Raw genomic sequence first — 72,089 nt, forward strand, 5'->3', positions numbered from 1 at the left:
TGTTGCAATATAGCAATATGGTAGAATATCTTGCACTACCAGAAGAAATTCAGGGGTGGCAAGTGCTTTGGAGGATAGGATTAAAATTCAAAATGATCTGGAGAAACTGGAGAAATGATCTGAAGTAAATACAATGAAATTTAATAAGGACTCCACTTAGGAAGGAACAATCAGTTGCACGCATACAAAATGGGAAATGGCTGACTAGGAGGGAATAGTGCAGAAAGTGATCTGGGGGTCATAGTGGATCACAAGCTAAATATGAGTCAACACTGTAACGCTGTTGCAAAAAAAGCAAACATCATTCTGGGATGTATTAGCAGGAGTGTTGTAAGCAAGACACGAGAAGTAATTCTTCTGCTCTGCTCTGCTCTGGTCCGCACTGATTAGTCCTCAACTGCTGTTATGTGTCCAGTTCTGGGTGTCACATTTCAGGAAAGATGTGGACAAATGGGGGAAAGTGCAGAGAAGAACAATAAAAATGATTAAAGATATAGAAAAAATGACATATGAGGGAAGACTGAAAAAATTGGGTTTGATTATTTTGGAGAAGAGAAGACTTAGTTTACAAGTATATAAAAGGTTGTTACAAGGAGGAGAGAGAAAAATTGTTCTCTTTAACCTCTGAGAATAGGTCAAGAAGCAATGGGCTTATATTGCAGCAAGGGAGGTTTAGATTGGACATTCGGAAAAAATTCCTAACTGTCAGGGTGGTTAAGCACTGGAGTAAATTGCCTAGGGTGGTTGTAGAATCTGCATCATTGGAGACTTTTAAGAGCAGGTTAGACAAACACCTGTCAGGGATGGTCTAGATAGCACTTAGTTCTACCATGAGTGCAGAAGACTGGACTAGATGACCTTTTGAGGTCCTTTCCAGCCCTATGATTCAATGATTCTATGATACCCAACTCTTGTGATTTTATTGTGAATTTCACAATATTTGGTGATTTTCTTAGAGCCCCAGTTCCTAGAAAATCTAAGGTTTTGTTTTTAAAAGAAAGTTGGTTTCTAGCCTTCATGGCTGAAGAGAAAAGCTTGGAAACATGAATCCCAATGGCTCAAAAGGCAGGAGACAAATAAAAAGTCCCTCCCAAAGTTTTTATTTTTTTAATCTCATGATTAAACCAGTCTCACAATTTTTAGGTCCTGACTCATGATTTTTGAACTGTTGGGCTTGGCAATACTAGAATCAAAAAAGTGAAGACAGTATTAAGTAATCGATAACCTAATTATGGATGTATTTTTGTGTAACTTCTTGTGGTGCCATCATGTGGAGTTCCAGAACAATCAGTAATGTATTTTATATGAACTTACCATAACAAATCTAGGCAGGTTTTTCTCCCAGAAACAGTTAATCTCAGGAGATCCAAAAGAGACCAGCACCATTTTGTGAAGTGATTCTGTGTCTCTACCTGTTTTCTCCCAGTGCCATTTCTATAGCAGCATGGGTCACTTACGGCCCAATCCTACAAGGTGCTGACTGGAACGTTACACCCCTTTAGCCTCCATTAGATTTTCTTTGACCCAGTTACTAGGGTGTCACTTACATATCCATGTCACCAGTTCTGAATTTACTCCATGGTAGCTTCCCTGAAGAATTTGGGATATGTGGTTAACAAAGAGGATCAGGTTCATGAGAGGAATAGCTTCATGGATGGTGGACCCTGAGCACCTTGAAGGTTAATATGTGGAACCAGTGAACAAAGTGAACGGTTCATTTAGCACCCTGAGCTAACCTTCTACCAATATTGACATCAGAACCAACAGAAGCTACTCCCCTCCCTTTGAGTATGGTGTGACAGTGATGGCATATTGGTAACTGTCAGCAAGTAACAGAGTGTGTGTGCGTGTGTGTTAGCCAAGGAGTTTGACTAAAAAGTACTAAGAAACTGGCTTTAGGCTCCACAAGGGAAACACAAAGCAAAACCACAAAATGCTGAGAGTTCATTTCAGCTGGGACCTTTCGCAGAATAGTTGGGCTTTGAGAAGCTTTTTTTTAAAGGTGAGCATATGGAGCTTGGTGTATTATATGGCAGGTTGTTCTGGGCATAAGGGAGGGCATGAAGGAAGGCACAAAGTGTAGAGTAGATGAAGAGTTCAGTTAGAAGGCAAACATGAGCAGATGATAGAGAGTGATGGGGAAAAGCAGCAAAAAAGGTTGAGATGCTCCGGTAAGAGCCTTTCCAACATTCATTCCATTTACCAGATTTCTCTGCCATATGTATTCCCTTCTGGCAACTCAGGTTTGAATGTGGAAACCCTGTAAGCCAAACTTGTAGTCACAAATGCCAAAGGCAATCATCCCCTCTGGACATTGCTTAATTGTTTCTCCTTTTCAGTCCTGTTGAGAATACTTGTACAAGTTCATCACAAGAGACCCCAATGAAAACAGTTACAAATATGTGTACCTAGACATCTTAAAGTGCAGTGCTTCTAGCAGCCTTTTGGGCAATTTCTGGGAGTTGAAAAATGCTGATTACTAGCCTAGAGGGTGATACTGGGGAAAACAAGGCAGTAACCCAAGCTGCAGAATTCATGAAAATCTTTGTCACGGTGAACAATAGACAAAACCAGCGTTGCCTGGAAGGGGAAATTTGAGTCTGCAATCTGTTAGACTTTACACACTGATAAGAGAAGGGATCCTGCACTGCGTTTTGAAAGGAGTACAGTAAACACAATTCCAGTCAGAACAGGTCATTAAAAGTCTCTCCTGCCTCAGGCTTAACATGACACTTAAGTGCTACTACAAGTGAAAAGACAAGGCAATTCTGCACTCATTACAAACTGCTCTTTTTGTATCTTTGGGGCTAAAACACTAAAGGAAGTCTTTAAAGCAGGGGAAATCTCTGTGCAAAGACCTGTTTTATTTTCATTGGATGCATTTTTTGTGCAAGCAGAACAAATAACATTTGCAAAACTATGCAAAGTCTGTGGTTTGACTAAATGCAACAAAAGGGGCTCTGTTTTCAGACTCACTATCCTAGGACACAGCAGCTTTCCAATACAAAAGAATGAATGAAGCATCCCGCTTTGCTGTGCTTAAAACTCTCTGGATTTCGAAAACTCCAGCTGCCACATTAAAATCATGCAAACATGAAACATAACTTATTTTATTCTTAGTGAAAATATACTTGGTAACAAATTACTCTCTGAGGATGAAATCCATCCTGTTGCAAAAGACCTGCATGTAGCCCCAAGGTGACAGTGAGGAGGGACAGGAATGGGTGGGCATGCAGCACAGGGGGGTTTCTGATTCTCTCTGCACCCTGTAAGAAGTTCCAGTGTTGGCTTTGATTAGGCCAGAGTTGGAGATGACATTGGGCTGGTTGGAGATGTGGGTGGAGCTACAATTATACAGAACAGGTGTCCTGCATGCCAAGATATGGAAGGGCTGCAACTTCTATTCCAGCCAATAGACTGGAATAATGGCGGCAGTCAGAAAGGCTATGTTGAAATCTGGAAGTGTGTTCATGGGTTGGATGGATCTCCTACCCCCCCATCCTCAGCAAAATTCTCCACACAAAGCTAATAGAAAGTTGAGCTTTTTTTACAGTTTCAGACAGGGAGATTGCTTCGTGGTTATAGAAAGAGAATAGGAGTATAGGCTCCAATGGTGAAATCCTGGCTCTATTGAAATCAATGCCACAACTCTCTTTAACTTCAATAGGGCCAGGATTTCACCTCTGCATTTTATTCCTGACTCTACCACTGACTTTTTGTGTGAATTTGGGCAAGGCCCATAGGTAAGAATTTTCAAGCTTGAATGCCTCGTATTAGATATCTAAATGCATATTTAAATAATCACCCATATAAAAGGTTTGTTTTATTAGAGGTGCTAAGCACACACACAGCTCCTATTCATTTCAATGTGAGTTCCTCTATATACATGCTCCCTCTAAAACAGTGGTTCTCAAAGCAGGTCCGCCGCTTGTTCAGGGAAAGCCCTTGGCAGGCTGGGCCGGTTTGTTTACCTGCTGCGTCCTCAGGTTCGGCTCCCACTGGCTGCGGTTCACCACTCCAGGCCAATGTGGGCTATGGGAAGGGCGGCCAGCATATCCCTCGGCCCGCACCACTTTCTGCAGCCCCCATTGGCCTGTAACGGTGAACCGTGGCCAGTGGGAGCCGAGATGGGCCAAACTTGCAGACGAGGCAGTTAAATAAACCAGCTGCGGACCGGCTTTGAGAACCACTGCAAAATATATTGACTCCTGTCTGACTCCCTACATCCCAAAGTGTACTTGAAAATATGGTAGAGTCCTTTATTTCCTGAACAAGTACAGCCTGGACAGTGACAGCGGAAGCCAGAGGACTCAGTCAATGTAACTCAACCCTGACCCAGAGAATCCACCTTTAGGGGTGAGAGGATATTTAATTTTGTATGCCTGTTTGTCTTGTGGAACTTCTGTTGAGGCTGCCAACAATAGGATACCTGAATAATTGTGCTAGTTTTAGGCCCTAGAAATCCTGTGTGCAGTAGGAACCCTATCCATAGAATCAAAGAAATGTAGGGCTGGAAGGGGCCTTCAGAAGTCATCCAGAAGGTAACTCCCTTCCCTTCATGTACCAATATATATTTATGCATGTATCTGCAATTTTCACTCCATGCATCTGAAGTAGTGGGGGGGTTTACCCACGAAAGTTTATGCCCAGATAAATCTGTTAGTTTTAAGGTGACACCGGACTCCTCATTGTTTTTCCAATCTATTAGGAACTCTCTGGAGGAGGGGTAACTAAGGATAGAGCCCTGTGGTTTTCACAAATATGAAATAACATGAAATAAGACTAAAAACAATGCAGTGTCTCCTGTCCCACAGGGCTGGACCCATCTCTCTGCTCCCAAGAATTGCAACCTGCCACATGGGGTCCTGGCACCACTCAGGTTTGGCCCAGCTGCTCCTATGCCATGATGGGGAGGTGGCTGGGCCATATTTGAATAAGGTACATTGCAACCTGTCACATGGGGTCACAGCACCATTCACTAATATTTGGCCCAGCCACCCTTCCATCATCATGATGGATGGGTGGCCAGGCCAAACATGGCTGTTGCAACCCCATGCTCCAGGTTGCAACTCCCTCAGATGTGAGCTGAGCCCAGCCCACCAGAGAGAAGCCGCCACTGTGGGGTGAGTGTGGGGTTGGATCAATCTGTACCAGGGCTTCCCACTCTCTGGGGGCAGGACACAAATTCCCCAGGACCTCCAACCCGCAGAAGGTAGGACTGGACTCCCCAGTGTGGATCAAAAGCATTTCTACAGCAAGGGCAAGTCTACACTACAGCCAGGATTGGCGCTCTGAGATCGATCCACCAGCAGCTGATTTAGCAGGTCTAGTAAAGACCTGCCAAATAGACTGAAGATCGCTCTCCAGTCGACCCCTGTAATCTACCCACGACGAGAAGAGTAAGTTATTTACGTAGCCGGAGTTGTGTAGCGTAGGTCGACTTACTGCGGTAGAGTAGACATAGCTTAACTTTAGTGAGTCTGACTCTTTCTTCTCCATCAGCTATTTTAATTTGGTGTTACAAATATCTGAAATACTAACTCGTTACTTAGATACTTCCAAGTCTTCCAATACATACAGACACACAAACATACAATGTAAAAAATGTAAGTTTCATTGCCGAGGATGTAAGTTTAAATAACCTAATGCCTGCAAAAGAAAGAGCATTCAGAGATAAGGTTGAGAATTCTATTCTGTTACTACTCCAGTATGATTAAGTGCTACAGCATTACTGATATGTAAAATCATACACCGATCTGATATCCTTACAACACCAAAGTGCAATGTTAACCCTGAACTCAAAATAAGTTGGATTATTGAAATCTGAAGATCAGACCCTTCATGTTGCTGGGTTTTTTTAATGATTATTTCAGAACTGGGTTTTTTTGTCATTAATGTCCTTGTTTTGGTTGTCATTATTTCTGTTCCTAATATAGAAGATGAGAAAATAAGGTGCCATGAATTTACATGAGGATTGACACAATAGAATATTTTATCTCTTTCAAAGCCACAACAGTCTATTATGTAATAATACACATACTACATAATAATATACATTTTTATGGTGTATAGGAAATGTGTGCTATTTACCTGATAGACCAAAATAACTGCTTCAAAGCAGTTAAAGCCATTAGGGTAAACATGTATTTTAGCATGCATACTAATTTTGAAAACATATACTATTTACCACATATGCTGTAATTACACAGTCTATTGTACAAATCTGTACAAAGGCACATTTTCTTAAAGGGATTTTTGTCATGATGGCTCATAATAGTTCCTTTGGAGCTCTTACATCTATCAAGTAAGTTAAATGTTTAGATCATATATGTCATTCTTAGCCACATTTACTTATTTTTAAAATAACAACAACAATAAAGAGATTAGACAATGGGGCAACAATACAAAAAGTGTGAGTGGAAGTTAGTGTGCAGTAAAATGTGCGTGAGCATGCACACTCATATTTGCTTGTGTAAAATTTGACTTTGCATACAAAAGGTGAAATTAATCCCTGTGCCATGTCAGGAAAAGGCCTATGCAACCCAACATTACGATACACAAGTCTTGCACTGTTCCTCTGCAACGGGGTGATTTTCACCCACAAATAACTATTTAAGAGTGTTGAATACCAAATGGTGTGCAATTGTTCAATTTACACATGCAAATGAGGGTGTGCAAATGAGCCAGTGAGGGTTAAACAACCAGCAGGCTGCGTGACCCAAAACTGACCTTTAAGGACACATGAGAAAAGTATTGAAATGGTAAATAGGGCCATTCCTTGTAGATAGTTAGCAAAGCCATGTAATAAACTAAAGCCCTTGATATGTAGGCCTGTATTGTTAGGGGATTAAGAATATATACCAATTGTATTGGTCTGTGTTTACCTATATCTCATTAGAAGTTTTACAATGTGATCTAATTAGCTTGTAGGTGCTAAACTTTGGTTCCTGACTGTAATGTTTCATTACTGTATTCTATTGATTCAGAGATCAAAAGGGAATATTAATATTTAGATGAAATTAATGATATAATAATATAATTGTATTTATTTCTCTTGGAGTAAATTGTCTATAACTGTTTGAATGGTTAATTGCCTTATGCTAATCAATGCAACTAATTATCGGTGTATGCCTAGGAAATAGGGGTTTACATCAAAGCAACAATATGCATGACCTATTCTTCATCCAAGGAATGCCTGCTGTGATCATTTGCTGACAAGAGGCTAATCAGCTGAGCTTCAGCTACAAAGGAAACTTTGGGCCTGATCCTGTTTTATCTCAGATCTGCTTAAACTTTGTGAGGGGAAGTTCAAATCCCAAGACTGAGGTATCCAGGTGTATCCTGGATTATTCCTGCAAATTCTCATGTAAGAATTTGAACAAACTCTACACATGGACTGCGTATTGGACTATAACCCATTGAACTGATTCTGGAAGGACTTTTATAAATAAGCAGCCTCATCATCTCTCTTATGAAACTGATCTAAGAACTTTAATCATATCAGTATGTATAATGATCTTTTAACCGCAGTAACTTTCTTTTCCTTTTTAATAAATCTTAGAGTTAGTTAATAAGAATTGGCTGTAAGCATGTATTTGGGAAAGATCTGAAATATTCATCGACCTGGTGGGTAATGTATCCAATCTTGTGGGATTGGCTGAACTTTATATGGTGAATAAGGTTTAAAATTACCCTCACTATATAAACTTGGCTGTCTGGGTGGGAGCCAAAGGCTGGATTGCTTATCATAGAATCATAGAATATAAGGGTTGGAAGGGACCCCAGAAGGTCATCTAGTCCAACCCCCTGCTCGAAGCAGGACCAAATCCCAGTTAAATCATCCCAGCCAGGGCTTTGTCAAGCCTGACCTTAAAAACCTCTAAGGAAGGAGGCTTAAAGGAACTGTATTTTAGCTTCTTGGTAATCAGTAAGGAACTGTTTAGTTACTGGCTTAGTAAATCTGTTTGTAAAATAAACCACCAGTTTTGGGAGTCATCTGCCCTATTCTTTAAAGTTTGCTCTGATTGAGCAACCTCAGTATAGCCCCTCCAGCAACTATGGTCTCAGAGGGTTTTGTACGTAGATGTATACACATTTTGGCACATAAAGGTAGTCAAACTTTGATTATTTGTACTACCATCTTTCCATCTTTGGCCCCAATCCTACTCCCAGTGAAATAAGTGGCAAAGCTTCCACTGAGTTAAATGTGCTCTTTGTCGGCTTGCTTTTATAAATTAAAGGTGCTATGAATTACAAAAGCACAAAAAACAAGCTTTGGCGAGGAAATTTGTTCTTCTAATTTTCAAAATGTCCACAGAATATGGAAACCCTTCATACCAAATTTCAGCCATTAGAGAATATTATTGTTATTATTATTTATTGATTTGTGTTGCAGTCACACCTACAGATCAATCAAGATCAGGATTCTATTGTGGTAGGCACTGAGACACAGAGAGACAGTTCTTATAGGTTTTAAAACACTAAAAAAGAAAAGGGGAACTCTTTTAATACAAAATTTTGGGGAAAATCACTTCAACAGAAACTTTATGATGCCCAAGAGGGCAAGACATGAGGCTTTACTAAAAAGAGTACAGATAATTAGCAACACCTACTATAAACATTGCTTTCCAGTATGATTATATGACGGGGTAGATTTTGATATTTGTTAATGCTAAGTAGCATCATTAGTAACATGGAGTAAAGTCGTTACTCAGCATGAGTAAGAGTATCAAAATCTGGCCTTAGATGGATTCTGAAATTCATTTTTTTTTTCAATAGTTCGGAAACCAAATTTCATTCTGATTGTGATCATTTAATTTTAAGAAGTGTCCATGATCCATTAAAAGGATAATGAAATGGGAAAGATGCAAGGAAGAATTTGAAAAATTCAGTATATAGCTGTGTGTGCAGTCCTGAATAGTGTCATTTCCTTTTTTAAATAGAAAAAAAATACCCATATTACTTAGAAAATGATCACTCGTTTGTTGCCTCCCTCCCACCCCCACTTTTATATCCAGCTTTCAGATATCTGAAATTAAAATCATGACCAAAAGCCATTTGTTGAATGGTGCTTTGTGTTCTTTTCACAAATGAAATTCAAAGTACTTTGGTACTGCATCTAATTTATGTATTTAGTGAGTTAGTTTTATCATTTTTAAGCTATATACAACTGTTATTCCTGAGGCTTACGAATGACCAGAATTGTTACGCTTAACATAAACCAGGGACAGTTTAACCTCTGCTATGTTTTATTGTGCCATGTCAGAACAGTATGACAGCTACTAATTGTTAGCCATTGCTTTTTGTTGCCTGAGGGATCGGCTAAAGAAAAAGAAAGCTTGGGAGAATTGGAGGTGGAGGAAGGGTCCACATATCATTTCATTGTTTTAGTATAAATAAATATTGTGCAAGGAATCTACACTGTAAAGTGGAGCTGCATTGAACAATATAGTCCATTTTTGAACTAACATATGCTAGCTGTTTTCCATTTTAAATAGGTCCTGAATTCTTCCCGGAAATTTAAAAGATTAAAACATATTAATAACAAAGGGAATTCTTACCGCTTTCCAGACAGAAACCTCTCTGTTTACAAGAACAAAATGAGGAGTGCAGCTAATGAAAGTACACCCAAATATTTACCACTATTAAAAATACAGACAATGCAAATGCAATAATCATAGGCATTTCTTAATGTTCTTGATGTTAATGTTGTAGGGCCTGATCCAAAGTCTACTGAAGTCCATTGTTTTCACTGGGTTTTGGCTCAGGCCCATAATATATAAATCTCACCCAAACAAAGACTATGGCCCGTTCTCCGTATCTTTTAGTCAGTGGTACTCTATGTGAGTACCACATAAGGAAAGAGTGAGTATCACAGAAAGAAAGAGTGGGCCATCAAGAGGATGGATCAGTTTTGCATTCTGTACGTACCCGCGAGTTTTGGATGGAAAAAAATGCTACTTGGAAGTTTTCAGGAGAGAAAGAGAAACCTCACTGCAAGAAGAACTAAATGGCTGAGGGACCAGTTCTGCTCCCATTGAAACTAATGGCAAAACTCAGGATGACTTCTCTTGGAGCAAGGATTGAGTTCAAGAGAAACAGTTAAACATATCCTTTAAAGGATTGATTTGTATCATCTGATAAAAGTCCAGTGGCCATGAATAATAGACATAACTGACTTGTCTAAAATAACGTGATATGTATGAGTAAACTAAATGTATGTGCACACGAAGGGACAAGACCCCGGATCTGTTCATAAAGTCAGTGGTAACTCCCAAGGAAACTTCATATCCTACAAAGACAAAATGTTGTTAGAAATATGGTCTGATCCTCTCTTATTAAAGTAAATAGCAAAACTTCAATTGATTTCAATAAGGAAGCTGTCCCATATTTTTTATACAATGGTTAACTATTGAGAAAAAATAGCATTGAATGCACTCTTTTAAGGGAGCAGGCATACACACTGCTTGGACTGCACTGTATATAATACGTATGGGCAAACGCAAATGAGACTGCATGACCTTAGTCAAGTCAGCCTATTCTCATAATGTTGTACCATTTTTGCACAAAAATAAAAATAGTTAATACCATGTTTATATTCCGACATGTCTGAGCAAACATGTTTAAAAAGACAGTAGAATAAACACACCTTGATCATTATTTTATATTTTAAAGAAAGATAATACAAAATCAAATATAAAGATTTTTTTTCAAAATAATGGACATGTGAAAGATTTTGTTAACCAGAAAACTACTGTCTAAGATTAGAAAAGCTCTTTTATGATTTGAAATACACAAGCCTGCCCTTGTGATGTGTCCAAATGACTGCCATAAAATGCAGGATAATGTCAGATTACTGTGGAAAATAGGAAAACGGGACCGAGAATGTGAAATTATCCTCGGCTATAAGGGACAGTTTAATGGTCTGAATGAATAAAACACAATACATATGTCTAATAATAATGCAGAAGACACAAGGGATATGCAGAAATGCTAACAAGCAAACAGACCAGGAGAATATATAACAATCTACCAGTTACTATGCAGGCTATTGTAAGTTTTATCTCTAAGGGGGTGGAGGTGGGGAAAGCTTAAACAAGGCCTATTAGCAGTAAATAGTTCTGCCAATATCCCTCACAGTAGGGGAACTCCTCCAGCAATTTTCACGATTAATTACCAGTGGCAAGCGTATTCATAATCTGGTGTTAATTTTGCAGCGTCTGAATGAACTCGGCTCTGGCACGCTCAGTTATTGTTTCCCTGCTACTAGTAGGATGAACTACTTGTTCAGGTCATGCTGTGTCAAAAGAGTGCTAATGTGTTTATATAAACACTACAAGCAGCACCTGCTTTAACCTCACTTTTTATTATTTTTGCCACCACAGTTAAAACATATAAAATTCTCTGGTACAGGAATGCAAAGAGAGAAAATATTGCTCCAGCCTGTATTATTCATAGTGATTTGAAATATAGTCAGAAGGCAAAGTTTAAAAGAGATATCTTTATAACATATCTAGATTGAAGCCTCTTCCCTCTATTGCTTTATTCTATAAGGTTTGGAGGAAAGGTTAGTCGCTAATTTGTCAGCTGCTCCTCAGTACCTTGATGCTTTTATTGAAGACATCACTTATTAACAGAACGATGAATTAGACAGAAGGGATGAACAAAATAGATACTTTGCATTCTTTTTCCTGTTCTGGTTTATTTCACTCTCCATGTTTATCCTTTTGGTCAGGAAAACATACACTTTTATAATATATTTTGTAATACAGTTTTACACATCTGAAATGTAAGAAAAGAGATTATACAGATATGATTAACAGTATGAAATACACAATGACTTGCATGGAAGGGGCAATCCTGATTGGTTAATGAGGATTCTCAGATGTGTAATTATGCGACCATATCTGCACAGGTTGGAATTCATTACCTAAGACATTGAAAGAACTATGATTTTATAAAAGTAATAATACACTCCAGGGTATGCATTGTCAACCTCATGCCCTCACCATACTTGAGGCTTATGTAAATGACACCATAACTGCACAACAGGTCCTACATTCATTTAAAAGATTTATAGATATAAATTCAGAGAAAATAAATCAAATAAGACTCTCATATGTATTTTAGCAAGGCTAAAGTGAAAAAATTAAAGGACATATGTTGGTCTCGCTGTGTATATAGATAGAGTCCATTAATACAGAATATCGTGTATTAGAAGGCTCACATATTCAAATATAAAGTATGACAATGTTTTAAATGATGAAAAAATGAAATATTCAGTTACTTAGACTGAATTAAAAAATGCAATTTTGAATTAAAAAAAAAGAAATATTTCAGGCAAGGTTATAAAACAAAAACCCAAGGCCACGTTAGAGAAATCTATTTTATGAGGTAAACTAAATATGCATTTATTTGCATGATGAATTTTTACAAAGTATTTTATTTTCCATCACAGACTACATTTATTAATTCTTTAAAAGCTTTTTGGTCAGTCAGGTCTATAAGTATTGATTAAACTATTTTAAGTACTCACATGGTGCTTACAAAAGTGATAAACCAGAGTAGTGGCTTAAAAAAAAAAAAGATTTTATGGCCAAATCCCACAATTTGCTTTTGCTGCCCTCACCATCCCTGTTCATCATATTAATTAGCACCTACCTGCACAAGTACCTTATTGAAATAAATGAGCTATTCATGAAGTGAGGTTTAGTAAAGTCCCTTATGGTTTCCAACTAGCTCCACATTATTCCCATCGAAAGAAGGACTCATAGATGGAATATCACCAATGAGCTCTTAAAGGACCACCCCAATGTAAGTAAGGCTGGCAAAACTCTGTCCTGTGAGCTGTAGCTCACGAAAGCTTATGCTCAAATAAATTTGTTAGTCTCTAAGGTGCCACAAGTACTCCTTTTCTTTTTGCGAATACAGACTAACATGGCTGCTACTCTGAAACCTGTGATGAAAGGACACAGTTTTAAAGTTAGGGTGGCTACTCAGAGAGCCTGCAGCACTGTGCATTGGAGCACTTCACCTCCCTGAGCACTGCTGAGATGTACTCCATTCTGGTATCTGCAGTTCCCCCACAAAAAACGTTGCAGGTAGGATAAGGGCAGGGCTACTTGATCCATTTAATGTACATACCCACAGGGATGAAATCTTGAGTAAAGGAAAGCAACAGCATCCACTACTACTGTATTAATTGCCATGATTTGACTGCCCAAACAGCCTAGCTCTTTGAGGCTGAGGATGATTTTTAAAAGCCTCTGGTACTTTGAATGCCTCAGTTTTGGGGTGCTTGGCACTTTCTGAAAATCAGGCCCCTTTAAGTGTCTCAAGAACCAAGGCACCCAAAATAGTATATTTAAAAAAATATCTTGGCTAGTTTCCCTCAACCCTCGATGTTGTCATCTGAGTAAAATTCTCTTATGTGGTCTGCCAGAATCTGGCCCTTAGCCATTTAATTCCCCCCATCTCCCACCTTCAGAATACTTCACCAACTAGACCATGCAATATATCTGAGTTCTACAAGTGCAAAAAAGCAAAGGAAATTGGAGTGAACTTCTGTCTGATTCTATTATCATGCTACGTATCTTAAATTGATCAACTAACATCTTTGGCCATATGTATGCAACTTAAGGGTTAGAAAATACCAGGGGTAAAATCCTGGTTCCGTTGAAATTTGTTTTAACTCAGATTCTTTCAGACTATTCTCTCAAGCAGGATACCAAGGTACCATGAGATCTGCAGGGAAATCTTTCTGGAGTGATATTCTCCTTAGTTTCCCTACTGGCTAGTGATCCAAACCCCACCAAAACCACAGTGTAGCGTGGAAAGCAATATAAGATAGTGATGACTTGGTTACCAAATTCTCAGCTTGAAATGGGAAAGATACCACTGGGAGAGGCCATTCTTTAGCGCAGTCTTTCACCACTCAGCAATGGCCCCATCCAATCCGTATATGCCCATCCCTGCACTATATCACCCTCTGTGAGAATGAGGGAAAGAATGGAAGGATACTACTGAGCCCGGCTCTTCCCTTTGAACCCTCCTCTCCATCCCATGAGTACTCTCTCTGTGACCCTTGGTCAGCACAAGTGGGTGAGGTGTTTGGGTCTTTTGAAATTTGATTAAAATCATTATTTCTGCATTGAATTTTTTACTAGGAAATAGGCTGGAACTGACATCATCCATTTATACTGTTGGGTTCTGCACATTTAACAGAGCAGGAAAAGTGTGATACTGTGACACTAACTATGATTCCAAATGGGAAGAAAAAAAGTTTGTAAAAATGGTTTCATTTTCTGTGTGTGCGTGTGTGTTTGGAGGGGTGACGGAGAGACAGAGAGAGGGTTGTGGAGGGTTAAAGAGCTAGCATATGGAGCCTGAAGTAGGGCAGAGTGTGGTTTCAGTTCTTAATGCTACCATGGGGCCCATCCTAACCTTCATTGTTGAGAAGAAGCCACCAGCTGGATGAAGATTTGTAGCCAGATTAGAAACAAGTTTCCAGGTCTTACTGCTCCAGGCAAGGGATTGTGAACAGCTGTCTCTCTTGAGAAAGGACGTCTGCTGCAGTGAATCCTGCAGTGGTGTTTGTGACCTGTCACTGACAGTGGGTGCTGATGCAGCCATGCAGATGGGAAATCTAAAAGGCAGGAATCGGGGTCCAAAGGAGAAAGGAAAAAAGCTAATGATAATTGATGCTGACTTTTTTTTAGTAAAAGGTTTAGTAGAAAGAAAATTATTCTTGCCAGAAAGCTGTATAACATCTACACTTTAAGCTATAAAGGAAGTCATAACATTATTGGGGTATGGTAATGTGGTGTGAATTATTGGGCTGTGAACACATTGAATCAAATTCTGTCCAAACAAAGGAGTTTGGATTTGAGTTTTTTGTTGTTGTTTTGTAACCAAGTTAACTGCAATAAACTCTCTCATGGTTTCAGACTAACTGTGTTGTTCTCATCAAAAGAAGGGTTCACTAATAGAGCATCACACTGAATTCTTAAAGGGCTTCTTCAAACATATTTTAGGTTATTATTAACCAGCCTGGCAATGAAATGGCATGAGTGTTGCAAGGAGAATCCATTGCTTACCATCAAAGATATACATTGCTTTTTGTTCCCCTAAAGCTTCTCAAACACACTCCAATGAGTTGGAACCTGGAACCTGGTTTTGTGCTTTAGCTCTTTTTTCTTCTGCAATGCAAGCAATATTTTCTGGCCTAGACAATCTGTGCAAAGTATCCACAGATCTTCAGGATAGGGGCCATAGCCATCACTTGCTGTTCTCTGAAAAGTAAGCCTACACAAATAAACTAAGCCAATGATTGTTTCCTGTGGGACAAAAATTCTAGTTCTGGACTTTATTCAAGAGAATTCAGTGAGTAACTTAGACCCTGACTTTCAAACACTAATGGTTAACTGTAGTCATGTGAGCAGTCCCACTGAAGTTGAAAGTTAAGCATGGGTATAATAATTTGCAGGGGACTAAGTACTGAATTCAAGATACTGCCTCTTAGCACTCAGACTGAAAGAAACCCAGAGATTCTTCAATTAAATGTACATCGAAAACTGAAAATTAAAAAATAAAAGTATTTTATGGCCACACTGATATGTAATTTACACGTTATTTTCAAAAAGAAAAGGAGTATTTGTGGCACCTTAGAGACTAACAAATTTATTTATTTATTGTCTCTATGGTGCCACAAGTCCTCCTTTTCTTTTTGCGAATACAGACTAACACAGCTGCTACTCTGAAACCACACATTATTTTACCGCTTGTGTAAATTGATGACTCTCGGGGCACTAAACCTGGATATTGACACCCTTGAAAAAAGCTGCAGAATGATTACAAAAGAGCAGCCTAGCATAAAGGGGAAAAAAGAACTTTTCTGGGTTTATGAAGTGTGGTTTGTGGTTTGTTCTTCTACTGGAGTCTGTGAATTAATAATGATTAACTGAGTTGAAATTATCCCCCTTTTTGGTATGGGGGTGTAGATTCCCTAGGCTATGAACTGCAGCTTTCTTTTCTGCTTGAGCATAATCTTTTTTATTTAACAAATGGCTATGATGTGTAGCAGATTTCAGTGTCCTGTCTCATAGCATCCTGTAGAAAAACAGGTTTTTAAAAAAATATTTGTAGTCTGTAAATACTTTTAGGGTTGTGAGTGGTCTCTCTTTCCTATCACTGCTGCTGAGAAAGAGAATGCAACCAGCTCACCACCCACAGTCAGATATGTAACCTCCCTACCCTAGGATTTCCTGATGTGGCAGACAGCAGGGTTTCCACAAATTTGCTATGAAGGCTGTGCCTTTAAGTACAGCCCAAAGCAAGGAATGGTGCACAATTTACACCACCTCAGGATGTAGTGTTCCTCGGAGTCACCACTGTGAGGCACAACTCTTCTGGAGTTTCCTGGCTTGCAGGAAGTAATATGCTACAGACCTTCACATACTTCAAGCATACGTCCCTCCCTCTTATGTATCTGAAATGAGGTGTATGGTCATGGCTCAGAACCTTCATCTATACAAGGTACTTTTGTGGCCCGCCATTACCTTAGTATCTGACCACCTCATAATCTTTATCTTCATACCTCTGTGAGGTAGGGAAGCCTTATTATCCCCATTTTACAGATGGGGAACTGAAGCACCAAGAAACTAAGTGACTTGGCTGAGATCACACAGGGAGTCTGTGGGAGGGAAGAGGAGAAAATGAAAATGTCTCCCCCAAATCCCAGGCTACCACTCTAACCAGTGAACTATCTTTCCTGTTTTCATGTCCCTCCTCATCCACTTGCTCATGGTAGTGAGCATCAGGTATACACCCCCCCCACCCAAAATGTTCAGAACTGTGATCCAGGATCCAGGCAGGTCTAACACTGATGCACAGGGTAGATGATGGTGCTATGCTCCCCTTTATTCCATTGTGACAGGTTTCAGAGTAGCAGCCATGTTACTCTGTATCCACAAAAAGAAAAGGAGTACTTGTGGCACCTTAGAGACTAACAAATTTATCTGAGCATAAGCTTTCATGAGCTACAGCTCACTTCATCGGATGCATGCAGTGGAAAATACAGTGGGGAGATTTTATATATACAGAGAACATGAAACAATGGGTGTTACCATACACACTGTAACGAGAGTGATCAGGTAAGGTGAGCTATTACCAGCAGGATTATCTTTTGTAGTGATAATCAAGGTGGGCCATTTCCAAAGTTGACAAGAACATGTGAGGAACAGTGTGTGTGTGGGGGAAATAAACATGGGGAAATAGTTTTACTTTGTGTAATGACACATCCACTCCCAGTCTTTATTCAAGCCTAATGTAATGGTGTCCAGTTTGCAAATTAATTCCAATTCAGCAGTCTCTCGTTGGAGTCTGTTTTTGAAGTTTTTTTTGTTGAAGAATTGTGACTTTTAGGTCTGTAATCGAGTGACCAGAGAGATTGAAGTGTTCTCTGACTGGTTTTTGAATGTTATAATTCTTGATGTCTGATTTGTGTCCATTTATTCTTTTATGTAGAGACTGTCTGGTTTGGCCAATGTACATGGCAGAGGGGCATTGCTGGCACATGATGGCATATGTCACATTTGTAGATGTGCAGGTGAATGAGCCTCTGATAGTGTGGCTGATGTGATCAGGCCCTATTATGGTGTCCCCTGAATAGATATGTGGACACAGTTGGCAACGGGCTTTGTTGCAAGGAGAGGTTCCTGGGTTAGTGATTCTGTTGTATGGTGTGTGGTTGCTGGTGAGTATTTGCTTCAGGTTGGGGGACTGTCTGTAAGCAAGGACTGGCCTGTCTCCCAAGATCTGTGAGAGTGATGGGTCGTCCTTCAGGATAGGTTGTAGATCCTTGATGATGCGCTGGAGAGGTTTTAGTTGGGGGCTGAAGGTGATGGCTAGTGGCGTTCTGTTATTTTCTTTCTTGGGCCTGTCCTGTAGTTGGTAACTTCTGGGTACTCTTCTGGCTCTGTCAATCTGTTTCTTCACTTCAGCAGGTGGGTATTGTAGTTGTAAGAATTCTTGATAGAGATCTTGTAGGTGTTTGTCTCTGTCTGAGGGGTTGGAGCAAATGCGGTTGTATCGTAGAGCTTGGCTGTAGACAATGGATCGTGTTAGTCGTTAAAGTCGTTCCATTGTGTGGCCGACTTAAAGCCAGCCCAGGGTCTAGCCCTATGAATGCAGCTGACCAAACTCAGCCTATGGGAAACACACACAGCAACCGGACTATACCTTTACCTGTATTTGAGGAATCAATTAGTTGTCTCCTTGCCTGTATGTAGCAAATTGTTATTCAAATGACATTTGTACCTAGTAGCCCTAAGCAGAAATCTCTAAAACAATTTACGTATTGTCTTTGTCTTTACTCTGAATTACGATAATGCATGATTTTTATTAAGAACTACTTATGACATGGTAGGTGCACCTGCCATGCATTTTATTTCACTAAGAAACAATTTTGAACTTACAGAAACAAAATTATTTCTGGTCACTTTGTGCTAAGTACGTTATATGTGGCTTCCTGGCTATCAGTATGGGCTTGTGATGCAGGTAATGCCATAAAAAAACATGCTCTGGGCGCTCAACTTTATAGAGCCCTGGCTCAAGATATATATTTGTTTTGTATTGAGGTTGTAAACAGACTTTGGGGTTTATTGCTTCAAGTTGCAAATGGTGTGTGAAATGAAACATTGCTTCCCAGTACAGGAGAATACTGACAATACAATCATTGCTGGGCTATGCTGTATAGTTTGTGGTAATGGTTAGCTTAGACACAGAAGCCTAGTGTCACCCCAAGCCCACCCAAATACTTGTTTTTAAAATATTTTTTTAATTAGAGGATCACCTTCCTGTGAACATAGATTTTTTTTCTTGATTAACAAACAAATGTCTGAAATAGAGTCATTGCTGGCATTACTAGGCAGACAGAGAGCTCACAACACAAACAATGTCTTACAAGGGAGGGGGAGAGTTTAAAAAGGCTCTTTGTGCTATTGCAACACTGATTCAGACTGAAAATGTAAATTTTGTGATCCACCATGATGGTGGCGGAGACATGCAAAAGAGTGGTCAAGGGTTATTGGAAGCCCCTGAGCATTTTCAGACTTGTTACGCCCATTTCTAGTTAAGTTAATATAAAGGCAGTTTCTTCAAAAATCTTTCAAAACATTAGCATTGTGGTCAAGCTTTCCAGTTCCCATGCACTCTGATGCAATCACCAGTTGAAAAGAAAATTGAAAATGAGGCAGCTCAATGTAGCAATGCACCTTTAAGGTTGGGTGTAGCTGGAAGGTGGGTGTGTTACTTATCTTGAAAGGTCAGAGAGTTGTAGGATGTCACAGGGAAAGATGTAGGCGGGAGGAGTCTAGTCTTAAAAATAGGATAATTTTAGATAAGATGTTCTTGTTCCTTGTGACATATGAGGTAATCTAATGTTTCCACCTCCGTCTATCTAATGCCATGTTTCTTACTCTATTGTAGTCTGTTTCCATGACAGTGACATCTTTCTCAATGGTTTTCTTATAAAATAACCTTAAAATAGATGACTGTTTCAAACCAGGAGATCTTAGCAGGAGAAGCTATTTTGGCCATTTTTGGAGGGGTTGGGAAGAACAAGGGGCCTGCTGATGATGGTGTTTGGACAAAGGACATATTTATTGGGGGGAAGATCTGAGACAGAACAGCAGGATGCCATAGGCTGACTTAAATCAGATTTCATTACTGTTTCTAAACTTTAACAGGAAAAGATACCCAGAACCCCTTGTATTTGGTATTTTACCCTTCCAGGAAATTCAGCTTCTTTCTTAGCACTTCTTTTTGCTCTCTCCACTCCCCGCCCAATTTAATTCTGAATCCATCTTCTAGAAAGCATTTTTCACAGGCAGCTTCTGCTACTTCTCATCCTGATCACGCCCATTTATTTTAAAAGGTGAACCCTGAGCTCATGTGCGTCCTAGTTTCCTCTACACATAGCCCTGATCACTGCTAACATCTGCTACTGTATGCCTGATGTGACTAAACTGCAAATACCAAGAATGTTTAGATTAATTTTCCATAGCATGGCCACAGCTGCCCCTCTTTGACCTTTTCTCTTAATTTGTGGCAATGCTCAGTGCAGAGGCTGACTCAGGATGTAAGAAATGAATGACTCTCCTCACCTCACTCAGAGGAAAGAGATGGATCCATAATATGATGAGATGCTGCTACAGCTGCCATATCTGTCCCACTTCTTGCTCTTTCCCATTTACAGAAGAATCTGGTTCTTTACTAGTAGTAGTATTTTTATTTTCTCCTCACCATTTAAAATGGTTTATCCTTTCATTTTCTAGGCTATTTTTCTTCTATCTTTTAGACCACCCAAGTTTTTTGAGATTCTGGATGTGATGACCAGAGGTCGAAATAGGTCCAGGCAACCACACAATGGGCAGAGGGAGGAAAGCACTCATTCACTGGGGAGATGATCTCCTGAGGAAGACAGCCCTCAGCCTGACCTCCATCTGAAGCAGCCACATTTCCTCAAGGAGGACACAGTAACTTCACTACAGTGAAACAAAACACCAATTCACTCTTATTCTCTGATGATACAAAGCAGGCACAAACCTGGGTTGTGCATCAAACTGACTCAGAGCAGCTGGAGCGTACCTGGCTAAACATCTGTTTATGGAAGGCATCCAAGGCAGAATCTCCTCAGGGAGGCTACCAATGGCCCAAGCCCTTCCAGAGATGTAGCATGTCTTCAGGAAGGCACCTCATAGTCTTGTCAAAAACAAATCCAAAACCTCAAAAAGAAGTTGTCCTGTAATCTATGCCTCTTTGACCCCTTTTGGAGCAATGACATCTTTATGAAGGAGCTACTCTATGGTACCTCCTCTGAAGCCGCTTCATTCAGCAGTCTTTCAGGGACCTAGTGACACTCTACATTTTTTCAGTCAGTCTCTTCCTGTGGTGAGTATAATAGCACTGAAAAGATGTGGCCTCTGTAGCCCTTAACATTAGACAATTTTGTTGTCACAAGCTCTGAGATTGGGCATAAAAGGGACAATCTGAAGCTGCTCTCTGCATCCACAACTGACTGAAGCAAAGAAAGGCCATCACAGAGGTCGGTAGCCTCACAATTCAACTAGATGATCCTCTCACTTCAGACTCTAGCCTGGACACCATTTTCAAAAGCAAATTTCCTAGGCCCTTTGTATGGTAAAAACTGGAGTTAAATCTTAACTATCATCAAAGGCTGATTCATAAGCCACTAACAAAGAAAATTCAATGACTTAACACTGAAATAGAAAGGTCAAAAGGTGCTGCCTAATGTTCTAATAAAGAATAAATCTCTAATGCATCAAAAGATACAGAGCTTGCAAAAATCAAAGTGACTGTAAGTAATTGACTTTTAGTGGGAATGGAAAGCAATTATTCTGATTCTAACCTTGGACTATATTTGAATACATTTTGAATTTTTAAAACAATGTGACTGTCCTTTTAAATCTTAAGTATATTTCATGTTTTAATCAGGTATCCACAAATTCAGGGACCAAGCTTCTAGGATCAAGCTTGCAGAACTCAGATTGTTCTTTTTAGGAATCTAAGGGGGAAGGAGAGTTCTATATTTAATGTATGGGGGCGGGAATTCTCTCCTCTCAGGGCCACTGAATCTACATAATTCCTGATCTAGCCAGACTAATAGAAGATTGATTTAATTAAAATCATAATTTTTTCTAATTTCATTGTTAAGGCAAAAAGAGCCCTTTTAAACAGGTCTTGATTTTAATGTGTCAAACCGGCAATCTGAAACAAGTGCGGAACTGAAGAGTCTATTGAACTCATCTGAAGATTTGTCTCAAGATATCATCATTCTAGACTGCGTGAAAATGCTAGGATTTTGTTTGCCTCTTTTTCTCCCGTTATTATTACTGCATTATTTGCTCTCCATGGGAGTGCAATAGAGGTTAGAGAGACAGGGCAGCAAAATGTTCCTTTCAACCCCTTGCATCCCTGAAGAGAGGCCAACCACCAATCACAGAACTTGTGAGGACAGGGAGGAAGTAGTGCTACTTACTACCTCCCAACTTTCTGTCATGGAAGGCAGCACACAGTGTACATGTAGCATCTTTTGCTTTTTACATGACATGTAATATGGAAGAATGACATGGGCACTGTGGGGATCCAAATAACTGTGCTTCCTAAACATATGTAACACTCAAGACCTAGCTACATGTACATACTGCTGCTCTGGCAGGGATTTGGCGGCTTCAGAAATGTGGAAGTTTGTGAGGGCCACTAATAGGCTCAAAAATTATTTAAAGGGATATACCCAATTCCAGTACCCTCTTAAAGAGTTGCATAATCCTTGAGCATCCCTGAAGCACTATGTCTCCCAGAGCACATGCTGAGAATGTATGGCTCCTTACTGACCAGCACGTTCTAATGTGGCCTGGTTTGGACCTTTATGTATGGCAGGATTCTTAAGGGTTTTATGAAAATGTTGATATTATTCTTTTGGTTAGGCTTTGTACATTTATTTGCCCTTTGCGGACTTCTAGTCCAGTTATGTCAATACATTCATGTGATTTGTACTGAAAAGTGAGAAAATAATAAGTATAAATAACAAATAGCCCATGTCTGACAAACATTAAAAGTTAATATGTTTATTTGATTTCCATAATATCCTCTCCCCCATGCAAGATTTGTAAAGTGAAACAAAGGACAAAATTTTCAAGAGCCCCCAAATGACTCAAAAGCCTATATCTCACTGACTTTCAATGGGATTTTGAAGCCTAAATCACTTAGGCACTGTTGAATATTTTAACCCAAGATCCTCAAAAGAAAGATACCAGCTCCTGAAAAGACAGATGCAATGTATGATAACTGAAAAGTATGAACTTAAAACAGAACACTGCTAACTATTTTCAAAGCTCAAACAGGTTTGGGTTAAGTAGGGTTGGAGATTTGGTTTGGCTCATATTATATACCAATCTCTTTAATGATCCCTAATTGATACTAAATTATATATTGATCTTGCTTCTGATCTTTCACCTTCAGGTTTCCCATCACCCCTTAGGTCAAACACCCTTGAATTTTGCTTAGAGCAAAATCTGGATGTGATGGGCTATACAAAGCCACATGGCACAACAAAGGGATAAGAGCTCCTCTGGGCTCAGCCAGATCCACCCTGCAACACCTGCAAGGCATGCACAGGCTGGAGGAGGAGTTAAAAGGGAAGCAGAATAGCTCAATTGTTGGCACCCGGGGAAGAAACAAGACCTTCAACCCTCATCTCCTGAGGAAAGGGCCAACTGAAGGCTGGAGCTTCTCAGACAACCGCTGCCTGAAGGTCCCTCCCTGTGTGAAGGGATGGTCAGATCCTGACACACCCTGAGAGGGAGGCATTCCCCTTTCTCTCTTTCTAACTCAGTTTATTTGTGTTAATTCCCCTTGGCTTTTCATTTATGGACTTCCCTGGAAGGGGAGAGACTTTGAAGTGACCGGGCCAGAGAGTCAAGTCACAGGAAGAGGCAGACCACCACAGAGGCAGAGCAGCCACTGGCCGGAGATCCCAGTGGAGAGAGGAGAGCTGCCATGCTAAGCCCGGCCACGAGGAGGCACCATGCAATGAGCCGATCCTGGTAAAGAAAGTGGGCAACCCCCTGAAGAGGGGGTTGAGTGACTGATCCAGATGTTCATACCCCTCAAGCTAAAATGTGGGTTGGTAGGACAGACAACATGAACCTAGAGCATCTTCTCAAATGGACGACTGAAAACCAGTAGCAGCAATAGGCAGCCCAGCAGCAGCAACAATTTCTGCAACAAATGGATGCCTAGCAGCAGCAGCTGGTCCAGGATTTAGGGACACAACAGCAGGAACAGCAGCAATGGCTGGTCCAAGAGGTAGTGACCCTGATGTAGATTCAGGGAGTCCCCATGGCTTCTCCTTGAGGGACTGAAGATGTGGGCTTAGTGGCCCCCACCCATGCCAGTGAAATTCAAAAAGATGGGCCCTGTGGATGCCCGAGAGGCTTTCCTGGTAACATTTTAACAAGTGGTGATAGCAGCTCAGTGGCCACCAGACCAGTGGCCACCTGGCGAGATCAGCACAGACTGCATATTGGGGTTTGGATGCAGAGTCTGCCCAAGGATATGTGCATGTGAAAGTGGCCATACTTGACTATCTGGACATCACGGAGGAGACAGAGGTTCTGTGGGAAGAAATACCCTCTGGGAGCTTGGTCCAACATGGTCACCAGAAATTAAGAGATTTACACTGGAGGTGATTAAGGCTGGAAACCTGGATTGGAGTCATCATGGCAGAGCAGTTTGCTCACATACTTCCGGCAGGGGGTAGGGACTGGGCACTCAAACAGCAGCTAGAGTCCCTTGCCAATGTTGTCTGGCTGATAGAAAATTATTTAGCTGAGAAGATGGCTCCGGTCATCACATGAACAGCTTCCTGCGGCCAAAAGAGCCCTTTGAATCAAGGAAGAACCCAATCAAGGGAATTGGTGAGCAGTATGGTCTTGGAAGCACCAACCTCTAAAGGGTCCAGCAAGTAGCCAGACCCTGGGCTGGCCCCCAATGGGAAACCCAACCACCTCAGGGCCCAGCCAGGACAAAGGCCTCTGTAACCCCTGTGGCTCCTCTGCTGGAAAGTCAGGTGGGATTAGAAAAGCCACACAGGGAAGGGATACCTCTGACATTAGACTCAGGGACAGTGGTCATGTAGCCAGCAGGGGAGGCTTGCTTTTCATGTGGGTGCCCAGGTCATCAGGATCATGAATACCCTTATATGGAGTGTGATTATGGCCAGCAGAAAGCCTTGTAAGCGAATCCAGGCTAAAGTAATGGTCTCTGTTCAGATAAACGGAAATGAGGTAATGGGTCTGTTGGATTCTAGGTGTGGGAAGACCTTGGTCCAGGACAATTTGGTCCCAAACTCTGAAGCCACCAGGGAGATTATCTTTCTACAGTCTATCCATGGAAACATCAAACCCAGTTCATGTGTGTAGCTGACTGTAGGGGAAAACACAAAGTCTCTTTTAGTGGGGCTAGCCTTAACACTAGCCTACCACATTATCTGGGATTGGAATTGGGAGTATTTCTCTGGGATACTGAGGGGGTTTAAAAGAGCTCCAGAGGGAGTAACTGAGGGGATCCTGAGAGATGGAATCTCAAAACCTGTGATGTTGGCAGGTGTAAAGGAGGAGCTGGACCATGGAGAGTGAGGATTCAGCCAGAAGGAAGCTCCTCGAGAAGGGCCACCTAACCATGAAGAGATATTTGAACCCCTACAGGAGAGGGATGCCCTAACTAGAGAGCTTGACTTCATAAAAGATCAGAGAGAGGATGAAACCTCAATCTGCACTTAAAACAAACTGCTGGTGGTTAAGGGGGAGGTGACAGACCTACAATGAACAGAACAGTAGACCCGGTTTGAACTCCAGGCAGAGCAACTGTACCAGCTGGAGAAAGACCAAATGATAGGGGAAGTTTGGTTACAACTCCTCATTTAATGGGTTCAAAGTCATTCAACTGGCTCATACTGTCCACTCTGCAGGTAACCTTGGTCATGAAAAGACCCTGACTAGGATTTTGGATAGCTCCTTTTGGCTCGGGATTCATCAAGACTTTAGCAGCTTCTGCCATGAATGACAACTTGTAGGACTAAAGGAGTGACAAAGCCCTTCTGGTCCCACTCCCCGTAGTCCACATCTCACGTGAAAGGATTGGGATGGACCTCATTCGGCCCCTGTAAAAAAGTGAACGTGGGTGCAGATGTAACCTAGGGGTTACAGTGGATGAGAAGCTGTATATGAGTCAACAGTGTGCCCTTGTTGCCAAGAAGGCTAATGGCATTTTGGGCTGTATAAATAGGAGCATTGCCAGCGGATTGAGAGATGTGATCATTCCCCTCTATTCGGCATTGGTGTGGCCTCATCTGGGGTACTGTGTCCAGTTTTGGGCCCCACACTACAAGAAGGATGTGGAAAAATTGGAAAGAGTCCAGTGGAGGGCAACGAAAATGATTAGGGGACTGGAGCTCCTGACTTATGAAGAGAGGCTGAGGGAACTGGGATTATTTAGTCTGCAGAAGAGAAGAATCATGGGGAATTAGATAGCTGCTTTCAACTATCTGAAAGGGGGTTTCAAAGAAGATGGATCTAGACTGTTCTCAGTGGTAGCAGATGACAGAACAAGGAGTAATGGTCTCAAGTTGCAGTGGGGGAGGTTTAGGTTGGATATTAGGAAAAACTTTTTCACTAGGAGGGTGGTGAAGCACTGGAATGGGTTACCTAGGGAGGTGGTGGAATCTCTTTCCTTAGAGGTTTTTAAGGTCAGGCTTGACAAAACCCTGGCTGGGATGATTTAGTTGGGGATTGGTCCTGCTTTGAGCAGGGGGTTGGACTAGATGACCTCCTGAGGTCCCTTCCAACCCTGATATTCTATGATTCTATGAATCCCACTGCGCAACACCAATTCAAAAATTATTACAGCAGAACTACAAAAGTCTTTGCCATAGTTGGGGTATTTAATTCTCATTGTTCAAGGCATCAAATTTATATCTTGGCTGCTGAAGGAAGTATGCAACCTACTAAAAATAAAGACTTTATGTAGTCTATCTATCATCCATAAACAGAAGGGCTGGCTGAACAATTCTAAAGGAATGTCTAAAAAGTTTATTGCTGAGGCCCTCATCACTGGGATCAGCTGATCCCTTCCCTGTTATTTTCTGTTTGAGATTTCCCCAATCAACTACTGGAGTCTCCGCATTTGAACTCTTATATTGGAGACAACCTCAGGGGGGATTCTTGACCTAGACCAAGAAACATGGACATAACAGGCTCCCAGGATGGTGAATGTTATCCAGTGCCTAACCGAAGCTCTGGGAGAAGCTCAAAACCTTAGGGGCCTCTGCCAAAGAAAACCTCCTCAATGTTCAACAGGCCCAGGAGCAAGCCTACAACAAAGGAGAATATATGTCCATATTGAAGGAGGGTGATTGGGTACTTTTACTCCCAAGTGCAGTGTCCAAGTTATTCGCTAAATGGCAAGTACCATACAAAGTAGTCTGCCAAGTTGGACCAGTTAACTATGAAATCAGGTAGCCCTACAAGAAGAAACTAACCCAGGTCTACCATATTAACCTTCTGAAGTCATGGAAGGAGCAAGAGAGCGTATTTATCCCTCCTTATCTCCCTGAGCCAGAAATGGAGCTTCAGGTGCCCATCTCACTGGACCTAGATCCTATGCGGATGGGAGAACACCTCTGCCTGGAACAAAGGGCCCAGGTGAGAGGCCTAGTAAAAGCCTTTTCGATGGTGTTTGTCTCCTATCTGGGGCAGACTCATAGAATCATAGAATCATAGAATATCAGGGTTGGAGGGGACCTCAGGAGGTCATCTAGTCCAACCCCCTGCTCAAAAGCAGGAGCTATCCCCAATTAAATCATCCCAGCCAGGACTTTGTCAAGCCTGACCTTAAAAACTTCTAAGGAAGGAGATTCCACCACCTCCCTAGGCAACGCATTCCAGTGTTTCACCACTCTCCTAGTGAAAAAGTTTTTCCTAATATCCAACCTAAACCTCCCCCACTGCAACTTGAGACCATTACTCCTTGTTCTGTCCTCTTCCACCACCGAGAATAGTCTAGAACCATCCTCTCTGGAATCACCTCTCAGGTAGTTGAAAGCAGCTATCAAATCCCCCCTCATTCTTCTCTTCCGCAGACTAAACAATCCCAGTTCCCTCAGCCTCTCCTCATAAGTCATGTGTTCCAGACCCCTAATCATTTTTGTTGCCCTTCGCTGGACTCTTTCCAATTTATCCACATCCTTCTTGTAGTGTGGGGCCCGAAACTGGACACAGTACTCCAGATGAGGCCTCACCAATGTCAAATAGAGGGGGACGATCACGTCTCTCGATCTGCTCGCTATTCCCCTACTTATACATCCCAAAATGCCATTGGCCTTCTTGGCAACAAGGGCACACTGCTGACTCATATCCAGCTTCTCGTCCACTGTCACCCCTAGGTCCTTTTCCGCAGAACTGCTGCCTAGCCATTCGGTCCCTAGTCTGTAGCTGTGCATTGGGTTCTTCCGTCCTAAGTGCAGGACCCTGCACTTATCCTTATTGAACCTCATCAGATTTCTTTTGGCCCAATCCTCCAATTTGTCTAGGTCCCTCTGTATCCTATCCCTGCCCTCCAGCGTATCTACCACTCCTCCCAGTTTAGTATCATCCGCAAATTTGCTGAGAGTGCAATCCACACCATCCTCCAGATCATTTATGAAGATACTGAACAAAACCGGCCCCAGGACCGACCCCTGGGGCACTCCACTTGACACCGGCTGCCAACTAGACATGGAGCCATTGATCACTACCCGTTGAGCCCGACAATCTAGCCAACTTTCTACCCACCTTATAGTGCATTCATCCAGCCCATACTTCTTTAACTTGCTGACAAGAATACTGTGGGAGACCGTGTCAAAAGCTTTGCTAAAGTCAAGATACAATACATCCACTGCTTTCCCTTCATCCACAGAACCAGTAATCTCATCATAGAAGGCTATTAGATTAGTCAGGCATGACCTTCCCTTGGTGAATCCATGCTGACTGTTCCTGATCACTTTCCTCTCATGTAAGTGCTTCAGGATTGATTCTTTGAGGATCTCATCTCGTGCAACACAATACCTAAACAGAACCTAGGCAACTAGTTCTGGAGAACTCACAGCCATACACTCACAGCCACACACTCCAAAAATGTGAGAGGCCATGAGGCGAGAAGTCCAGGCAGTGTTGGAACAAGGGGTTCTTGAAGAATCCTGCAGCACATAGCAAAATCTGGTTGTATTCATTCCAAAGCCAGACAGCCCTATCCTGTTTTGCATAGACTCCAGGAAGGTCAATGCTTACTCCATGTCCCAAGTGGATGAGCTATTACACCAGCTGTTTGAGGCCTGATATATCACCATATTACATCTAACCAAGGGTTACTGGCAGATCCCACTCATACCGGCATCACAGGAGAAAACCTCCTTTGCCACTCACTTCTGTCATTTTAGACTATGGTTTTTGGCCTCCATAGCACCTCAGCAAAGTACCTATGTTTCACTGATCAAGTTCTTCAACCACATGGCTCATATGCAGCAGCCTTTTTAGGTGATGTGGTCATCTACAGCCAAGATTGGGAGGAACACCTAGCACAAGTTGCTGCCATACTTCAGTCCCTATGGGGGGCTGGGCTAACTGCAAAGCCAGCAAAGTGTAAGATTAGGAAGGAAGAGACCACCTACCTGGGATATGCTTTGGGAAAGTGCCAAGTCTGGCCCCTTGTGGACAAATTCCAGTCCCGTAAAGCATGAGAACCACAAAGAAACAAGCCCAAAGGTTTTGGGGCTCTCAGGCTACTACTGCCCATTTATGCCAGAGTTTTCAATGATAGCAGCCCCCCCAGTTCTAATTAAGGACAGTAGCTCCAAGAAGGTTCACTGGTCTGAGGCCTGAAAAAGCCCTTTCAGAAGTTGAAAGACCACTTGTATAAAAAGCCTGTCCTCTCCAAAAGAGAAAAGGAGTACTTGTGGCACCTTAGAGACTAACCAATTTATTTGAGCATAAGCGTTTATAAGAGTTTATTTTACAAACCAACACCTCAGAAGTGGGACTAGGTGCAGTATTGTCCCAGAAAACAACTGGAAAGGAACACCCAACACTCTATTTGAGCCAGAAATAGTTCCATTGGGTGCAGGCATATTCTGTGATAGAAAAGGAAGGACTTGTCATGAAATGGGCTGTGGCCTCTCCCCAATATTACCTCATAGGAAATCCATTCAAGCTTGTTTCTGACCATGCCCCCTTAAGGTGGTTAAATACTATGAAGGACACAACCCCCGGTTTATGCGCTAGTATGTATCCCTTTAACCATACAAAAAGAAAAGGAGTACTTGTGGCACCTTAGAGACTAACCAATTTATTTGAGCATGAGCTTTCGTGAGCTACAGCTCACTTCATCAGATGCATACCGTGGAAACTGCAGCAGACTTTATATACACACAGAGAATATGAAACAATACCTCCTCCCACCCCACTGTCCTGCTGGTAATAGCTTATCTAAAGTGATCATCAGGTGGGCCATTTCCAGCACAAATCCAGGTTTTCTCACCCTCCACCCCCCCACACAAATTCACTCTCCTGCTGGTGCTAGCCCATCCAAAGTGACAACTCTTTACATAATCAAGTCGGGCTATTTCCTGCATAAATCCAGGTTTTCTCACATCCCCCCCACCCCCATACACACACAAACTCACTCTCCTGCTGGTAATAGCTCATCTAAACTGACCACTCTCCAAGTTTAAATCCAAGTTAAACCAGAACATCTGGGGGGGGGGGAGGGTAGGAAAAAACCAGAGGAAACAGGCTACCTTGCATAATGACTTAGCCACTCCCAGTCTCTATTTAAGCCTAAATTAATAGTATCCAATTTGCAAATGAATTCCAATTCAGCAGTTTCTCGCTGGAGTCTGGATTTGAAGTTTTTTTGTTTTAAGATAGCGACCTTCTTGTCTGTGATTGCGTGACCAGAGAGATTGAAGTGTTCTCCGACTGGTTTATGAATGTTATAATTCTTGACATCTGATTTGTGTCCATTTATTCTTTTACGTAGAGACTGTCCAGTTTGACCAATGTACATGGCAGAGGGGCATTGCTGGCACATGATGGCATATATCACATTGGTGGATGTGCAGGTGAACGAGCCTCGGATAGTGTGGCTGATGTTATTAGGCCCTGTGATGGTGTCCCCTGAATAGATATGTGGGCACAATTGGCAACGGGCTTTGTTGCAAGGATAAGTTCCTGGGTTAGTGGTTCTGTTGTGTGGTATGTGGTTGTTGGTGAGTATTTGCTTCAGGTTGCAGGGCTGTCTGTAGGCAAGGACTGGCCTGTCTCCCAAGACTTGTGAGAGTGTTGGGTCATCCTTTAGGATAGGTTGCTCGGCAGCTCTCCAACATGAGTTTCTACAAGCCGTTACCCTATGATCCCACTGAGAGTTACCAAAAGCAACTACAGCATTTGCTCAAGAAACTTCCTGAAAAAGCACAAGATCAAATCCGCACAGACACACCCCTGGAACTCCGACCTGGGATATTCTATCTACTACCCAAGATCCATAAACCTGGAAATCCTGGGCGCCCCATCATCTCAGGCATTGGCACCCTGACAGCAGGATTGTCTGGCTATGTAGACTCCCTCCTCAGGCCCTACGCTACCAGCACTCCCAGCTACCTTCGAGACACCACTGACTTCCTGAGGAAACTTCAATCCATCGGTGATCTTCCTGATAACACCATCCTGGCTACTATGGATGTAGAAGCCCTCTACACCAACATTCCACACAAAGATGGACTACAAGCCGTCAAGAACACTATCCCTGATAATGTCACGGCTAACCTGGTGGCTGAACTTTGTGACTTTGTCCTTACCCATAACTATTTCACATTTGGGGACAATGTATACCTTCAGATCAGCGGCACTGCTATGGGTACCCGCATGGCCCCACAGTATGCCAACATTTTTATGGCTGATTTAGAACAACGCTTCCTCAGCTCTCGTCCCCTAAAGCCCCTACTCTACTTGCGCTATATTGATGACATCTTCATCATCTGGACCCATGGAAAAGAAGCCCTTGAGGAATTCCACCATGATTTCAACAATTTCCATCCCATCCAACCTCAGCCTGGTCCAGTCCACACAAGAGATCCACTTCCTGGACACTACAGTGCTAATAAACAATGGCCACATAAACACCACCCTATACCGGAAACCTACTGACCGCTATTCCTACCTGCATGCCTCCAGCTTTCACCCTGACCACACCACACGATCCATCGTCTACAGCCAAGCTCTGCGATACAACCGCATTTGCTCCAACCCCTCAGACAGAGACAAACACCTACAAGATCTCTGTCAAGCTTTCTTACAACTACAATACCCACCTGCAGAAGTAAAGAAACAGATTGATAGAGCCAGAAGAGTTCCCAGAAGTTACCTACTACAGGACAGGCCTAACAAAGAAAATAACAGAACGCCACTAGCGGTCACCTTCAGCCCCCAACTAAAACCCCTCCAACGCATTATTAAGGATCTACAACCTATCCTAAAGGATGACCCAACACTCTCACAAGTCTTGGGAGACAGGCCAGTCCTTGCCTACAGACAGCCCCGCAACCTGAAGCAAATACTCACCAACAACCACATACCACACAACAGAACCACTAACCCAGGAACTTATCCTTGCAACAAAGCCCGTTGCCAATTGTGCCCACATATCTATTCAGGGGACACCATCACAGGGCCTAATAACATCAGCCACACTATCCGAGGCTCGTTCACCTGCACATCCACCAATGTGATATATGCCATCATGTGCCAGCAATGCCCCTCTGCCATGTACATTGGTCAAACTGGACAGTCTCTACGTAAAAGAATAAATGGACACAAATCAGATGTCAAGAATTATAACATTCATAAACCAGTCGGAGAACACTTCAATCTCTCTGGTCACGCAATCACAGACATGAAGGTCGCTATCTTAAAACAAAAAAACTTCAAATCCAGACTCCAGCGAGAAACTGCTGAATTGGAATTCATTTGCAAATTGGATACTATTAATTTAGGCTTAAATAGAGACTGGGAGTGGCTAAGTCATTATGCAAGGTAGCCTGTTTCCTCTGTTTTTTTCCTACCCTCCCCCCCCCCAGATGTTCTGGTTTAACTTGGATTTAAACTTGGAGAGTGGTCAGTTTAGATGAGCTATTACCAGCAGGAGAGTGAGTTTGTGTGTGTATGGGGGTGGGGGGGATGTGAGAAAACCTGGATTTATGCAGGAAATAGCCCGACTTGATTATGTAAAGAGTTGTCACTTTGGATGGGCTAGCACCAGCAGGAGAGTGAATTTGTGTGGGGGGGTGGAGGGTGAGAAAACCTGGATTTGTGCTGGAAATGGCCCACCTGATGATCACTTTAGATAAGCTATTACCAGCAGGACAGTGGGGTGGGAGGAGGTATTGTTTCATATTCTCTGTGTGTATATAAAGTCTGCTGCAGTTTCCACGGTATGCATCTGATGAAGTGAGCTGTAGCTCACGAAAGCTCATGCTCAAATAAATTGGTTAGTCTCTAAGGTGCCACAAGTACTCCTTTTCTTTTTGCGAATACAGACTAACACGGCTGTTACTCAGAAACCTTTAACCATACACCATCCAAATTCAGCATAGAGTGGGAAAAGTTCACCAAAATGCAGATTTTTTTTCCAGTGAAGGGGTGAACAATCCATTGGCCCCAGTTCTCCAGGTGCCATCTTGAAGGGGAGGAGGTGTGATGGGGGGTATGCAACCACCGCACTGTACAACAAGAAATTAAGGAGCTGCTCTGGACTCAGTCGGCCCCACTCTGCCACATCTGCAAGGAGTGCATAGGTTGGAGGAGGAGCATAAAAGGGATAAGAACAACTCACTTGTGGGCAGACCAGGAAGAGATCAGACCTGCAACCCTCAGCTGTTTAGGAAAGGCCCAAGGGAAGGCAGAAGCTTACCAGACAACCACAGACTGAGGGCCCCTCCCGGAGAGAAGGGAGGGTCAGATCCTGATATAAACTGACCTCTCAGAGTAAAGTTATTGTGTTATAATTGGAAATACTTCTGAGGGTCATTCTGTCCCAAAAGCACTAATCAAGATTTAGTAATGGTCTGTCCCCAGTGGTGCTATAATTCACTCTGCAGGTGACACCTGGGCGTGGGGTGGGGGTGTTACACTATGATAAAAGGTTATTTAATGGTAGACAAAGTAACATAACTGGTTGTAAAAAAAACAGGGATTGTATTTAAACCAGAACAAACAGAACTGGATTCCACATACCTACAATAATGTTAAATATATGAAGAATATATATAATAAAAAATAACAATTCAAATACACACACACACACACAAATAACTTACTGCTAAGTGTACTTAACTAAATATAATCCTCTAAATAAAAATATACCTATATCCACTGCTGTATGTATAGGCTATTAGCTTATAGATTATTAATTATTATTATTTCCCCTCTCCCCAAATCTCTCACTGGGTGCTGTCTAATGCCCAAGTCAGCCTTTGAGCCTCAATTGCCTCTTGTGACTTCCTGAAGGAAGGACTCGACTCCAGTGATGCTGGTTTGTGGAGGTGTACATTAGACCAGACCCAGACCAGAATCTTTGGTTCTCCAGATCTCTGGAACAACATGAACCAATGACAGGAGAGGATGGGAACTGATGCTCAGGAACAGATGTTCAGAAACAAGCCATCAAACACAGATTGACCTGACCAACCAGCTTTAAAGTGATGGGACCCCCTCTTGCACATCTGTCTGTCCTGCCCCAGCTCAGCCTCTGTACTCACTCTCGGTTTCTCTCAGTCCCAGTTTTCTTCAATCCCTCTGACTGCCTCTCTCCTCATCCTCTTTCTCTCAGGTAACTCCCAGATTCTCTCAGGGCTTGTCTACACTTTCAGTGCTGCAGTGGCACAGCTGCAGCACTTAGTGAAGATGCTACTTATGCTGTCGGGAGAGCTTCTCCAATCAGTGCAGATTCTCCACCTCCCTGAGAGGAGGTAGTTATTTTGACAGGAGAAGTCCTCCAGTCAGAATAGTGCTATCTGCACCGGGAGTTCGGTAGGTATAACTATGTCACCCAGGCAACATAACTATACCGACATAAGTTCATGGTGTAGACTGTAAGGCTCACTCTCTCTCCCAGGCTTTCCTCTGCCTGCCTCAGTTCCTCACCATCCACTTGTTCTCCTCCAGCTCTCACTTCCTCTTCCCCATAGGGCAGAGGCAACCTCCTCCCACTTTATTGGAGAGGGACTACCTCCTTTCCCTGGAACAAGGACAGAGAATTCATCCTGAACACCTCCTAAATCATATAACCTTTAAAATATTTACATTGACCCTCAGATGGAATCATTCCCCTCTATCTATTACTAATTCAGTTTATTTATTTAAATCCACTTGCTTTTTGTTCATAGACTACCCGGGAAAGGGAGAGATTTTGAAATGACTTGGCTGGGCGGCCAAGTCATAGGAAGAGGCAGACAACCATAGAGGTGGAGCAGCCATCAGCTGTAGACCCCAATGGAGAAAAAGCTGCCATGCCACACCTGGCCACGAGGAGGCACCAACAGGGAGCTGACCCTTTCACAGTGGGGCTATTTTATTGGGTAAGAATCTGGTTCCTTATATAGAAAAAAAATATCAAAGAAGTCCTATTGTAGTGATTCCACCTTGTATAGAAACATACCACCATCCTCCATCCCCACTTCACACACAAACACACACACACACACACACACACAGAGCTCTACGTCATTCCTGCAGAAACTTTAAGATTCTTTAAAAGTACATTCAAAATTAGGTGAAGGGTAAAATTATGAATTTCCCACTTGGAAGAAAGTGGCTTAAATTCTATCCAATTATTTTCCATGGCAACCAGCTAAACACAAAAGGGCTGGAATGGATGTAGAGTACTGCCTCTATAATCATCACTGTATGTCCTTCAAATCATGGATATGCAGCACCACTATCCCTATCTACTCCAGGGCCATAAGCCTACCTAGTAATTACATGCTTTGGAACACTCCACTTAAGTGCATCAATAATATAGTGAGTGAACACGTTCTTTAATTCTGCACCTGTAAATTGGACAAAAATAATAATAATAAAGAATCTCTATCAGAAAACTGAAAAAAAGAAATTAAATTACTACATTACTTTTTAACCTGCTCTATGATAGATCTTTTTAAAGTCCAGTAGAATGCTAATTTGAAATTTCTTATCAATAATCAATGCACACAAACTATGCTGATGGAAGCCCTGTGGCCTGAAGCCTGAGAAAGAAGAGAGCTCAGTGCTGTCTCCTGTGTGAAATGGGAGAAGGGCGGCCCAGAACTGCTTACAAATTGCGGATGGGCACAGGTTCCACTGGAGAGGTAGATCTGGCTGGCCTTTGTTGGAGATCAAAGAGAGCTGATTGAATGGGCTAGGCCTCATTTCCATTTCCATTTTGGGCTGACTTTGGTTAAATCCAGTTAAGTTTTAAGTTTGAGTTCCAATAAAATGGAATTGACCATCTTGGGAACTACAAGGAAGAGACATCGACATTGAATGCACCTGGGTCACCCTGACTGAGACTGCTGTCAGGTGCATTTGGGGAACAGAGCTTGGCTGGAGCTAAGAAAGGAAGAGAGAAAAGAAAAAGTCCTGTTGTTTGGTGGTGAGGACTGATCCCCCACCAAGAGCTGAGTGAAATTGCTGGTAGGGAGAATACAGACTGGCAGCAGGTCCAAGGTGACAAAGGGCACCACCTGCAGGAGCAACTTCTGTAAGGCAACAGATAGTGCAGAGTGGTGGCAGAGGTAGGCAGCAGGCAAAGCAGCAGCATACCAACGGCCTTTGGTGCTGGCCTCCCTACTCAGGAATCAAAGGTGAAATCACTCCAGCTAGGTTAGGTAGCAGAGCCCCAGAGCAGCCCAGGTAGCACGGACCTGCTAGAATCATTGGAATCCCCAACCCTAAACAGCTAACTGATCAGGGAGCTGGGGATGAGTGAAGTGGTCAGAACAAGGACTGAGGTTAGTACTATTGTTAAGACATCCTTGAGGGGTGGGAGTCTTACATCATTGAATCTGGTAACTTGTTATTTGCCGAGTTTCCCAAATTTATTCTGTTTTCTTCCCCACTGCCCAACTCTCCCTAATACATTTTTGTTGTTGTTGTAACCTCTGCACTCAGTGCTTGTGAGTGGGGAAGAACTGCCCATCAAAGGAGCCCTGGGTGGTTTAGGTAGTTTGCCAGGTTCTAGGTGGGGGCTCAAGCCGGTGTTAGTTAAGTCTCTAAGGAAACCCCTAGAAAACTGAACTTAGCCCTTTTTTGCTGACACTACCACCTGCAGAAGGGTTACACTTATATAACTGCTAGAGTTGTACAGAAGAAGCAAATATAAATGGGAAATGGCAGATTAAGTGTCCGATCCTGCAAACAGTTAGTTTATCCTGCACACTTCAATGAAACTTTGTGTGGGAATAAGATCACAGATGGGAAGAACTATTTGCAGGATTGGGGCCTCGAACTGACCTTCAGTCCTTAACTCAGCTGGATGTTGAGGCCCATTCTAGGTCTCAACCATATGTACATATCTAACCACCTTTAATGGATATTAGGGAAAAAATAAAGCCCACAGTGTGCTGTTCTAGTGGATAAGGTATTGGAGTGGGAGTCAGAAGACCTGGGCATCATTCCCAGTTCTGTCACTGACTTACTGTGACAAGGAGGGTAAGGTAATATTTTTTATTGGACCACCATCTCTTGGTGGAAAAAAACAAGCTTTTGAGCTACATGGAGCCTGAAGAAGAGTTCTGTGTAGCTCAAAAGCTTGGTTTTTTTGACCTACAGACGCTGGCCTAAGAAAAGATACTACTTCACCCACCTTGTCTCTCTAATGTACTGGGACCAACCTGGCTATAACAACACTACAAACAGACTTACTGTGTAAACTTGGGAGCAAGTCTCTACACCTCTCTGAGCGTATTTCCCCTCCCACCTTTTTGTCAATTTAGAAGGTAAGCTCATTAGAACAGCAATTGTCTCACTCTGTGTTTGTAGGGTCCATATGCAATAGGACTCCTCTTCTGAGGCCTCTAAGTGCTACAGTAATACAAATAATTAACAACAACAATAATAACTTGGATGGTAAAAAGGGAATCCGGCAATCTGTTCTCACAAATTACTCCCTTTGAATAATTGGGCCTAAGAATGAGGAAGAAGTGTTGGTTTGTGTTACAATCATGATGTTGAACAAATGCATTTTTGTGTGTGTTAAACTTCTGTTTATAACTGTAGATTGTTTCTTCTACGTTAAAGTAAAAACTCCCTTGTAGTAGGATAGAATTTACATGAATAAAAAGCTTTACATTGCACCAATATGTTTTTTAGGGAATTAAAAAAGAATGATTGACTTAGTTGAATACGAATGAACTGCTATGGATGTGTGGACTTCTAGAAATGTTTGCTTACTCGCAGTGTTGCCAACTCTTACAATTTTATCTGGAATCTCACAACATTTATTTTTAAAGCTCCAGCTACTGGATTCAAAAGATGAAAACTCCAATTTAATCTGCATGTGAAGAAAAGTTTGAGAATGTGAAAACAGCGCACCTTAAAGGCTAGCAGGGTTCTAGAAGGCCAATAAAAATAACTTAAAGTATTATTTAAAAAAAAAAAAAAACTCATGATTTTTAAGCCAATCTCGTGATTTTGGGAGCTTAATTTGTGACTTTTGAACGCTTGGTGCTAGCAATAGTACTTTTCAGTCATTACAGCTAATATAACATATATTATGAAAGGAAGAAAACAATTAATGGAAAGGTTTCCAACTATACATCTCTCAACAGTCTCTTACAGCTACAGTCATAAAAGGTCACTTAGCAAAAAGTTCATTTACAAAAAAACCCAAAAAACAAGTTTTCAGTGCACAACATTTAGATAATTGTTTCAATGATGTGTTTGATAAATAATTAAAGTTTTTTAAAATTCCAAAAATGAGATTTACAAAAAATCATTTTTTTCAGGATTTTTTTAAAATAGGCTTTTTTTAACTAAAATTAATTTTGTCTGAAAAATACCCATTTCTACTCGTTGTAGATGCATCTCAGGTGAAAGAAACTCAGCTATCTGCCCCATGCTTCACAATGGATTTGAAGCATGAGGAAAACCATTATAATTTTATGAGGCAATCTGAACTGCCTGTAAAACTGATGTGTGCAAAATAATTGAATTTTTCACAATTAGGCAACAAACAAAACATTTTGTGCTTTCATTTCAGATAGCTCGCTGCTTCTAATCAAAATGGAACTCAATTTTCTCAGGTGAACATACACATTAAAAAAATACCCTTTTAATCTGGAAAGTGTGATATTTGTTTTGTGTGTAAACATGCTGACAACTGTGGTTTGTTCTTAGGCAGGATTTCACCATTTTTCACTTTTGTGAAAATCTGTGTTTGAGCACAAGTAGAAGAATAACACCAGAGTCCACATTCTCATGAAAATCTCAATTTTTGAAGAAAAAAATCACAAAGTAATAATAGTAACATTTTACATGCATGTCTTATTACATTCTGAACGATCCCCAAATCACAAGCTATATACTACAGCATCACCAAATAACAGTGTACTTGCAGGAGGTGAGATGACATGATCACAATGGTCCTTTCTTGCTTTATAGTCTATGAATCTGTTTCTAAAGTGGAGTGCAGCAACCAAACCGACACTACACACTGCAAATGGGTCAGAAAGTGTGGCCAAGAATCCCAAGGCAAACTCCTTGTTTTCCAAAAAGTACTACAGGAGTGTTCACATCCATGAATAGCTGACATGACCTTGTTTTTTCAGGTCTTGTTCAAGAGATGTGTAACCACTGCTTCTTATACTGATCACAATCCTTTTACTGCTTTTTGTGCTCCCCCTTTACCCATCTATTAATGTGTCCATCAGTTGTCTCATCTTTTTCTTATATTGAAAAGGTTTTGGGCTGTGACTGTCTTTTTTTGTCTGTGTTTGTACAGCACCTAGCGCAATAGGGCTCTACTCCATGATTGGAGCCTCTAGGTGCTACCATAATAATAATAATAATTATTAATAATAATAATATAAAAAGAAAGACAAAGAAGAAAGTCCTCTGAACTAATTCAAAGTATTTCATGAGGATGAAGAATGGAATCTGCCATATTGGGATTTGAACTTGAAGTTTCAGGAAGTCCAGGTAGGTCAATTTTATAATTTATTCCATGAAGGGCTATCCTTGTTCAAACCATCAGAAGAAGATATCAAAATTGGTTAGTGTCACAGTTCTAGTACCTGATTTAAACATATACTTGTTCTTTGATTTTGCTTATATGTGCAGTGTTCACGATTGAAATTTTTACCATTACTCTTCACAAGTTATTAATAAAGCCATGATAGTTACACTAGCCTCTAAAAAATGTATTATAATGTATATAATATGTAACTCTTATTAGGCCACTGACAAAACTATAATGACTATAATGACAACTGTAGACTCAAATTTAGCAATATCAAGATTAAGGTGCATAAAGGACATAGGTACGAATTCATAAATTCGTGTTAGAAAATAATGACACTATTTCTTTGTGAAAACTGATGAACACTTGCAGGTTTTTTTTGCTTTAGATAAAAGGGGATTTTTGGGGGGAGGGTCGGGTTACAACAACGATTTGGTGAGATTAAGCAACCCACAAGCTTGCGCAGTTGCTGAATGGACAAAATAACCCTCTGTATTTTGAAAGCAGGCTGTGCAGCTCTATTTGATGTTAATGTCACATAGCTAAGTCTCTGTGCACCACTTTGAAATTTAGAGCATTTTGATCAATGAAGGACCCATGCAAACCTGTCAGCTTTAAATGCTTATGCATTTAAATGCCTTTTTTTGTTGTTGCAAAAAGTCTATAAATGTCAGGTACCCAGTTATGAAAATTACATAACTCAATCGTTAAAAAAAATTCTCCTTCTTCCCAAATCCTAAACTGCACTAGTCCATATTATAGTCTATTCACTTTTAACATTTCAGTAAAGAAAAAAAGAAATACAAATAATTATCTGAAAACATCATCTGGAATTAAAATTGTGTGAGAAATTAAAAAAAGAAGAGGAATGCAATTATTTAAAAATGGATAGAAATACTCACTCCTGTCCTGAGACATGGCAATACCACGTTTTCACAGAGTGAATTTTTACCAATGTATTATAAGCCACTGAAAAGAGAGAGAGATAGCAATGGAAATACTGACAGACCCTTAACTGTGGTGATACAAATGATTCTGCTATAATAACTAATTAAAGGTACACACAGCGGGAAAAGAGAGGTAGTGTTTGAGGTCCACTGTCCAAATGATCATAAATTCCAGGCTCTTTGCACTCTAGGACAGTAATTGGTAATATTAAAGTAAGGTAACTATTAATACTTGCCAGATCACTTAATTTGTGTACCTCTGTAATCTTAATTACAATCTCAGCAAGAATGTCACCTTTTGAACAGACAGCTGAATAAAGAATAGAAAATCAGGACTAAGGGAATTATCTCTTGGTGTCATCTAGTGGTTACATTCCCATACTGCATAAAAGAATTTCTGTTCTGAGTTCTTCATATAAAATTTGCTTCTGCTGACTGACTGGAGAAAGAAAGCTGGCGTTTTAACAGACAAGGCAAGGTTAGCAACAATCAAGCCTTTCTCTGCTCTTCACCCTGGCCTTTTTGCTGATCTTATTAGGTCAAGATACATCAATGGAGAGCTCAGTTAACATACACTGGTGTGAAGGTGCTGTCTGCTGCCCCATTTAGGCTGCATGACTGAGTGACTGGGTGTTGTTAAGGGACATCCGCTGCCAATACACAAGGTATTTCCTCATGGCTGACTGAACAGCACTCAGGGGATTCTGGCAGATTGAACTGACATGCTAACAATCTGATTGCAGATGGCATTGGAGGAAGACTCAGAGTGAAAGAGAAGAGTCCCCTGACCCTCCTGTCATCTCCCTCTGTCTCTTTCTATCCAAATAAGGGAGCACCACAGCTGACACAGAGAAAGGTGACACAGTGAGACTGACTTAGCCACAGATGTGCTGTAATGTTGCTACGGATGTTTCTTTAAAAACAAGTATTTTTAATATAACTCCAATGGTTGTGAAGGGGAAAGGAACTAAACCATATGTGAGAATGAATGAGTAGAAAGAAAGCAAAGCCTATGCAGAAGATACCATTCAGAAATTCATGTGGTGGCAAAGCCCTAAACTCCTTTGTTTTTAGGCAGAACTTCCATTAACTTCAATGGGGAATCAATAACCATTTCCAGAAGGAGGCATCATGATGTGGATAAAGAACATGCGCATAGAAGTCTTTACTCAGCTCTTTGGCCTTAGAAGATAGATTACAGGATTGGGACAATAAACTTGGTCAGGTTTTTTGCAACCTAAACCAAGATTTTCAAAAATAGGAGACTAAAATTAGGCTGATTTTCAAAATGCTGAGCATGAAGTAGCTTCCAGTGATTTCAGTGGGACTTGCTGAGTGTTCAACACTTTTGAAAAGAATTGTAATAATACCCATCTCTAGATCAGAAAGCACTTTGCAAAAGAGGTTGGAAGTCAGTGCTGCTATATAGGAGCCTACATATGGTCCTAGGAACCTAACTTCTTAGCTCTAAATAGGAAATCCTATTTTTTCCAAACCTTGGCCCTAAAGACTTCCTTGTAGTGATAGAATATATGATGTTCTAGAACACATTCCAGATACAGATGTAAAATTAAACATGCATACATGGGAATTAATTGTACCCATTATATATAATATTGTTCCACAAGAAGATGCCATTGAGAAAAGAAAATGATAGTATATTTTATAAAAAAAGATTGTGTTACCTGTTAGTTGTAAAACTGGTGGGAAGAAAGGATGGTCTTGTGCTTAAGGCTCTGGTCTAGGATTCAGTAGATCTGGGTTCAATTGTTGGTTCTACCATAGTGTTCCTATTTGATGTTGGGCAAGATAAGCCATCTGACTGTGCCTCAGTTCCTCATCTGTAAGCTGGAGTGTTGTATAGATAAAATTCATTAGTGACTGTGAGGTTTTCAAATAGTCTGATGATGAGATAAACCATAGATAAACCTTACTCAACCATACGTTCCATTCACGGCTGTTGACTGTTTTAAGCTTACGCACAATATCCAAATGTTTTCTTGATAGACTATATTTTCTGTGCTAAACAGAGAGAGATATGTTTCAATACTAAACTTTAACAAATACCTAGCTTCAGCAGCACAACAAAGACTATTGTAATTTATTTAAACAGGTATTAGTTATTTTATTAGACTGAACATTACCTTTTATGAAGAGCTACAAATAATCACATTTTCTTAAGTTTATGTTACCAACCATCTGGACAAATAATATGCTGTGTGATTGTCTACATTATTCTTAGGATGGTATACATATGCATACTTCTAGCATCACAATATGGCTGTGAAATCTGGGAAAATAATCTTTATATTTAGTATAAAGAAATCACAAACTCTGAGTTCTGAGAATAGACAATGTCTGATCATCATCTGCAAGAAATTGCACTGTTGGGAAAAGAGCAAAGATGAAAAGAATGGTTTACAAAGAGGCTTAAAGTACATGCTACAAGGCTCTGATGATTATCAATAATTTATATTCCACAGATACTGTATGTTCAACTTCATCCTTTGTTTTTTTCTCCTAGCCTAACTCAGGCTGTTTTTCAAAAATCTGTACATTACTTATCTTAATGAGAGTGTGAGCACATTCACAAAGAATCTGTTCAAGGATCTGGTCCATACTCATTACTATAGTAACCAAGCATCTGTGCTAAATATAGTAGCTGAAGTTTGTGTTTTGCCCATTGCAAAAAAATTCCAACGTCCAGCATAATTTTTCAAAAATCAATCTTTTAAGGGAACTTAGAAATCTACATATAAAGCAACATTACACATACTAAAATCTCTTTATACTTTCAATAAGGATTTGATTTGTTAAAAGCATAGACATATAGCAGCAAATTCTCTGACTCACTGCTGAGTGATGCCGAGGGAGCAGAGATTGGAAGGAAATCCCGTGCTGGAAATTCTCACGGTATGGGGACGTGCCCTACGGCCTTAGTGTCAGTAAAGACAGCTACTACACCTCCCACCCAAGGTGCAGGAATGGGGGAGGAAGATCATAATGTGCTCCAGTAATCCCCACTGGTATATGCCCCTTGGGAACCATTGTTAGCTGACATATGTTAAAGCAGTGCCCATACTGTTCTAACCTGTGCCAGGGGCCATGGCTGGGTTTGGACGGAGAACCATCACCAGCTCACTGATGAACTCCTTTTCTCCGCTGGTCCCATCAGAGCGAATCTGTCCCGCAGTCCATCGCATAATTATGGCTAATATTCACTAAGACAAGTCATTCACCAGCAACTAATAAGCCTATTCAATTTGCATGGGAACCCAAAAGTATGAAGCTGTCATTATACTTATTATTTGTATTACAGTAGCACCAGGGACCCTAGTCCAGGTTGTAGACCAATTGTTTTAGGCATGATGCATTTTTTATGTGGCCCTAAATGCTTTTCTATTTTAAGCCTGATCAGAAATAACTCATTCAGATACAAGGGCACTAAAACATTTACTTTGCCACATAAAAATAATTGCTCCAGATATTGAATTTTAACTGTGGGGGGAGAATGAAATTATTCAGGTAAACTAGTAAAGAATAAGACATATTAATATATATTTACATAGGATAAATCAGACTGGGCCAAATTAATTTACTGAATGTGATGATCCAATTTGTATGCGTGTATCATTTCTGTATCTAAAGTTACAAATATGGACTATGTAACAATTACAACAGGGTGTGTGTTGGGAAGACACCCACCAGACAACAGGCTATCAGATTTGATGAGGCATCAGGAAGGAACAACAAAACCATGAAGATACTAATCTCTCTCCATCCTGAGAGGCATCCAGGGACGTAACTGTGACACTACTAGGTCAGGTGGTCTTCTCACCTGATACTAAATATTACCTGGGACTTCTTGTAACTTTCCACTGGAAGGGAAGCGGGGGTCAAGTTTGGGAAACAAAGGACTCCCGCCTTATGTAAATCCTATGTAAGGGTGGGGATGAAGGCAACAAGACTCCTCCTCTCCATGGACTGTCTGCCCAAGAAGAAAGACTGCTAAAGCCACCTGAAGGGAAGGCAGGAGGGGAGTCCAGACTGAGACAGATTTTTCCAATCTGAAAAGAAATATAACTGGAATTCTGAACCACAGAAACTTTGCAACCTGCCTAAAATAACATTTAGGATAAGAAATTACATTTTGTAACCTGTTTCTCAAGTATATTGAGCTTAGTTTGCATACTTTGGTTTATTTGCTCAGTAATCTGCTTTGTTCTGTCTGTTATATCTGATATTCACTTAAAATTCACCGTTTGTAGTTAATAAATATATTTCTTGTTTATAACATAACATCATGTGTACAATTCATAATTGAAAGGGGGGGTGAGGGGAGGGGAAGAAGCTGTGCATACCTTCCTCCACATTGAGGGAGGAGGCAGATTTCATAATATATCTTTGGGTCTGCACTCCAAGGGAGGTGGACACCTGAGTGCTGGGGAAAGTCTCTTAAGCTGAGCCTTTCCAGAACTAATCTCAGTGTCTGTTTTGCTCTGCAGTTTGGTGTGGCCCTTCCTGTGTGTGTGCTGGAGGAAGCTTAATAGCTTGGCTCAGCAAGACAGGTAAAAAGGGTGCCCAGGTTGGCATAACAGGCAGGCTCAGTGGTATCTCTGCACATCGGCGGCATCCAAAGGGGGGGCAACCCATGACATTATCTTTTCCTTGAGGGCTCTGATTCCTCAAGGCACTTCAGCAGTGTCATCGTTTATCAGGGCTACACTAGTATGTAAATTAGGTGAAGAGGCTTTGGTGTCTTCTCTACTCGTGTAACACCATTGGGTCAATGGAACTACTAACATGCTTCAATTCAGTCACTTGCTTATTTTCTACACCTATAATGTTGATAATTAACCACATCAATGTTTATCAATCAACACAGGTTCCTTCCAAAGTGGGCTACCCAGAAGTTTCTCTTAGAACCACCTCTCTTTCTTCAAGGGATTAACGTGATCGACGATCCAGTTGTATAGATTCAATTATAACATGACAAAGAAACCAAATGATTACAGCACATATAATTACCAAACAACATAAATCTATGCAAATAAGCAATCCATGTCCCCAGAGTAGTAGGGCTAATAAATGCATTTTATACATATATGCTAAAAGAAAAGAAGAATACAGGAATGAAGAATCAGTTAGTGGAGCACCTCAGAAAGCCACAGATACAGCTGACACCAGTTCAAGAGCCCAAGAGAACCCAAGAAATGGGAAGTGGGTGTAATGTTGTATACCCTACTTTATGCAGATATTACAGAGGTGTATCCATATTTAATCTGTTACCCCCATTACAATAAGGCTTCTCTCCCCCCCCCCCCGAGTTGCTGAAGCTCTCTTTATAGTGCTCCTTTCGCTGGGAGCAGGCTTGGCAGTGCCTGAGGGGCAAAGCTTTCCTGACCCAAAACTATTACAGCTTTTCTCTGCCTTGGTCTTAGTATGGGTTTTGTAAACCTCATCACATGCCTGCAGTTGGAAAGTTATCACACAGCTCTTCCTAAGCAAGCACATTTATTCTTAATGTGAAAGCATAAAAAAATCTAGATGCATGCTAAAATATTTACTAGATATCACTCCAAAACCAGCCTCAAGCTCTAGTAGGTGTCAGTTCTTCAAAACCCAGAACTAGATTTTTTCCCATGGATACAAATTCATAACTAGCTCAGATTCAGAACCAAAACCCAAAGTGGGCAGATCAGTCTATTGCTTTAAATAGTTGAGGGCTTTTATCTCCAACCACTGAGAACAGGTAATCAGCAATCACGCTTGCCTCAGGATGTGGATTCAAAAGGTTGGGATTTTGCATAACCGGAAGTGGGGAATTTGCACTTACGTCTTGCTAGGCATTTCTCAGGAAATTCACTGCACACTTAAACTAATTCCAAGTCTCCTTTAAGCACAATACAGTAGAAGGAAACAGCCTGTAGTGTAAATGGATAATTTTGTTCTTAAGATTACAAATATAGAAGCCAAAAAATATATAAGTAGCCCATACTGTAGTTAACAGGTGCATCTTCTGACAAGAATAATAGTTATACACTAGGAAGCTACTTACATACACATACTAAGTACCAAGCATTTCTTTAATTCAAAATTATATTTAAATGTAAATTGTGAAAAATGCATTTTTTTCAAGGGGCAACTTTCAAAATGTGATTAAACTCTCTATAAACCACAGCGAGAAATTGCAGAATGCTTTATTGACTATTGTATAAAATACAGCAAAGGACGTTTCCCAAGCCCATGAGTGCATTCCAGCTCCGCTAAAGTGCCATTGGAAGAAGTAACTTGTTCTTTAGCTTCAATTCGTAAAGTGCTACATAAAATATCTTGCACTGAGAACACTGGATGGAGGACTTGGCTAAATTCCTTTACACACATATTAATCAGAAAATCTTGTACTAAGCTTCTACATCTGGTTTTATGAAACTAAACATGTTATTGAGACAGAAACACTGGAACCTTCTAACGTGAGCATTCGTTCAACAGGTGGGACAAAAATGCTTTGTTTCTACTGATTGCAAGGTCTGCTAAAAGGCTGTGAAATGTTAATTGTATAAATAACTTTTTCCATTACTTGCAATGTGAAATACAGGATTCCTTGTAGTGTAGAGTCTAGCAGTACCAACACCAAGTACAACAGAATCTCATATGACCCAGAAATCAGAGAGTTCATTTCTATTTTATTTAGTTGCTGCTTCACTATTCCATTCTACTCTTCAATGTGACAGATCCAGCAGGGCTGTTTTACTGCACTTCCCAAATAGAAAATTAGATTAAATGAAACCTACTTCTCTCCCTTGACACAACACATTAAGGGCTGATCCGGAGCCCACTTGACATAACAAGAGTACTTTTTGTAACTTTTTCCATGTAACTGATTTTTCCTTCAGGCTCACAGAAACTCAAGTCCTAACTCAGATGAAGGTTACAAAATGCACCCATTTAATTTCTATTTTGCTAATGTAATGTTGCTGTGTATAACAAGCAAAGGCCCAGATTCTGCCACTGTTTCTCACATTAATGGTATCTTAGCTGGCAATTAATCCGTTGGCAGTAAAAGGTCTATTCAATATGAATAAAAAGTCCAGAAATTGTGGTTTTACTCTCAAAAGGAATTCTTGAAAAAATGGTATCATAGGTCTCTATTTTTATTGTTTGTCAATATGTTTTATATCAGTGTGCTAAGGTTATATGTTAAGACATAGTTCTTGTATCTTGCAAATTCAACCTGGGACCTTTAATTAAGTTGAGTTGTCTTCCATCCACATATCATCACTAGTAAAGATATCCTATGTTCCAAATTCACCTTTTGTGACACCTGTACACACTGAGTGAGTTCAGTGTGGTTTGCAAAGGGATAACCAAGGGAAATTCATTGACCAGTTTTGTCCATTATGTATAAGTCAAAAGAAAATACAACTCACTCGATCTCAGCTAACAGAAGGAAAGAGCAGAACAGGTTAAAATTCAATCAAATTTGGGGGAAACTACAGGAAATTTTTTAAAAAAAGATTGTGAGATTCCCCACCTCCCCTTTTTTAACTCTACCAGCTCATAAACAAGCACTCCATCAAATTGAGGATTAAATACTTCAATAGTTATTGTTACAATTCAGAGCAACTGCACCTGCATTCCCCCTCTGTGGTCCAAAAAGGGCACCCTCTCTCAAGCTCCCCAGCCATCATAGAAGGGACCTCAGAAGGTCATCTAGTCCAACCCACCTGCTTAAGGCAGGACCAGTCCCCAATTTTTGCCCCAGATCCCTAAATGGCCCCCTTGAGGATTGAACTCACAACACTGGGTTTAGCAGGCCAATGCTCAAACCACTGAGCTATCCCTCCCCCCACTTCTCTTTGGCAGAGATACAGGTCTCACGCCCTCCTGATTGGTAAGTGAGTAAGCACATTTATTCTTAATATAAAAGCACTAGAGAGAAAACATATTAAGAACAATAAAATAATTTACATGTCTGCTATCAGGTAATAATGACATAATATACTTAGATATCTGTAAGGAGTTTGACTTGGTATTGCTAGACATTTTGATTAAAAGACTAGAGCAATATAAAATTAACATGGTACACTTTAAATGGATTAAAAACTGTCTAACTGATCGGTCTCAAAATGTAATTGTAAATGGAGAATTATCATTCAGTGGGTGTGTTTCCAATGAGGTCCCACAGGAATTGGTTCTTGACCTCATGCTATCTGACATTTTTATCAATGACCTGATATAAAACAAAATAATAAAAAATAAACACAAAAATTGGGGGAGTGGTAAGTAATGAAGAAGATAGGTCACTGATTTAGAGAAATCTGGATCACTCTGTAAACACACACAAGCAAACCATATGTGTTTTAAGAGGGCTAAATGTAAATATATAAATCTAGGAACAAAAAATGTAGACCATACTTACAGGATGGGGACTCTATTCTGGTAAGCAGTGACTCTGAAAAATGTTTTGGGTCATGGTGGATAATCAGCTACACATGATCTCCCAGTTTGACTCTGTGGCCAAAAGAGGTAATACAATCTTGGGACGCGTAAATAGGGCAGTCTCAACTAGGAGAACACAGATCAGACTGTTATGCTTATAAGAAGCACAGGAGGTGGTACCTCTCTGGAGATGTTGCAAGCTAAGTAAATTTGCCTAAGCACCCCTCACTCTTCTTAGTTCCTGGAGGCCTGTGGTTATCTTCCCATATATAATTATGTACAGTCCCTGGCCCATAATAATACATAAACTTAACACTTTAAGATCTCCCAAAGATACTGCAAGAAATTGCCATATCTGTCACAATTATATTCCAAAGAATTATCTTACAGTTTCAGAAATGTTTTGGGGTGCTGGACCTGGAGTTTGTGTTTCCCTAAGTTTCAATGTTAAAATTTTCCTTTTATTTCTTTAGATTTTGGATTATATTTTCAAAACTATCCAAAGGACTTAGAAGCTTAAGTACCATTTTCAAAAATGATGTAGACACTTATGAAACTACGTATCATTGAACGTTAATGGAATTTAGACTCCTAAGAGATTGAGACACTTTTGAAAATGGAACATAGCCATTTAAGTCCTTAGGCCTTCCAATACCAACATAATTACTAGCTTTAAAAATCTGGGCCCAAGTCACTTAGGCACTTTTGAAAATGTTACCCTTTGTCTTGATTGCAAACTTACTGTTCAGATGTCAGTGAACTTGCAAGGCTCAGTGACTTCTTTGACAGAATTTATAGAATGAATTTTCTAAGCTATAATTTTGCACAGATACAACCCAGATTGCATTCGCAAAGTATGGGTTGCACATACCCCAGTCTTACATGCAAAATTGTTCCTCTGAAGATTTGGGACTGACTCAACAGAGGAAGCTTGTTCTTTCTTAAGACTAATTTATTTTTCAAGAACCTTTCTTCAGTAGAGGGCAGAGTCAAAGCATATTTGTGTATTCTTGATCGCTTTTCAGATCCTCAGAGCTGGAGCCACCATACTGAAACTTTTAGAGTGTTAGCTTGAACCCCTCTAGCATGAGTCTCTCTACCCGGTCTAAGAGGCTCAGTCCCAGCCACAGTGCAGATTTACCCTTTAGAGTCAGAATATAAGAAAATGGCAAAACCTTTTGAAAAAGAAACTAAAAATGTTATAGATATTATAAAAATTATATTTGAAAAAATAGATATAATTAATCTGTACAAACAATGTAAATGAGAGCAGAATTTGGCTCAGTGTGGAAAATAATCTCAAGAATAAAATGCCCCCCTCCTTACAATGCACAGTTCCAGATTGTATTTTCACTAATACCTATTTTTCACTGTGTAATTTCAGTGAGTTACTCCTGATTCACACGGATGCAGGAGGAAAATCAGGCTTACAAAATCAAGAACTAGTATAAGCTTTCCTAAGCTCCCAAAACTAATAGACTTAAAAATAATAATAATTTTTAAAAAGGGACAACAAAAACTGGACATTAGAGTCACTATTCTCACTAGCAAGGTTAATCCAAATCTAATAAAAAGACTTGGATTTTCTTATAATCTTTATAAGGAAGATTTTGTAATGCCCATCAACATATACCAATTGGATTTAACATCATTGTGAGCATAAAGACATATTCAGTCAAGATTATCTGCTCGAAGAGAAAATGTTAATATGCATATTTACCAGACAGAGTTATGGTTTGTTTAATAATGTAGACAAACAATTATTTTATAGCAAATCCTTGAACTGCACCATGGTTGAAGAGCCCTAATATGTCCTTCCCCTGACAAATATTATTAGTGGGAAGTTAAAAGTTTGCCTGCTGTCACTGTGACCCTAGCTGACCTCTTAATTTCTTGAGTTCAAGTCCAATTAACCTTTGGGAAGAAGCACAACTGCTCTAACCAGACAAGTCAATAGAATCCAATAGTAATCATTTCATTTTCTGGTTTGTCAAAGGGCAGTGGTCCCGCCTCAACCATTTCACACAAAGGTGGTCATTTATCAATGTTTAGAATGATCTGTACTGGACTATACACAGCCCTATCTGAAGTACACTAATCAATTAAACAGGCAGTATCTCAGTCATGCCACCCTGTGTGCTGCCATAGAAGAAGGCGCCAGTTGAAAAATTACTCTCCTCTTGTGATATTTGCCGGTTTGGTTTCAATAATGAAAATATTGATATACACTTAAAATGCTTGATGCCACTAGAGATTTGAAACAGATCTATGAGAGCATGTTGGGAAAACCTGTCTGGCAAGCAAGACCACTTCTCAACAGGGCCAGGGCTCCTATTCTCCTCATCATCACTCCCTGCAGCATATGCGCAATTCCTACTGAGCTTATTGTGAATTACTTGTAGTCTCTTGTAGTGACAAAATAGTGTCCCAGGAGAGTCGTAACTGCATGGGGGACAGTCTAATTAAACTTGGCTGTGAAATTTAAAAATGGGGAGGTGGGGCAAAGCATAAAGAGATCATATTTCTGAATTCTGCTGTATTATTGTCTATCTTCTGGATCTCTCTCCAGCTCACCTGAGGTGAGGCAACAGATATGTGTTCTGTTCTACAGATAGATAAACAGTGGCACTCATATTGCTGCTGTGCATAGCATGTGTCTGATTTTTCAACAGCTATCTAGTCATCAGTACCCTGATTATTTTTGTTAAGATTACACAGCATGGTGGTGGGGGGGCAGGGAAGGAGCTAGGTGTGTAGGAGGTCTAGGTTGGGGGGGGGAGAGGTTGAGAAGCTGCTGGCAATAATCCAACCTTTCTCCACAACAGGTTCAGTGTTTCATCTTGTCAGATTCAGTAGTGTTATCCTTCTCCAACACTGAGGTTTTGTTTATATCAGATAAGATTCCTGGCTGTCTTCACAAATAAGTAGGATATTTATTAATTTATTATTAATTTTTATTATTATTATTGTTTGTCTGGAATTTGATGACCATACATAAAGCAAATAACTAAAAGAAGGGCAATTGGAACAAGATGGTAGGACACAACCCAGCTGCTGAAATATGTGGTCTCATTTTGAATGGGTTTCTTTTTCAGCTAATATTCTTTTGAACTTTAGTGGTTGAACTTGACAGAAACTAAGAAGAAAAAAATATAAGGGAGAGAAGGGAAGCATAACTTGATCCTTGTTTAAGAGATGATCTTTTTTTTTTCTTATTTTTCTAAAGCTATCTAACCTGCTTGGTTGTCCTCACCAATATTCTCCTGAACTGACAGTGCTTTAAAATATTGAGGCCATAAACTCAGTAGGCCAATCACAGAATTGGTCTAATTCTTAGTATCTCAGCATCTGAGAAACTAGGCTTTTAGGACAATGATTAACGATGAGACCTAATTCCCTTCTTGGGAATTTCATGTTAGGGGTCAACAACATCCAATGCATGAAGTTTTGTAGCCTTCATTTTCTTTCCTTTAGAGCACGTTGCACACATACAGAGCATGTCAGTACAGTTGCCTATAGCACCTTTTGGGTCTTACTGACTATAAGCCTAACCAAAAACATCTTTTGGACACCACAAGGCAGAAGTTGTGTAATGGGTAAACAGCAATGAGCCCCGGAGACGAGGGGTTTGTTTCTAGCAGAGATTCAACTTCTGGTTCACTATTTTCTTCACATCTGATTTAAAGGTGTTGTTTTTCAGTTACCATATATTCCAATATTCCAGTTAGTTTTCAATTGGCCTGGTAATACATTTATACAATAACAATATTTTACATAAATGAAAAATTAAGGCTCTGAATCTACCATTGACCAATAAGGGCAGCAGCAACTTTGTTGTTATTAAAGACAAGTTTACAATAATAAGCAATCTTTAAAACAAAAAGGAATTGCTTTTCCTTTTTGTCTCTTTCTTGGGTGTTCTCATACAATATATAGATAGAAGATACCCTTTAATTTAGTTTTGCAGTTTCCTACTGTCCTATATTAAAGGAAGCCTAATAGAATTTATAGTAGTAGAACCCTTTTAGGCAGCACTCTTTGTATTTTTTATTAAGTCCATACTCACAGAATCTACTTAATGTCAATTTTGTACAATGGTTACACTGCACAGAGTATTTTATTTTAAATCTGCAGGACACAATGATAAATTGATAATTGACCCCAAGGCCATAGCAAATAAAGAATCCCTGTTTTTCATTAGTAAAGTATTATACAGTTGTAAGGGGAAAGGAGAGTGATGCTAATTGAGTACTGAGGACTTGAACAATTAAGAAATCATCCATGGCTTTAATTTCTCCTGTTTAAAGCTGCAGAATTCCTAATTGCAAACAGTAAAATAAAATAGAATTATAGCAAGAGATGATTATACAGAGCTTCACTATAGAGCAATAGTTTTCAGTCTTCTGAATCTGGCTCAGTGTTCACTAGGGGAATAGTTCACCAATACTTCAGTTCACTTTTCTTTCTGTCTGCCTGCCTGTCTAATCTGCAGTATTTATAGGGCATCAATCACCATGATATCTAGGTGCACAATACTGTGTTAATCATAAAAATGAATGGTTTCTGAGTTTTCCATCCTAGTTTAAATCACTTCAGAAATTTCCTAACCCTCATTGTAGCTGAAGGTAAGTTCTGCATCAGGCCCTGAGAATGTTAAGACAAGAGCTCACTTTTATGTTCTCCAGAAGGGCATTCCATTGAGAATTCATTGCCTCCAGCTCCCAAAAGTTTCACCTGAGCACTTCTAGTTTCCATTCCTCTGATTAGCACAGTTGCCTTGGTGGGATTTGACTCATTCCAAAGCTGTTCTTCCCTGAACTAACATGTTGGGCTGAATTCACTCCATAGCTACACTTACTTCCCACAATGGTGGTGGGTGGGTGGTCATAGTAGCAACAGGTTTCCGCTACCACTACTCTAGCAGGGGCTTCAAAGGCAGCTAGTGAATCTGCCCAAAAGATTTGCATTTGCTGGAAAGGGGACATAACCCCCAGCCAGATGCACTGATTCAGGTAGAAATGTGCAATAACGTAAAAGCGGACAAATCAAATATTATTTCCAAAACCCTAAAATTTAGAAAAGAAGGCAATAACAGATTTAAGGTCAAGCAATCATCATTAACTCTACCCCAGTGGAACAAGAGCATAAATGAAATTCAACCGCTGCTTCTGGAAAAACAGCAGAGGGGGACAAACCTTCCTGATCACATTAGACAAAGTCAGCCAGTCAGGATACATAAAAAACAGAATATGACTTTCCCCAGGTGACCTAGTCCAACAAACTGGTCTCAAATCAAACTACCCAAGGAGGAGCAGCCTGTTAGTTTGCAAGTAATAAACTATGCAAAATAAAAGCCTCACAGAAAGTTTCTGTGGACAGTTCACAATTAGAAAAATTGGCTTTCACAAACCACTGCTGGTTCACTGTTTAAAACTGAATCAAGGTTTACTTTGTTCAAACTGGACAATTCACGTAGCATAGTCCACAACAATAACTGTGTGCAATGGTTCAGAGTCATCCCTTCTGTAACTCCATTGATTTCAGTGAAGTAATTCCAAAAACTTGGCCCATTATTATTTGTAATTAAAATAATGTTTTGGCAATTAATGATTACATAATATAGAATCTGATAATGTAGTAAACAGGAGGATTTCTTCTCTCACATAATAAAGCCATCAGAAATCCAAGACCGAACTTTGGCTTTACATATTTATTTACAAACTTAGAAATGTATATTCTGAATGTAACATAGTGCCTTAAAATACAGTAAAGTTTCCTGGCTCTCCAACAATAAAAACTAGTTTACAGTGCAGTTTTTTAAAAATATTTATCATATGACTCATTTTATCCTTCTGAATGAAGGCAGATTTCTCTCGCAGGTCCATTCTGAGATACTTTGTGATATCAAGTTCTGACTCACATGAGTTCTAGTAAAAAACGACACTTTATTTTATTGTCCTGTCACATGACCTGGATCAGGCTAATAAAGGTCAATACTCATGTCACATGACAGGGGCTCAGCCTTCACTGACTACTGTGGCTATTGTTACACTTCAAAGCCTTAGCTGAGATGTGCTTCATGAGCAAGATTCCAAACTTGCAAGATGCACAGGCTGTTCCATATTCCAAAGAGGCAACAGCACCAGGAGTCAGGGAGAGTGAATTTGTGAGGATATGTGCCCTCCTTCTTCAAATCTGTAGAAGGAAGAGAATGGGGAAGATTAAAAGGCAGAAGCTCTACACTAAAGCAGTTTGCCAGGTTTTCAAGTTCCTCAGGCTACCCCGCTCCCTGAGATCCTCAGCTCCTTGCCTGATGAACTCTCTGGACCCCAGCACTCCCTACTCCCTAGCTGGTGGGCTCCCCAGGCAGTTCAGCCCCCAGTACTCCCTACTCCCTGGCTGGCCAGTTCTTTGGGAACCCTGGCTGGTTACCTGGCAGACTAGAGATAGCCAGGACTCTAAGGTTCTTAGGGCTCACATTTCACCCTACCCCAAGCTTTCTGGCTCCCCAGATTTCCTGGTTCCCTTAATGGGAGAAGTCATTCAGCTCAGGAAGTTGGGTAGCCTGCAGAAGGAGTAAGTCAACCCAGGTAGCCAGATCCCCAACACGCAGCACAGCCAGATGCCCATCCAGGTGTCTAGCTCCCTGGGCTGTCTGATTCTCTGGGAGCTGGGAAACAAGCTGAAAAATTCTGTGTTAGTTATCCCGCAAAGGAATTTTAGAGAATTCAGCTCCTGTGAAAATTTTCAGATTTTTGACATTTGGGATGAACATTTTTTTCAAAAATTCATCTGTTTTCTGGACAGCTCTAATAGGGAGATGTTGTCGTTCAGTCCTGATATCTGTGGCCATATCTTTGTGTGGAAGGAAGAGGTGACATTTTTTATGATGTTGTTGGTAGAGAAGGCATTTTCACAAACTGAAGATATCTGTTTTTCAAGTATCAGAGATAACCCTCAGGCTTTGCAACACTCTAATAATCAAAGGAGAGAAACTGTCAGTGGTAGGTGAGGATGGTGTCCCAGTTTATACTTCAAAGCATTTCCCTCTCCTGAGCAGCATCACTTCAGTTTTACATGAGCTCATTTTGAGATAGTCACAGTCAAGATGGTGGCCATCACACCAGCTGTTCTTCAACCAACCACCAATATTACTGTAGTCGCATTGGCTGCATCTGTGGAAAACAAGATATACAACTGAGTGCCACTAGTGTACTGTTATCAGCAGAACCTGTGTCATCTCACCACCTGTCCAAGTGAAGATGATGAAGAGAAAGGAAAACAGGATGGGTCCCTTTGAGACACCACAGGTGAGCAAAACTTGAGGAAGGGGGGCAGTTAACTATCACTGCTTTTTGAGTTAGGTTTTATAAATGTGCAGCTTAACACAAGGCCAGATCCTGCACTCCCAAAATGTCCTTTAAAATCATGGGATATTTTGGATGCCCAAGGAATAGAGGACTGGGCTCATATATAGTATGGGTGAATTTACATTACAGTGAGAAACATCCATGATTATTAATTATTTTGAGGATGTAATAGGTGGTTTGCCCCATGGGCTGTAGATCCTGAGGCTAACCCAACCCTGATTGCAGGGTGATTCTTGTATAAAAGGAGACTGCAGCTGGATCTGTAGAGATTGCAGGGAGCAAGAAGGCTCTTACAGGCCCAGAGTTGGCAGGGGAAAAGCTCTGTTGTAAAAGGATGCTGTAGGAAGGAGAGTGAGGAAGAAAAGCTTTCCAGGTAAGGAGACATGGGAGAGACACTGCCTAACCAAGGAAGTAATTGGGAGACCCATAGGGTAACTTGAGAAGTAGGAAGTGGCCCAAGGAAAACCACAGCACAGGTAAAGGACCAAACCTAGCTGTTTGGTATAGCCACAACCGACAGTTCAGGTTGGGACTGGGTTCCCTAGTCAGCCCAAGAAAGGGGATATCCAACCTTTTGTGAAGGTAGTTGAGCCCACCAAGGAGGCAGCAGGCTGAGCTGAAGACTTCTTGAGAAGAAACTCGAGAGAGTAGAGAGATTTTTGTTTCTGCAAAAAACACTTTTTGGACTTTTAGTTTGGGACAATTGGGACCCTGGAAAGGGTGGACTAACGATGATGACCTGGTCAGAGGGCTGGGTACCAGGCTCAGAAACGGCTGGAGTAGCTGTTACCGGAGGGGGTGCTAGGCCAGCACGAGATCTGTGGTGCCACATCTAGCCACAAGGGGTTGCCTAACTTTGAGTGGACTCTTACTGGGGTATAGGTGGATAGAGGAGTTCCTGATGTCACTTACATTGAGGTAACTCTGGAGTAGCTCCTTTGAAGTACTTCAGGAATGCCCCTTTATAACTGAGATCAGAATCTGGCCCTTTGTGTACAGCATATATGCAGTCTTGATATTTTATCTTTTTAAAAAATATATATACTATACTGTGTGCCTTAAAGACAGAATGACATTACAGGTAATCTGAAATTTTCCAGGGGTACTTCAAAGCTCTACTAGGAAACTTTCAAATTGTTTTTAAGGATACTATTTGTAAATAAAATAAGTATAATAATAATAATAATAATAATAATAATAATAAAGCATGCTAGTAAATATGTATGAAGAAAATAACTACAATGGACTAATAAAAGGCTCTTTGAAGTAGCTCCCTTTGTACTGTACTTAAAATGGACTGACAAAAATATCTAAAACCATAAGTGACAGAAACATTGGAAATCCTTATCTTATCTGTGATCTGTTGAAAAAGAAAAGAACATGTGTATGGAGTATTGTCTTTTGAGGTCAAAGTGCATGCCATTTGATCCATGAAGAAAGAGATAGCCAACAATAATTCAGTTACGCTTACTGATTTTATCAAGAAGCTCTCTTAAATAGATCTACACATAGAACTTCACAGAAAAAAAAAAATGTAGCTTTCTGTCCTTGTCTTTGACTAATCTGTTGTCACTGTAATAAGTGTGAAATCTGCAAATATACGCACATTTACTACAAGCAAACAAGCTGTCTAGAATCTAATTAGACAAAAATCTGCCCATCTGTTCTACATTATCATGGGGCTTGCTCACATGCATGTTGTTTCATTACTAAAAGGCAGAAAGGCAAATTGAATTGAGCTGGACTTCCTCTTTCAGAGAGGGATCAGGGTATGAAGTCAGGCCCTTGCTGTGAACCAACAAAGCACCACTGGGAGAAAGTGAGATGAGAGGGGTTTTCTTTTTCTCAGGCCACATGTCCAGTGTTTTAGCATGGGCCATAAGGGAGTGCTAATGCCATTGTTTTGTACAAGAGAACATGAGTTGCCACCCTATTAAACCTTGTTCCTTATGCAAATTGTTGATTTTTGTTCTTACTCCCCCGTGGCGGATGCCCTTTTATTATTAGCTGGCTGCCATGGTATGCTGCATTTGTGCTAATGAGAAGTTTTTATTGAAACAAGTCTTTGTATGGAAATTATAGAAGAAAAGTGTCTCATTATGACCTAATACTGTATTTCTTAATTCTTATAATTATACACTGAAATGTAAATTAGGTTTTTGAACAAAAGATACAGTGCCACGTTCTTTTGTGAGTTACTATTTATTAAAATATTCATCTGCATATTCTGTTACCAATATTTGTATCAGTAGTAATGCATGTTATTTTAAAAAAATTACATAGGTTGTGTCATTTTCACTGTCGACACACAGAAATAAACATTCTTACAGCTGGCTAAAAACCATCTTTGTAGATATATTTTTAAAAAGTTGTCATTTTTCTGTGAAAAAATCTCTATTTTCACCAAGAGCAAAATTACAATATTGCTCATACAATGGAATTTTGTTAAATTCACTGACAGAAATGGAGACTTTTCTTCTCCTAGACCTAGAGCATTCTCATAGATACCTGTGTGCATATATTCAGGAGCAAATACTTCCTATGAAAATCAGTGTTTTCTAAATCTGATGTATGACTATACTATTTCAATAAATAAATAAGCTGTTCAAATACCGGTTTCATTTTATATTATAAACCATGTATAAAGCAGGTTTCAGGCTTTGACTTGTGCCTTGCATGGATTTTTTTAGGTCTGGTATTGCATTCTAAGGCCTCAATCCTGCTTGCAGCTCTCTGCATGTGCACAAGAAAGCTATAGGATCAGGGCCTAAATATATAGATAAAATTAAGTAAGTAAGCTGTCACCTCACAAACAGAATCATGCTGAAGGATTTCCATCTATCTCTGGTACTTGTGTAGCTCCCATTATCCTAGTGTCTGAGTGTCCGAGCAACTCTTTAATACACTCACAACACTCCTGAGATTACTATCACCCCCATGCCACAGATGGGGGAACTGACACAAAGACAGCATAAGTGGCTTGCCTAGGATCACACCACAAAGTCTGTGGTAAGGCAGGGACTTGAACTCACAACTCATAGGTTAATGCTCTAACCACTAGACCATCCTTGCATGTCTTTGAGGTATGTTGAAATCACTAGATAACACTTCTTCCTCATGAGAAGTTTATGTAGGCCTGTTGAGTGGAGCAAGACCATGATGCCCAAACCCTATATATGCCCAGGAAGGACAATTCCCTCATCACACAGACCATCAACCATATGTAGTTGTTACCATCCTATCTGATAGTCTGGGTTTTGCTGCCATTGACTATCTACTTCATGACTTGGCAGTTCCTTCTCTTCCAGAAGGGTGAGAACAGGAACTAATACTGAAAGCAGTAGTATTAACTGGCAGAGAACAATACCACATAAGCTGAATTTTCCCTTCAGCTCCCTACCTATGCCTATACAGTAACATATCCTTTCAGCATATGGTAAACTTTGAGTACTGAAGCCACTTACCATGGCTATTACGTTGATATAATTGTTGATCTTTCCAAAGTTATCTGTAAGGTAATCGGCATTCTTTTGAGGAACACATAACCTCAACAGTGCAATGAGGTTGTTGAGCAACCACAAAGATAAAGGATTCAGAAGTGGCTGAAATTCTTTCATGTGTAGCATGTTCACCACTAAGATATCAATTACACCTTTACAGACCAGGTGGGCTTTGGAGAGAAGTGTGGGGCTACATGGCCTAAAGAGAGCTCTGGGTTGTATTGAGCACAATGATTCCCAGAGCACCAGATGGGCCAAAAGAACATTCCCCATTGCTGTATCCCTTGAGTATATGAAGCATGTATTTCTCTCCAGTCTGGGAATGAAAGATCTGATCAGTGCAGGGGGTTGGGACCACAGCCCTGCCTGCTCTCCATCCACCCCTTGCAGCAGAAGAAGCACAAGAAATACAAATGTTTCTGGCCTGTGCCTGGGGAGTGTGTGAAGAAGTGATGTGTTCATACCTTCCTCCTCACCTTGCACAGGAGCTGGGCCTAGTCTGGACCTTTTCCATTGGCTCTTTTTATTGGTGGATTTTAGTTAGTCTCTGATTAGGTTTTAATTAAGCACTAGTATTAGCAAGCATGTAAATAGAAAAATGAATGGGACAGATCTTCTGTCAGTATAGATTGGAAGAGCTTCACTGAAGTTAATTTGCACTGTATGAGCATCTGGCACAATCTTTGTTGGGTCATTTAGTATTTCTTGAATTGACACTTCATATTTTTTCTGAGAAGAAACAGTGATCTCATTACATATCCTTGATGTTGTTCTAAGCCAAGAGTTTAATAAGTATTTTTCAATATATCCTTTGATTTCAGATAAGATCATATTGATGAAATGGAAGTTGTGTTCACCAGAGTGTGATATTGTTCATTCATTTTACAAATGATAAGATGATAAGATCTCAATCCCATGAGCTGGATAAATCAGCACTGTGGTGGGATTATCTCCACACAACGTACTTCAGCCCCCCTGCTAAAGCACCTGGCACAAAGATGTTGGGGGAAGAACAGGGAATTCAAACACCTCTGGGCCCAAAGAAGATAGAGAGGTTGTTGGTCCATGATAACACTCATCACAGTGGTCTGTGAAGATAACTGAACACGTTGGAGAAAGGGGGAGACAAAGTTGTACCTTCCAAATAGTATGTGTGACATCTTCCACCCTGACTCACACTTGGGGTTGAATTGGGGACATCCAGAGCTAAAATGATAAATAACTATAGATCAACCCAGAAAGCCAGGCTCTCTAGCAAAGAGGTGTAACACATTCACAGCCTCTGTAGATTGGGCCCAGGTGGGGACACGTAACACAGTGACAAGTGGGTTACAGATGCATTCCTTCTGCATACTTGGAAGCTCTGTCTCTTGCTTGCATTTCCTGAGTAGAAATGGTAAAAAATGGGGAGGTGGGGGTTGTGGAAATTTCAGCACATTTAAAAACATTTTAATTTCTGTAACAGTCTCAGATTTATTTTTAAAAATCCCAGTGAATCCTTTTGGATATTGGAATATTTCAGAATTTCAAATAAAAGAATTTTAAAAAATGGAACTTTCCAACTGAGAACTCCAAAATGGCCACACTCCTGCTGTTGGATCAGATAGTCACAGTTTGGGATTTAAGGTAATAAATAAATCAGTAAAGCCCTGAATTTGCAATTAAATCTACTTTGGTGGGTCCTTCACCCAGATAGGCTGTATGGGCAGAAGGACCCACAAAATAGATTTAATTGCAAATTCAGGGCTTTACTGATTTATTTATTACTTTAAATCCCAAACTGTGACTGAACTGTCCAGTCAAGAGCTGCTTAGTGAAAAGATGTTGTGGAACAACTAACAAGCTGAGTTTTCTCATTTGCAGTGAAAATGGTTTGAAATTTTTTTGTAAAAAGGAAACTTTAGGAAACACCAACACATCTTCAGTTTGGAATCTCAACAGCATTTTTTTTTTTCATTCTCATGAAAAATTCTGCCCAGCTGTATTTCAGAGACACAACCCTTCACAGAGCTCCTTTAGGGGCAGTGTTGCTCCACATGACCTGCAATTTGGCATAGGTCTGAATGCATCAGTCTGACCAGGAGTGAAAAAATAGAATGAGACTATAGGAAGATAGGGGGTCATGTGTAAGGGCTTGAGGGAGACAACCCAGGGGAGGGGGTAAGAACAGAGTAGGTGGATAGACAAGGTTAAGGAGAAGGGAAAGAAATTACATGGCGTGAAACACTGGAGATAAATAGCAAAAAAGGACAAAATTCAAGAAAAAAATTGAAAGAAAGATAATAGAAGGACTGAAAGTCAGACAGTAAAAAAAGAAAGGGCCAATGTAAACCCATTGTTAAAATTGCATTCACAAGGGAATCTAATATATAACCTTTGCAACTCACTGTGATCTATTTTACAAGCTATTAGATCAAAATTTGCTGAGTGATACGTGTTCAACTGTGGCCCGTATCTGAGGCCAGAATATGTTTTAATTCCCTTTCAAATATACTTACTGGTGCTGTTCTAACTTATTCCCATTTTGATTCCTACCGCAGCCCCGAGTGAAAGTGAGGCAAATATGTCATAAAACCCTGAGATGCATCTAATGTGCTGTCGCTCTCAAGAGACATAGCACAGAATCTAGCCCTGTATTTTTCTATGAGGCTTACAAAACATATTTATACACATTTGCCACACAAATCACTGAACATAAATTTAATAATAATGATTTTTGGCATCTTTTCTCTTTATTCACAGGGGTGGGCAAAAGAGAGGCTGATAGCTGCCCTGTAAATATTATTTGTCGAAAGAAAACAAAATATATTTCCCCTTTTAGATTATGTGCATTGATATATTGAAATAGTAGGGATGGGTAGGGTGCAGGGAGCCCGTAATGCTTCATTAGTTAATTGTGCAGACTACAGCTCTTTAGGGGTAAACAAGTGAAGGACATTTGCTGAATGGTCTTTGCCCATCATGCATATTACGGCCTAATGATGCTAGTAATGGTAGGAGGCTCCTGGAGAGTCATCTGTCAAATTAGCACATTGAATTATTTATTGCCTCAGAGTAAAATTGTTGAAAGGTAGCAGCTGAGACATGTTTTTAAGAAAATACAAAATTCTGGAGAAGCAGACTAACTAGTACAGCTGTTTTGCATACCCAGTAATTTTACATGTGTATATAAATATCTATATCTATAGATAGATAGAGTATATATATATATATATATATATATATATATATATATAATTTATGCATGCATATGAATTTAAATGTCATATACACACATATATATGCATAAATTACATGTGTGTATTTCATATATATGTGAAAAATGTGTCTATACTTATATAATTAACAGAAATAATACTGCACATAGTAAGTTATCTTTGTGCACTAATATACACATTTATTAAACTAACCCATTACAAGACTGTAGTGCTATTGATCTCAACATATATCATTTATAATTCATTTAATGTTTACGAAAGCTCTTTGCAAAACTCAGATGATAGGTGCCCAATAAATACATAACAACAAAAGTATAACAAAGCTCATGATGACTGGATAGCCATCACTGCAGCTTTGCATGGGGATGCTGAAGAGTTGCAGAGTTTTGTGAGTCTTCAGAGAGGCAAACAGAATAGCTTCAGAATTCCCCACAGGTAATAGCTTGAAATAAATCTCCATGCTCAGGCAGTCTTCTCTGTCCTTGATGATCGTAGGATGCCACAGTAATGGCCCGAACACGTATGCACATGAATAACATTACTTTTGTGAGTGGACCCATTGACTTTATATTCACAAGAGTTTGCACAATTGTAATTGTAGAGTGTACCTCTTACTCCGGCATAATGTCCAGATATTTATGGGAAGATTGGCTGTGTGTTGTCACCTGGTTCCCTCAAGTTTGTTTAGGGGAGACATTGTGATTATGGCGTCTGGCATCACCAGAACATGGGTGCATTGTGTTATCAGTAACGTGCTAAAAGCATTCCAATCTGAACATAGCTCTATTTTTTACTCCTGGGGGCTCAGTTCTATAAAGTGCTGAGTACTCTGGTCCTAATCCAAAAAAGCACTTCAGCATGTGCTTACCTTTATGCAAACGAGCAGACCCATTTGAAGGTACTTTGAAGGGACTACTCACATGACTAAAGTTAAACAAGTTTTGCTGGATTAAGGGGAAGGTGCTCAGCAATTTGCAGGATTTATTGCTTAATGAGGCCTCTGAACAATCATGTACCCACTTTCTTTTTGTTAATTGGAGGCTCCTCATCTTTTCTTTCAGACATCTTTGACCTGGATCTCTGGAGTGGGGGTACTAATACTTTTTGGTTCCCTTGCCACTCGATGAGGTCTAGCCATCTAGTGACCTAGCCACCAGACCACAGTACCTCCCTCTGGTTCCAGGAACCCCACCAATATGTGATCCCCCTGCTCTTGGCTGGTTTCCCATCCTGTCCCTTCTCTAGTGTTGGTTTCCAACTATGGTCTGGAACTACAGAGTAGCATTTAGGAGGATCACATATCATGGTGCTTCTCAGAGGATATGGCCTAGGATTTTGTGATCTAGAGATAGTGAAATAATCTCTGTTTCGGTGACAGCCTTTATCTTTCATTGCCAAATTTTAGTCAGGCCAACAGGCCAAAATAAATAGTCAAGGTTGAAGAAGTCCCCTAAGGCAGATATTTTTTCTATCTCTTGAAAAAAAGTCGAAAGGGCAGGGGTAGCTAAACGGGGGGGTGCTGTCTCTCGGGTGACTATATAGAAGGTAAGACTATATGGCCCAATCCCCTAAAAACATGTGAGTAACTTTGTCTATTTGAGGAGTGACATTGAATTCATGAGCAAAGTGATTCTTGCGCTTAAATATTATTAAGCACTCAGGCTCCAGTCCTGTTAAAGCTTGCACTCATGTTACTTCACACATGTGAGTAGTCTCACGGAGGCCTTCGTGTATGAGTATGGGAGGGAAACTCAAACCTTTTACACAAATGACAAAAATCTCACTGAACACACTATCTTAAAGAGCAAGCATGCTGCTTACCCACTACTATAAATATACTTTTGCATTAATCCCCAAGTAAACAGTTAATTAAAAGACATATCCATTTTGCTATTTGCTTGCAAGAGATAAAATACAAACCAAACTTGTCATCCCCTATAAATGCTAGCGCCGATGAACATAGACTCTGCAGCATTTTAAGGAAATTTTCTGCAGCCAGGAAAACATTTATCTCTAAAATATTTTCTCAAAACTGTTTAGGTCTATTTAAGGTAATATCTTCTGATACGAAATAACGCCTGGGGATTCTTTCATTGTGTAGTTTCCCCATTTCTCTTTCTGTTTTTCATGCTGTGAAATGTGTGTGAGTATGATTGTTCCATTAAAAATTCAGTAAAAGAGTAATTTACAAATAACAGTAACATCCATTTACTAACCCCATCCCCTGCACACATACTCACAAAGTCTTCTCACTTAGCTTTAGGCTTACAATGCATTGAAGATATTTATGTTTAAGTGAATATCTTTTGTTTAAAGAATCCACATTAGCAGTGATGACCAGACAAAGAGAGGAAAAAAGCCATTCATCTGTATAATGCTGGGTAATTGAATTTCCCCTATATTTCACATTCAGATTGCCTGTCTGTACGGTTGGATTTCATTTGAATAAACTTTGTAAGCAAGGAGTTTCCTCCAAAGATGCGGAGTTATAATAAAGTCTGAAAATTTGAAGGCCAATGAGTTTTAGCTGTCTGACTATCAAATGTTTAATTGTGAGGATCTCTATGAATATTTTTGTCTCTCTTTCACAGAGAGAGAGAAAAAAAATTACATCTAGACTTTATGTGTATTTCCTAGTAGAAAGAACCGAAAAGGGATGCAATTAAGCACAGAATTGCCTGCTGGTCCATATGACAAGCAGGCCACCAAGCTTGAGCATAGGAGGCCACCTAATGTTTAGCTGTTGAAGTCCACCCAAATCTGAAAGAAACAAGCCTACCCCTGAAACAAAGCCAAGCAGCAAGACATCGTTACTGCTAATTACCTAGTAAACAAAAAGAGACTTGGTTTCAGTGGCAAAATATCAACCTCAGTGGAGCAGCTGATGCTGCAAAGGACAGTTGGTCTTACTTTGATTAGCATTGTCCTGTGAGCTGACAAACCCGCCATAAAGAGCTAAAGTAATTGTACTCTGAAGAACTGTTTACATGTGATACCCCAATTGCAACAAACAACCTGTGCATTGTAAACAGCCGACATCTGCTAAGGATCACACAGGAGCAGAGACTACTTTCATTACATTTAAAACTATTATTCCATTGATAAAGAAGCCAAGTGACAACTGCATAGTGTCAATTTAAAGCTCGGTTAAAACTCCATTATAAAAGAACACCTAAGTACTCAGCTTTCTTAAGGGCTTACATATGAATAACATGCACAAGGGAGAGCCTGTCCATATTTTTAATTGTAAGCTGGTACTCGAATTGGAAACCAAAACTGATTAAAGATGATCACTTTGTTAAATTAATTTTATTTTGGTGTTATTGCCTTTTATACACGGCATTCTACATTCTGCCAGCCTTATTCATGTTGACTAGTACCCTCCTCCATGAGATGCCTCATTGATTGGAATAGGTTTATTTTCAGATTAAGGTACTGCTAAGCCTTTATAATGGTGACAGCCTCTGTCCCTATTTTTGGACAAAAACATATCAATGAATTGTTATAAAACAATAAATATAAAGAACATTTAGGGGAAAGAGAACTCAATATGGCCTATATTTTTGGAAATAAGATATTGTGACTTCCATTTAATTGTGGGTGAAATGTTTTGCCTTTAGATACATAACTATCTTTTTTCTAGGTAGCTTGAAATCTAAATGCTACATTTCTGTCTGCAATTAATTACACCTTCAAAAGAAAGTCTAATCAGACCCTTTGATACACATTTCCTAATTTGCATGAGCAAACAGTCATTTGCCTCTCCAGCTTGTTATTTTTCTGTGCACACTATCTACACAAATGGTTCACAAAGGCTTAAGCTTACTAATTTTTCTGGAAAAATATAAGCACTTTCTTTGAAAACATTTGCCACTTACACACAAAACTTTAGAATTAGTTTAATTATTTAGATCTAAATTAAACACTGTTAAAATGTAAACTCTATGATTACGGTGAATTTGACTAATTAAAGTAATTTATCCAGGTTTGTTAATTACATAGCAAAATAATTCCATCTTGTTAGGATATTGACAGGAATATTCTGATGAAAGATCTTGTTAAAGGAGCTTATTCTCATAAACCAACTAGTTTACTTTTCAGAAGTGTTCTTGAGTAAATAGACAGTAGCACTAGAGAATAAATATCATTTTATTTATAGTTTTGCAAAGTCTTGAGTGAACAGTAATGATTCTTGCTGATTCGTCTGGCATATTTCTTTCTACTCCAGATTTGTTATAAAAGGAGCACAATTGCATATTTCCTTTCTTAATCTGGGAAGATGTTCCCATTCACAAAAACGTTAATATACCAAATTCAATGCTTTTAGTGAGATGTGGTTTTCTTACGTGGCAAATCATGGGATTTTAAATAATTAGGATGTTGAGCACATGTATAGTAGGGTAGATATTTATCAGGCCTACTTTAAGTGCTTACAGAAAATAGAGTCAAATGCTGCACTGGCAAATACTTCGATGGACTGAATTCCCATCACTGTAGCCAGAGTTATTATTTTGATTTTCTTTTTCTCAAAGACTCTGTATAGAGCTCAAAATTTACAAGCTCCCTCTTTTAAATAACACAGTCATTGAATTCTCCCTTTTAATTTAAAAGTTCATCAAAATGTACCATCTCTGTAAATATTTCTTAACAAAATTGGAACCAGATCATTTAAAATTAATATTTTTGTTAAGGAAAGATATAAAAAGTCTCTATTTTTTTTCCTGAAAGGTCACCAAAGTTATTGGTGTTGAGACTTCCAGCATTTACTACTGCTTTTGTTATGTGACCAACTCTGTTTATATAATGTGACCTTTAAGTCTCTAGTCTAAAGCAATAAAGTGAATGCTTCCTGTCTTATTGATTTGGTAAGGCCTATTTTCACACTAATTAAATGAAGCCCAGTTTACTAAAATACTTTTTCAACCAATGACTATGGGTGAGCCTGAGTCTTGATAATTTTGGAAGAGGTCAGTCAAGAGTAAATGGGGTCAAATCTGTGGTAAATCAACTTCCAGGAACAAATCACTGGACCCTATAAAAAGCAAGAGTGGTTCTTTAAGAAACCAGCTTGAACCCTCCTTAACCAGAAAATAACATCTGACCTAGCAGTGAAATTTATCACAACATTTCAATTAAAACTTGGCAGCCACACAGGCAACGCATTGCTCTGCTACAGTTGACTGTATTACAGGAAACAGTTGTATGTGGCGAGGAGAGAATCAGGTACTCTTCTTACAAATTGTTCTATGAATAGGAACAATACATATCAGGGGTCTTTCTAGTGTCAGTCAGGGTTTACTAAAAAGCTGGTTATCATACTACTAAATAGGGATAGCACTCACCGCCTAATGCTGTCTATGAGGTGCTGTAAATATGTAGCTCATTTCTGTGTACACATGCACATTGATATTAATGTAATTCTACTTACATCTTTTGCTCCATGATTAATGGAAACTACTGTAAATGACAAATAATGAATTCATTTTCTGTTTACAGATTATTAAGTCTGAGAAGGAATGGAGTGGAGCGAAGTCCTGATTCAGCAGACCATCCATCCTCAGCAAAGCAATGAAGCACATGCCTAAGTTAAACACATGCTTAAATGCTTTGCTAAATAGGATCTATAGAAACTGAACTTTCCATTTTCTGAGTTGCTTACCGCTTTACATATGGGTTTATTGTGCTTAATAGAAGGTCATTTTTGTGCAGCACATATAATGTAAGTAGACCCCACGTGCTATCGCCATGGTTTTACTAGTCAGTTACTATATGTTGGATGTAATAGATTTCATGATCCATACATAGTCAGTATGTATTCATTAATTTGTAATGTAGGGACATTGCTAGTGCATTAAACAGGAATCAGAGCTGAGTTTGTGGGAAGAGTTAGCAAGGGTAGAGATGAGACATTGAATAGCTAAACATATTTAATTCCTAAAATCCTTTACTTAAACAAATCTTCTAAAGGGCAACAACATTTCACTTCCTATCAGAGTCCATCGGTGTGATTTTCAGAGGTGACTTCTGTAAGAGCTGTGCATACCCAGGATCTTGAAAATCAGGCAAGTTATGTAGGACCCGAAATATGGATGTACACTCTTTACTTTAGGCACCCACATTTGGAAAGGTTGTCTTTACTGCATGAGAATTGCAGATTTATATTTAGTAGATACGAACTTATGTTTCACCAGTAAACCCCATCAAACCCCTCTTGTGTTTGCTAATTGATTAAAAAACATCAAATTCAGAAACAAACTAATTGGAAACCATTTTCAGCAGTTTTTAACTGTTAAACTATGTTCCATACTCATTCTGAAAGGCCCAGATACACTCTCCTCTCACATGCTCTATCTCTTTTGGTTACAGTAATCATAACAGTGGAGTTAATGAGTAATGGGAAGCTCAGATCACAGAAAGTTTGGTTACACTATAAATCATGTGTCTTAAATACATGGTGCTTTTAACACTCAAACTCAGTAGCAGTTAATATACTGCAGGTGTGCAACCAGTAGTATTGTGGGAAGTAGATATGTAGATGACAGTCAGAAATGTTCCTAGTTTAAGGTCAGTGAAAGGAAGTTTGCTTTTATTGAGCTGAATTTGTTTTATGGATTTATTCTTGTTACAGCCAGTTGTAAAGTGACTGTACAAAAAGTCTGCTATTATAAATCCCCTGGCTTATATTTCAAGACACAGTTCTAACAAGGGAAAGCAGGCGAATTAAAGTCTTACATGCATGGATATGTCTTTCCTTTCTTGTGGTCACAGATTATCTTTGTATTTAAAATAAAACCTGTTCCAGTCAACAGAGTAGAATTTCCATTTAACAGCTAGTCTTTTCGCACAAGTTGCCGTGCTGTAACTAAAGAAATAAAAGAAAAGGAGGACTTGTGGCACCTTAGAGACTAGCAAATTTATTTGAGCATAAGCTTTCGTGAGCTACAGCTCACTTCATCGGAGCTGTAGCTCACAAAAGTTTATGCTCAAATGAATTGGTTAGTCTCTAAGGTGCCACAAGTCCTCCTTTTCTTTTTGCGAATACAGACTAACACGGCTGCTACTCTGAAACCTGTCATGAAAGGACACAGCTTTAAAGTTAGGGTAAAAAGAAATCAGCATCGCCATTTCAAGATCTATGATGAATGGATATGTTACAAAAATTACTAGGCCAAATTCATCCCTGGTACAGCTCAGTCAATGGATTTACATCAGGGATGGATTTGGTCCATAGTTCTGAGGTATCCAAAATCCTTCATTGACATCGTATGACTTGAACGAGGCTTTTCCATTTCCTTTCAATAGAACCGAATTTTCCTGTGTCATCAGACATAGGAATTTCTCACAGAGCTCAGGTAGAGAGGGCTATACCCTCTCATCTGGTGTAAATTGTTATAGCTCCACTGACATGATACTGATCACCAACTGAGAATCTGTCCCTTTATATTATCCAGATCTCTGTTTCTCTGGGTTTCTAGCTAGCTTTTCTTGGCATATATGGGACCGAGTCCTGCTGTCACTGAAGTCAATAGTCTTATGATCTGTGAATCAATCTCAATTCAATCTTAACATGTAGTTTTTCTAAGTCTGTGTGTTTGCAGGATGTTACAGATTAACTCAGTATTTAATATCATACACAAAAACCTTGAGTAAGATTCAGGTTGCATTAGATACTATGCAATCTCACTATTTCAGACATAGTGGGAGATCCATTATGAGCTAATGAATTTTGTGTATTAGCAAGTAAGAGGAAAAACTTACCGCCTCCTCCATGAGAGTGAGTGATCCACCAGCCACAGAACTTGTGTGTTTCCACTTCATAATGAAGGGATAGAATTTATTGAGGCTGTGTAGGGGTATGTGCTGCTCCAGAGGGACTCCTAGTACATCCATGTATAGGGATGATTGGGGCAAAAAAGAGGCAAGGTCCTCTGGACATTTCTCTCATGGACGGGGGCAGAACAGTTCCAGTCCTATTCTGCCTCCTTGGATGAGTGGGAAAATTCCTGCGTTGGCGTATCACTGTGGAATTTCCCTGCAACCCATCCTAGTTACTTCTGTCTGAATGAATGCGCAATTAAAAACAAACAAACAAAAGTAATACATTACTGATTCACCATGTTCACTTATTTGAAAAGTATGGTTAGCTTTAATTATTTACAATAATATGTCAACATATGTTAGTAGGTATTTTGTAGTGTATTTGGTGAAAATAGTGACATCTGAGGGCCTGACTGTAGTCCAGTTTGCCTGGCTGTGCAAGGGATGAAGGAGGCATGAAGTGATCAAGCCCAATCCAAGCCCTGCCTCAGTCTCCTTTTGAACCGAACTGAACCGAAGGTATTTACTGTGACATTCACAGAATTAGACACCTTTACGTGTGTCTACTTACACTATCAGTTTCACAGAGAATGCACATACTTCTAATCGTCTTTAGTTTAGTTAGGTTTGTTTTACCAGATATTCTTACTAGATAGTAAAGAAATAATGAATCAAATTCACACATGAAGCAGCACAGATCTGATATCAGATTCTGGTACATAAAGTCACCATGGAAAGGCTTCTGGTGCTGGCTTCCCCTCACTCCAGGGAAGCCATATTGTGGAGCAGCTATATAGACACCAGTAGACCACTCTTCAGCTACAAGACAGTGGGATCTCTCCATGGGCCAGGCCAGTGATTTTTCTCTTGAAGCATCTTGCTTTATTCCACTCTGTTGAATATGGATCACAC

The sequence above is a fragment of the Caretta caretta genome, chromosome 5 (assembly GCF_965140235.1).
Source record: "Caretta caretta isolate rCarCar2 chromosome 5, rCarCar1.hap1, whole genome shotgun sequence".
Classification (NCBI taxonomy): domain Eukaryota; kingdom Metazoa; phylum Chordata; order Testudines; family Cheloniidae; genus Caretta; species Caretta caretta.